Genomic DNA, 72,089 nt, shown 5'->3' on the forward strand with positions numbered 1-72,089 from the left:
CGCCCACTGACGGATTCTGCCAGCGACTGAACAGCCACGGAGTGGATGGCTGTCCAGCGAGAAATTGTTTAACCAGCCAACCTAGCCCAGAGCGGTGGCAACTTACGCACAAGCAACCCCTAAAGCCATTACATGATGTATGGAAGTGACAGCATAAAGAAGGCTGATCGCCGAAGAATTGATGCTTTTGAATTATGGTGCTGGAGGAGACTCTTGAGAGTCCCATGGACTGTAAGAAGATCAAGCCTATCCATTCTTAAGGAAATCAGCCCTGAGTGCTCACTGGAAGGACAGATCCTGAAGCTGAGGCTCCAATACTTTGGCCAGCACATGAGAAGAGAAGACTCCCTGGAAAAGACCCTGATGTTGGGAAAGATGGAGGGCACAAGGAGAAGGGGGCGACAGAGGATGAGATGGTTGGACAGTGTTCTCGAAGCTACCAGCATGAGTTTGACCAAACTGCGGGAGGCAGTGGAAGACAGGAGTGCCTGGCATGCTCTGGTCCATGGGGTCACAAAGAGTCAGACACGACTAAATGACTAAACAACAACAATCATATCTCCTCTCAATCTCCTCTTTTCCAGGCTAAACATATGCAGCTCCTTCACCCTCATAAGGCTTAGTTTCCAGACCCTTGATCGTCTTGGTTGCCCTCCTTTGCACAAGTTCCAGAGAGAGTGGAGATTAAATTTAGATTAGATGTCTTATCAGAGCTTGACAAATACGCATCTGACCCAGTTAATAGTGACAATGTATGAAGATGATAGAGCAGCTCTCTACTTTCTGATACTCTTATTTGTTGTTGGCAAGAGAATGGTATCTTATATTTCATTTCATTGCTTTTTTTTAAAGCAGGGTTTCATTGTCACTATTGTTTGCACATGAACCCTAAAAATACCAGGCAGGAAAATGTTTCACATGCATGGTGGTTCTGTATTACAGTTTTATGGCATAGCCATAAACGAAAGGAAAAAGGAAATGGTTCCTGTTTCAGTATACTGGCCCTGGCTACATTTAGGGTAAAGATCTGTGCATTCTGAGGAATATAGCAGGATCAACAAAGAGGAACAATGTTGTCATAATGACATTTCTCTTAGCACAAAGATCCCTGCTTCCGCACATTGTCAGGGAGCACGATTGGTGATGTGTAATGAAAGGGCAATTAGGTTCGACAGGCAGGCAGTCCAGGCTGGTAGCAACAGTAAGTCTTTATTACGGGAATGTCTTAATGCTGTGTTCAGTTGAATATATATATGTAGCCTTCATGGTGACCTTGACCAGCATCTACTGCCTGATGTGGCTGCCTCCCTCTGCCTCATGCTGCAACTCTGGGTGCTGTTCCCCTCAGATTGAGAGACATTTCTACTCAAAGGCCAAGCAGATGTGCTCATTTGCTGATATGTGTTGAGGGTTGCACATGCTTTTTTGTATGTTTATTCTGTTTCTGTAGTACAGTGGTACCTCGGGTTACAGACGTTTCAGGTTACAGACTCCACTAACCCAGAAATAGTACCTCGGGTTAAGAACTTTGCTTCAGGATGAGATCCGAAATTGCACGGCAGCAGCGGGAGGCCCCATTAGCTAAAGTGGTACCTCAGGTTAAGAACAGTTTCAGGTTAAGAACGGACCTCCGGAATGAATTAAGTTCTTAACCCAAGGTACCACTGTACATACAAATGGGGGAGAAATTTTGTAATCATTGTTACTATGGACCAAATTTTCTCAATCTATTCAGATAGATTGTAGCTATTATATTATTTGCAGCAGCTATTAGATTAAACACTATTTCTTCAGCATTTCCTGGAATAACATGTTTTAGAAAACCAAGCAGAAATATTTTGGGTTCCAAGTGTATACGGAACTGCTATTTTAAGATATCCTATACTCTCCATTACTTTTCTTGCAGCTGCCCAGAACATTGTCATGAAGCTAAATTAGTACAACAGAAGGAAGTGGTGTTCCTAGCACGCACTCTGATGTTTTTGGGTAGGGCCAGAAACAGTGGATGTTGGTCTATTGGGATAAATGAGACTCTGTCCTGCTGGCTTCATTCTGCCCTCAGCCAGCCCCAACACCTCCTGAGCAGCATGTTTTTCTTGCCTCCCAAGTCTTAACTTCACTGCAACAGGTCTAGTTTTTGAGTGACCTCACATTTTTTTCTGAACGCTTGGTAGTTTTACACACACACAGTGAGAGAGAGAGAGCAGCAACAGCAGTTTTCAAACCACAAAACTCATACTTCATTACCTTACATTGAATTGTGGGTATAAATAACTGACTTTTAAAATGTAATTCTTTTTGGTTGTGATCCAAAACTTCTGGGAAGGCTGCTTTCAACAGGGGGATGAACTGGGTGGTCTCCCCCAGCTGCACGCATCATGCCAGGCTCTGCAGAAAGCGGCTTTTGTGTTGCTGCAGGTCACAACTTCAGGCATGCTTTGCTGCCTGTGTGCGCTGCACCCTGGGGCATAGTGTGCTCTTGCTCTCTGTGACGATTGCAGGCTTTGCTGGGCTATAGTGCAGCTTGTGGTCATTCTAATCTGGCCCACTGTTTCTCTGACTCAAACTACAATCAGGCAACCCGCTAGCTGTTTCAATATGTGTGGGGAAGTGGGAGGGGAGAGGAAAGGGGAGGGAGCTACCGCACACTGTAACAGCCCTGGAGCATTGGCTTCTGTGCTCTTAGAAATTCAGCGGCAGGCTAACAGAGAGACAAAACTTAAGAGCAGAGGAGAGATACTCCAGCTGATCGCCATCTCTTGCCTCTTCTTTGCTCCCTTCTCCTTGCAGGTAACACTATGATTCCTTCTCTTCCTGGATACTGCCTTCTTATGACTTTTTATTTATGAGTGGGTAACAAGAAAAATAAGAACCCATTTCTTTGACATCTTGTGTGTGCCCAATCACCATGGGAGCACACTGGATGTGTGTTTGTGTATGTATTGCTGCAGACCCTTTTCTTAACTATAATGGGGCTACATCTCACCTGTTCTCTTGACAATGCAGTTGTCAGAATATTTAAGAGGAAAAGTTGCAGAGGGGACTGTCTCCCTCAGAAGCTAGCTGCGCAAATGGAAAGTGTGGAGGGGCAGGCTCACACCTGCCAATTTATTTTGATTATAAAATAAGCAGTGCATGCATTGCTTTGAAAGCCTCTTTCCCCAGGGTTTATGCTTCCTTGTGGATTTTGTGATGGATTTTATTTGTAGTAATACTGTCTGCCTTTGTTTCACGGGAATTGCCCTCTATTCAGCATAAGCAGGGGTGCCTCAGCTGTTGAACGCATAGTTTCTATTTATCTTTATTCAGTAATGCATGTGTATTTCACTGGACATTGTGTTTCAGGTACACTGGGGAAAACACAACAAAATTACTTCTAAAAAAGAAAAAGAAAGAAAGCATCTTTCTCACACAGTCAAGGTTGCTTTGAGAAACACTCATCCGCTGATATTCTTCAGAAGGGTTTCTGTGGTACATCTGCAGGTGTGTGTGGCAATTTCATAGTGCTCACTCTGATTTCTAAGAGGAGCACTGGAAACTACCATAGGATCTTGTGGTAGGATTTTAGTAAGCACTTGTGCTGACTTCTAGGAATTGATGCACTCTGAGGCCATGCAGCCATGCAGGTTAGGAGAATTTGCTGCTATCGTTTACTTTAACCACAAGCACAGCACTCTTTAACCACAACCACAAGCACAACACGGCATGACTTGTCCACTTGGCTGAATCTGCACCTTCCACTGTTCTGAAGCAGCAGGAAGGGAAAGGGAAAATTAGAAAGTGCCTTGAAAGCAAGAGATAGTGTAATATGGGGCAGTCCAGCAGAAATGTGCGGCAACCTTATAACCATAGAACCCATATTTATTGCAAACAGCAGTCAACATTTTGGAACTGATTTGCAGCACACAAAAGAAGCATTTGTAAGGTTTCCTCTAGAACCATGAGGACTTTTTCTTAATGTACACTAGAATTTTTTCTTAATATACACTATCTCATTCTGAATATCTCCATATAAGTCTTAAGAGTTGAGGGGGCTGGAAGGTGTGAGCAGATCAACACCAAATTAAGGAAGGGATAGCTTTGTTAAGATGGGAACAAAATTAACGAAATATGTTATGCTCAGTCTTTTTAATCAGGGGCCATTAAAGTTCCAGTTACATGATAATGGACCCTTAAGCATGCTCTTCATAAAATGCTGGTTTATTTCTTTCTCATTTTGCGCTTCCCTGCTGTTCCTATAGCAAGAGAAAAAATATTAAGCACCCCCACTCACTTTCTCTAATGTTTCATGCTCTAATTCCATATGGAACCCAAGGTGCCATGGTGGAAGCTATTTATTCTGGCAATGTAGGATAATGAGGATTGAGGGAAAGGCAAATGTGATGCTCCAGACATCATGAGGTGGGTGTGAAGGATGTATGCTGGTAAAGAGTGATGTCTAAACCACAATGAAAATATATTTCAGCTGAGAGTGCTGAGCTGTGGCTGCCCAATGCAATTTGCTTGCAGTTCCTGTTGACTGCCCCAATGTGGAACCATGCTGATTCACAAAGCTACCTGTTTGGAAGTTGAAGAAAAGAGTGGTAGGAAGAAGGAAGGGAAAGAAGGGAGGGAAGAAGGGTAGGAAGGAGGGAAAATCCAATGCTCAATAGATACTGGCATTGATCAAGCTATAGAGAAAGACAAATAAGCCAAAGGACCCCATCCAACACTGCATTTTTAAAAAAACAAAACAAAACTGTGTTTTTATGAGCTTTATAAACTATCCTGGATTTTGGATTAAAGGGTGATATAAAAATGTTTCCAATAAAAAGATTGCAATGGTGGAACATATTAAATCCACAGCTACAGGTGTTTTCTGAAAAGGTCCAAATGAGTCCAAAGCAAACCAACCCTTAGAGCATGGGTAGGCAAACTAAGGTCTATGGGCCTGATCTGGCCCAATCGCCTTCTAAATCCAGCCCACGGACAGTCCAGGAATCAGCGTTTTTTTACGTGAGTAGAATGTGTCCTTTTATTTAAAATGCATCTCTAGGTTATTTGTGGGGCCTGCCTAGTGTTTTTACATGAGTAGAATGTGTGCTTTAATTTAAAATGCATCTCTGGATTATTTGTGGGGCATAGGAATTCGTTCATTTTTATTTTCATAATATAGTCTGGCCCCCCACAAGGTCTGAGGGACAGTGGACCGGCCCCCTGCTGAAAAAGTTTGCTGACCCTTGGTTTAGAGAGAAGGTTAAAGCAGTTACTCTTCAGATGTCAAGTACATCAGGAGTGCAATGCTCTTATATCCATTAGTGACCAAGAACCATGGAAGCTTAGCAAGGTGTCCATTTTTAACTGTTCCTGTGCATAAAATCCTTTGTGGGTCAGCTGGATATTGCCTGCTCCATTTGCAAAATGGTGCATTAATGAGCACACATATATGGGTACCTATGTATGCCACCTACAGACACATAATTTGCAAGCTCATTTCCCTAGAGCCATGTTGTTTCCCAGGGATGTTGCCCTCTGTGCTGATATCAAGGGAGAAATCAGCACTAGGGCACAGCCTCCATTCTAAGGTGAGAAGCACAAGTTTGCACTCATGGCAAGATAGAAATAGTTAGTAGATGTGGAAAGTGCATACAGCTAAGATAATACAGGCAATGCAGATAAGGCACAGCCTACACCAACAGCAATTTGACATATTCTACAGGGTGGGGAGAGAGAATGGTTGCCTGCTTGGGAACTGCACCCTGCAGGGGTCAGAGGAACCTATGAAGGCTTGCCTAACTTTGGTTTCCCACCAGAGTCTTTTCTCTGGTTGTTTCTGGAGGAGAAGGGCAGTGGCATGGTGGGGGGGTGGGGGAGTGCAAAAAATTTCAAGGGCAAGGGATGCTTCCTCTCCTCCAAGCATGTTTACATTGACGACCCAAACTACAACCCTTGTTTGCCTAAAATGGCCGTGTATGCATGTCCAAGAGCTGTGAGGGAAGGTGAGTTGTGGGTGCCCTCTTTGGGGGCTGTGCCCCTCCCAGGTTGCTCCTACCTGCAGCTGCCGGCCAGGGCTGCACAGCTGCCCTTTATGTGCTCCTCCCAGATCTTGCTGCTGCTGCTTCGGGAGTACAGAGGCTGCCAGGCTGAGCCAACTCAGGTCTCGTTGGCTCAGTTGGCACATGGCATAGCAAGTGTGTGTGTGTTTCTTCAGTTCTTTCATGACTTAACATTGCTGAATAAGATGTGCAGCTTTTTAAAAACAGAAAGGCGATTTTAAACGTGGGGAATCAGCTATGAAGGAAACCTGATTGCTGCAGAGGGGGTGCAATACTTGCCTTGCCCTGGGTGCAAGCAGGCCTGCTATGCCTCTGGACAAGAGTCCTGTTGTTATCAGAGAACCAGAGGGACTGATCCCCAAGAATTTGTACCAAACCACTCCAAGGATCCTTAGTTGTAACAGGGCTTGGGGGTTGCTACAAACATCTGAGAGAGACTCCTACTCTTTCTACCTTCTTTGGAATGGGTAATCATGTATCTCTGTCCCTCTCATTTTCCTGATGTTGCTCTCCTCAAAGTAGAGTTTATCTCTGTTACGGTCTGCCAGGTCCCTACTGTCTTTCCAACTGATCTGGACTACAACTCCCATCAGCCCCAGCCAGCATGACCAATGACCAATGTTGATAGGAAATGTAGTCCCAAATGCCCAGGGGGTACGGAGCTGAGGAATACAGATGTCTGTTGGAAAGTTTGGTTTTCTTTGGCTGCAAATGCCATAAAAGATGCTGTGGTGGACTAGGCCAGCATGGCATGGACACATTGCTACTGGGAAAGGTCTGCTTTAGGAAACTGGAGGGTGCTGGTTGAGTCGAGGTGCTGCATTTTCAGACCCTCCAAGTGTCCCTGTTTTCCAGTTGTGGATCTACAGAAGCCATCCTGTCTTCTGATTTGATTGCAGAACGTCCTATTTTTCCTTAGGACATCCCTATTTTCATCAGATAAATGTTGAAGGGTATGGAGTTATGCAACCCACAAGCCAAGGAGATAAGTATAGAAGACATTTGAAGGCAACCCTGTCTAGGGAAGTTTTTTAATGTTTAATGTTTTGTTTTGTTTTGTTTTATACATATGTGTCCAGAGCTGTCCAGAGTGGCTGGGGCAACCCTGTCAAATGGTGTTTTCTTTTACAAATAACAAAATTATTATTATTATTATTATTTAGAACGTCCCTATTTTCATTGGAGAAATGTTGGAGGGTATGCATTTTAAGCCCTCTGGGTTAAGAAGAGATTATATCAAGAAGCTGTAGCCTCATCTTTGCACACACAGTTTCCTGTCTGGCAGTTGTAACTTGTTTCTTCACTGTCACCACTGTGATGTCAACACCTCTGTGTGGGTGTAAACAGAAGCCTTATTGCACCTCACATACACCTCAGCCACTTAGAAGTAAGAGCAAGTTTTCATTCTCTCGGGAGCAAAACAAGGCACAAGACGGATTCATTTTGCTAAGGTGTTACCTCAACTTGTTTTGATATCTGACAGCGGAAGGCAAGTCATTTTGAAAATACACCACTGCCCTCTTTAAGAGCACATTCACAGTTAGAATTGTAACCATGTCAACATGTGAAGTACGTGGGACAAATTCCATGCCCGTTACATTGACATTGTTAACCTCCCTGAGAAACTTTGTTAATATGGGGATCTAAAAATAACCTAAGTAAATAAATACAATGTTATATTCAGCAACCATGCAACAAGATGGCAGTCCGATGAAAGACTGCCATGTGCAGAATATGGCAGAAGTATTTTTGCAAGTCAGTTATATGATGCATAGTTAGGACTAATTCGTACAACTGTTATTGCATTTCAGGAATATAGATTAAATGCATCTGACTTAACTTGAGGCTATGGAGAAGCAGCCTGCAGCTCAGCCTGTGTTTTGCTTGCAAAGATTCCAACGCTAGATTGACAATGAACTGGTAAACGTTGCTTAAGTTGCAAAGTGTAGGAAAACCAGCACACAATTGCTGTACCAAGATCCCAGTACATCCTGGATACGCTCAGATCAAAACTTCTGCCTCATTAGAATGGTTGGCTTGTGTTAACTTTTGCTATGTATGCAGGTCAAGTCCTCACTGGATACTTTTCATCCTGACAACCTGACCTATGAATTCCTTTAAAAACTTTATCTGTACTCATGGCGGGATCTAAGAAGGCAATCATGCACAGCTGGCATACAAATGTTCTCTGTGCTATGGAAACATTGGCTCAGTTTTCATGTAATGCTCATGCAAATCACAACTTAGTATGACTCCTTAAGTCTGTAGGATCCTAAAGAAGAGTTTGTTTGTTTGTTTGTTTGTTTGTTTGTTTGTTTGTTTGTTTGTATATACCCCGCTCATCTGGCTGGGTTTCCCTAGCCAATCTGGGTGGCTTCCAACAGAACACTAAAAACAGAATAAAACTTAAAACATTAAAAACTTCCCTAAACAGGGCTGCCTTCAGATGTCTTCTAAAAGTCTGATAGTTGTTTATTTCTTTGACAACTAATGGGAGGGCATTCCACAGGGAGGGCACGATTACCGAGAAGGCCGTCTGCCTGGTTCCCTGTAACTTTGCTTCTAGTAGTGAAGGAACCACCAGAAGGCCCTCGGTGCTGGACCTCACTGTCCGAGCAGAACAATTGGGGTGAAGATGCTCCTTCAGGTATACTGGGCTTTAAAGGTCAGTACCAACACTTTGAATTGTGCCCGGAAACGTACTGGGAGCCAATGTAGGTCTACATGTAGATTACAGCTGTTTGGTTATGCCATGGTTTGGCTGTGCATGTAGTCCAAACTCAGACTCGTGGCTTTTCTCCGCCATACAAACCATGAGCAAAGAACAAACCTTTCTTTGTTTGAAGTAAAGTAAACCACAAGCCCAGGTTCAATTAACACACAAATCCAAACCACATTTTACCTCACATCAGAACAGCAGCAGCAGGACCAGAGAAGGAGCAAACAGGCTGTGATCTCCTCTCTGGGAACCTGCACACTTAAGCCATGGTTTGTCTTAGCGTTAGTGTGAACCGGATCTTTGTCTAGGATGTGCAATATTGGCCAGCAGCAGGCAAAACAGTAGTGAGTGCTCTTACTCAAATATCGCCTTCTCTCCCCCTCCCCGCCACCATGTTTACTTATGGATGAAGATGACACAACAGATAAATAAAGGCTTGATTCTTTCTACTATGGATGGTTAAGCTCAGATTAAATACACATGACTTATGCACAGTAATACTTCTGTACTTCCAGAGAATAAGGAAGTTGTGAATTGTTTTATGCTGACTTACACCAAGGTTATCTCTAGTCCTATATTGTCAACCTTGAATTTGTGCACCTCTCAAACATCACAGGTGAAGGTCTTAACCTACTCTTTAAGAAAGATCCTTTTGTGGGAGATCTCTCTGAGCACTGAGCGTAGGGCTTTGTTCATATGAGGTAGGTATCCCAGTCCTGAGACATTGCTCCTCCCTGAGTAAGATCTTCTTGACCTGAAACTATCAGTCCCCGATAGTAATTTCCACAGACTCAACAGTGTAAACATCGTATTTCATGAAAGCTTTGTTTTTGCCCTTTCGGAAATCGTATGGAGCATAACCTTTCGATATGAAATGCCCATATCTGTGATGGGAGAAGAGAACGACAGCAGCCCATATGCTTTTCCAGCATTTCTGATTATCCTACAACTTTGATCATGAGCGCTTTCAGGGAAAAAATAATCTCAGGCTTTCTGCTCTTGGCCATTGAAGTCCCTGAGATTAAAGGAACCCCCTGGAGCCCTGAGACTCAGAGGACATCCATGCTTTCAAGTCTGCTCAAAGCATTCCACTGCTCAGGCCACCAAGGCCAGCACCCTGTTCAATATGGCCCCTTTGCCATTCTTTCACACACTATGTATAACCATTAGTACACCCTTCCCTGTTCCTTCTGCCCTTCCTCTTGGGGAGTTTATCTGTCTCTGATGAGAAACTCCCCAAGAGGAAGGGCAGAAGGAACAGGGAAGGGTGTACTAGTGGTTATATATAGCCCATGTTCAGCTGGAATTGCCAGTAATTTGGATCATGATTTCCTCACCAGGGCTAGGGTTCAAAGAGTATCGCAAGATTGTGCAACACTGGTGCATGCATCTGGGTTTCCCAGTTTCTTTTTTCCTCATTTCAGCTCCATGCAGGGCACTTTTTAACATATTTTTACATGCCATCCCAGTCTCTGCTGAGTGGCTGCGCAAGAGTCCAGGCCCTCATCCAGGGTTGTGATTCCGTTGGCAAATCAAGGCACAGCAAAGACTAATGTCTTTACGAAATGTGGCTTATTTGCACATACTTAAACCTAAAGTCTTCAATGGAGAGAGTTCAGATGCACCAGTGCAGCACTGGAGTCCAAGGCATCCTGCACACCATCTCTGCGCCTCTGTCCTAACCTGCTAAGATGGTTCTGCCCTGCATGGCCTCTGCCTAGAGTTCTAGCTCTACCCTTTTCCTTCCCAAACACCCTCACCAGGAAAAGCCCAAGCCTTGTGTAAAGCAGCATTTCCCCCCCTGTCTGCACAGCCCACCCCTCCCGTGTTTTCCTATGTCATGGAAGATGAACTCCCCACTCTGTCCACCAGCAAAGAATCTCTTGTCCTGGTGATGACTTGCTTCAGCACCTTTTGTCATTCTTTGTTATTCTATCCCAAGTGGGGCCCTGGCCTCGAGAAGAAGTTTAGCCTGTGTTTTTCACTGATTTGGCATCGTCCCTTCAATAATTTCTGGCATTGAAAGTCCCCCCCCCAAAAAAAAATTCTGTTACCCCAAATCTGTAACAATATAAAGTGCAAGGGAAATCCTCTCCTAGTCCTCTTGAATCATCCCCCCCCCCTGAAAAAAAATCCAAAATGTCCTCCTGAAGTGCCCTTTTAATTCCTCTTGGCCCAGGTTTAGGGAAAACAAAATACAAATGTAGATGCTATCTGTGTTTTCCTCTAGACTCTGTGATTTAGGATTTACCATCCTGTTTCAGCCTATATGGCTTAGCCTTGTTCAAGGTGCGCTCGCTCGCTCGCTCTCTCGTGCAAACACACACACAAAATTTTTGGAAAAATCAAATGCACAAGGCTGTATTTGACAAATGTTGAGTGTGTGACAAATATCATGTCCAATTTGACCCTGAGCACCTCTGTTAAGTAAGCACTGAAGAAAACTTTTATTTATTATTTATTTATTTTCTATACCGCTTTATATTTTTTTAAAAAATCTCAAAGTGGTTTACAGCATATTAAATCAATAAAACAATCTGAAGTAAGTCAAATATAGAGTATACAGTCAAAGCACCATAACAGGAAACTAAAATATTACCTTAAAGATTTCAAAATAGAACATTACAAAGGAGGTCAACTACAGAATACATACCGGTATTTAACGTAGTAGGGCTGGGTGAGTCTGGACCCCGCCCCCTAGGCCAGTTGGAAAAGGCCTTGCAGGGAGCGGCCTTCACGCCTCAAAGCCGGATGATGTTCCTCTGGCCTCATGAGGAGCCTCTTTAGTAGAACTGGTGAGTCTGGGCCTCGCCCAGACTTTTCCACTTCGATTTCAGAGGATGAGAGGTGTTTTTGAAAAAAAATGTTCCATCTCCCATTACCATGCATTAGCTGACATAGTTGTGTGTGTGTTTTACTCTTTGGCAGCTGAGGAGAGTATCCCTGAGTATGCGCTGAGTGCATTTCTATTTAACTGAGTAACAATGTAACCAGGCCACATTGATTGGGCTTTCTGAGCTTCAGGCCCTCAGATGACAGGAAGGCAAGCTCTTATCCTTGCTCTAAATGGCTTAATATTGCAGATGAAGATCATAAACAGTGGAATCAAGAAGACAGCATGGCCATCTGATGTCCATTTTTGCAGGAAAAGTGCCTCTGGCCACTTGGAAACAGCACTGTGATTCCTTCCCTTATTCCTTCCATTATTATGAAACATTAAACACCTGTTTTTAGTGAGCTTCTGTGCTCTTTCCCTTTGCCCTGACTTTCCGCACTGCACAGTGTCTCTGGGCAAGTCAGCATTTTCCTTTCTCTTCACATACCTGGATTATCATTTTTTTGCTTACATCGGCTCACCGGTCCTGTTCTTTTTTTCTTTTCTTTTTTACATCATTCAGCCCCATTCCATTGACTTCATGATGCTAATCTTGAATTCCCAGAGCTTCTGGTCATTTTCAGGAAATGCAAGGATTATTGAGGCCCCTAGGAAACAAGGCGAATAAATACTTAGCAGAACACTCTAAGAAGAAAATGCTCAAAAGAGAGCATGGCTTTCTTTCCCACAACCCTTTCTCCACCTTTCAGCCCAGAGGTTCAGGAGCAGAAAACAGGAGGGTCTCAGGGACAGAAAGGTGAGAGCTTTGATCTTGACTATTCCATCCATTTTTGTTTAACCTTTATTTCTTAAATGTTTTGAATTACATAGAAATGCAAAAAAAGTATCTACTATAAAAAGCTGTCTCAACCGTGCAGTACAAATACTGACTTCAGTATTTTATAACAGAATGCAATATTTTGTTTACCATTTGAAGTCACTTTTTTCTGTCAGGACTGGAGTTGGTAGAAAGGGGACCATTAACAGGAATGTGACCACAGCCTGGGCAGTACAGGTTATGGCATAAGTGTGGTCTTCTCTTGTGCCATCTGCATCTGCATCCCATTATGGATGTTCTGCCTACATATCTTCACCAGCAGAACAGCCCCAACCCTGGAATATTCTGCTGGTGTGTCCCTTGAGTTGGCAGTTTATCTCAGGGATTGTGCCCTAAAGCAGAAACAGCCAACTTGGGAGCAGCTGTCCAGCACGAATCGAACTCTTGTGTCACAAGGGGTTTGGACTAGATGACCCTTGGGTTCCTTCCAGCTCTACAGTTCTATGATACCATGATACCTTCCAGATGTTGTTGCACTCCAGCTTGCATCAGCCCTAACCATTGGCCATGCCAGCAGGAGTGGAGGAGAGCTGGACTCCAACCAATTCTGGAGGGGACCACTTTGACTACCCCTGCCCTAAGGAGATTCTGCTGCTAATTTTATAACCAAACATTCATTTCCATACAGCATCTGAAACATACTTGGAATAAAAGTAAGTATTTGATGTTCTTCCTTCCCAGTGTATACAGTGGTACCTGTGCTGTGATTTAAATAGGACTACACCAAAGTAAACAGTGGCTTCCTACATAGTGGCATGTTAATGTTTTGCTTTTATTTATTTATGTCGTCAGAACATTGTATTTGATCAGTTAAGGGGATACGATTGCAATAGGAGAATCTTTCAATAAGAGCAAAGTGCTCCATTTATCTATGCAGCAGAGAGTTTATGAAACAATTGCTTCTGTATTTGAGTGCCAAGAGTGTTCAGAAAGGTTATTTGTATAGTGTGCAGGTCTCAGTCAATAAGTGGAGTATTAATTTCTGTTGAGATATGAAGTTCTTTTTTAAAAAAAAAATGAGGCTGCTTCTATCCCAAGACTCCCCCTTCATATATCTATATATCTAGATCTAGATCTAGGGGGCATGTAACATTTGCTGGTGACAATTCTCATTCTGATCCCAACTAATCCATCCTACATTCTCATATTATCTCAAACTATAACAGCACAACTTCACTGATGCTGTTGGAACTATTTCCAGCACTGCTGGACATTGATTTGGCTTCACTCATTGTAGTGGAGATATTGGTGTTTCTCAAACACACTCTTGTTTTATAAGAAAAGTGTTGAAATCACCAGTCATTTGTTAGCTCTTTTAAAAAAGAAAATGAACCAAGCTTTTTTTCAACTTCATACCTTTCCAAATTACAAAAGATTCTATAAAATTCCTTCTGGTCGGCCCTGTTTTGCATTCAGAGTGTTTCAGGTTCAATCCCTGGCAACTACTACTGGAGAGCCACTGTAAGTCTGTGTAGACAATACTAAGCAAAATGGACCAGTGGTCTGACTTGGTATAAAACTGCTCCCTGTCTTCCAGGAACAAATAGCACAATGACCATTAAAAGTAAGGAAGAAAGGAGATCAGTTGCTACAAAGTAAATTTATTAATTATTTTTTTTTTATACTAATCTAGAATCTACCTGGGATGCGGGTGGCGCTGTGGGTTAAACCACAGAGCCTAGGACTTGCCGATCAGAGGGTCGGCGGTTCGAATCCCCGCGACGGGGTGAGCTCCCGTTGCTCGTTCCCTGCTCCTGCCCACCTAGCAGTTCGAAAGCACCTCAAAGTGCAAGTAGATAAATAGGTACCGCTCTGGCGGGAAGGTAAACGGCGTTTCCGTGCGCTGCTCTGGCTCGCCAGAAGCAGCTTAGTCATGCTGGCCACATGACCCAGAAGCTGTACGCTGGCTCCCTCGGCCAATAAAGTGAGATGAGCGCCACAACCCCAGAGTCGGTCATGACTGGACCTAATGGTCAGGGGTCCCTTTACCTTTACCTTTAGAATCTACCTGTTAATGTTGTTGGAAGTACCACAGCAGAGATCGTTCAGATTATGATTTAAGACATGGGTAGGCAAACTAAGGCCCGGGGGCCAGATCCGGCCCAATTGCCTTCTAAATCCGGCCTGTGGACGGACCAGGAATCAGAGTGTTTTTACATGAGAAGAATGTGTGCTTTTATTTAAAATGCATCTCTGGGTTATTTGTGGGGCATAGGAATTCATTCATTATTATTTTTTGAAATATTGTCTGGCCCACCACATGGTCTGAGGGACGGTGGACCGGCCCACGGCTGAAAAAGGTTGCTGACCCCTGATTTAAGAGTTCACTTATCATTAGAAGCAAGGATGAGGTTCCTGTTCCTGTTGTAGTAGACTGATGAAATAAAAATTATGAGTTTGTACATAAGGGTACCAAAAATATGATAAATCATTTGGATTGTTTGAACTCAGTGTTGGTGGGCAGCAGCTTGAAGGCATCTGGAAAATGTGTATGCTGGCAAAGCAGCCAATTCTAGCATGGACATTAAAAGATTGGGATTTGAATTACAGTATTCTTTTATTCGGTGCTTGTCATTTGGTCCTTGGTCTTAACTTTCAGCTAGCTGGTAGAGAGATCATACAACACTGGCATCAGATATACTGAGGAAGTTCGCTTGGCTCCTGCATTATCTTATAGCTCTGGTTGTCATAACTCTATTGTGAACCTGCACATGACAGTAGACGGAAGTACAAACACTCATAGCCTCAGTTCCAGAACACTTACTGTGCACATGAAGACAGACTCCCTTCAAGCAAAGTCAGAATTCTACAAATCCACGAGAATAATTATGGCAAGAGGTACCCCCTACTCATACCTACTGTTTTTGATTATTATTACTTATATATTACTGAAGGCTTTTCCATTTGCCTTCTCTCTGGGGCGAAGCTCGGCAGCTGTAGCTGCTGCTACAGTAATAATAATAATAATAATAATAATAATAATAATAATAATAATAATAATTTATTTCTAACACCCCCACACACACACATCTGGCTTGGTTTCCCCAGCCACTCCGGGCAGCTTTCAACAGAACATTGCAAACAGAATAAAACTTCAAACATTAAAAACTTCCCTAAACAGAGCTGCCTTCAGATGCCTTCTAAAAGTCATATACAGTGGTACCTCAGATTAAGTACTTAATTTGTTCCGGAGGTCCGTTCTTAACCTGAAACTGTTCTTAACCTGAAGTACCACTTTAGCTAATGGGGCTTCCTGCTATTGTCGCGCGGCCGGAGCCCGATTTCTGTTCTTATCCTGAAGCAAAGTTCTTAACCTGAAGCACTATTTCTGGGTTAGTGGAGTGTGTAACCTGAAGCGTATGTAACCCGAGGTACCACTGTAGTTGTTTATTTCCTTGACATCTGATGGGAGGGCATTCCACAGGGCAGGCGCCACTACCGAGCAGGCACTCTGCCTGGTTCCCAGTAACCTACCTAACTCTTGAACCCTTGGCACATGCTTAGGGAGGGGCAGAACCACCACACCAAAGCTGGGAGAAACTGCCTCTCTGCCTCAGAGGAGTAGCAGCTGTGGAAGAAAACTGGGGGGGGGGATGCACAGTGGGGCCAGTCTCACACACCCAGGAAAAAAGAAGGCCCGTGACCTCCTCTCCTCTCCCCCCCCCCACCTTGATGGACTACTCTAGTGTCACCTCAGATCCAAAGAACAGCATTAAGGCCATAATGAACTGAGTAACAGACCCTGAAGCACAAAAGGCTGCTCATGCACAAGTTCCTTAGGGAGAGCCTTTCCACCTCCTTTCCTTTCCCACCAGCTGACACAACACTCCCTTCCCCACATCCAGCCCTTTAACTAAGCGATAGAACTACCAGAGAGCCCTCCTCGTGGCACCACCAGCACACAGCTCGCCATCTCAACTCCTCCCCGCTTTCCTCCTCCCTTCAGCCAGCTGGGACCCCGCCGCCAGGTGCAGCCTGTCACACACACACACACACACACCCTTTCCTTCAACAGTACTCAAGCAGCAAGATGTCTCAGGCCAACCCTGCAACTGCTATTTTAATGCATAGAGTACCAATACCAATACACAATACTTTCAGCTGCAAGGGCATTTGCAACTGAATGCAATTGGAGGAAACCTTTTGAAAAGGCCAGCTTTCAAGCAAGTGAAGTAAAAGATATTTCAAAGCTCTGTAGATTCCATTTATTCCATCTTGTGCCACGTCAACGCTGCGCTGCTTGTTGCGTCCTGTGAACTAAGGTGCTGGCTAGCTTCCACAAAACTTAACATCAGGCATGATCTCAGCTACCATCTTCCTGAGATTCTAGCTAATACCACGCCTCTTCTCCTTGCTTCGCATAACTATGTTTTAGTTCTCTATCAGTGTATGCCAGATGTGAAGGAAATGAGCTGACCTTACAAATAAATATCTTGTTTGTATTTGTTTTGGGATTATGGGGTTAAGCTGTTGGATGACATGCATCTTTGCCCATCCGGAAAAACAAGTTGATAGGTAACACAGTTTAATTTGAACAGAATGCTGTAGATATAGTTTAGTGGCTACAGCTAGGTTGTGGGTGTGGCCTACCTTGCTATAACAAGCTCTGACACACTTTACCCCTTGGAGAGGGAGGGGCAAGTCACGCCATCCTGACTCCTGTCTTGGCTGCTTTCCCAGCTAGTAAGATTGTGTGTGCCTGTTTTTTGACTGCATCAGTTAGTTTGTTCTGTGAGGTATTTGCCGGCAGGTAAGAGAGTATTTCTGCTGATTGCGGTATTGGGCATTGTCTGATGGCTGAGTAGATACAGCAGGGGTTTTGGTGTGGACCAGGACTGTCTTGCTAGAAGAACAAGCTTTACCATGGACAGCGAGGTCAACTGTGGCAGAATTGTCCCCAAAAGGGGTGACTCCAAACACATCACGTAGGTCACACCCTTGATATAGTCTTTGCCCCAAGTGATATGAGGGATGCACTATTATCTGGTACAGTTTGGACGGATGGTGGCAGTTTCCTCCTGAAAGGGTGGTGGTCAAGTTTGGATGACCTACCCTCAGAACCTGGAGGAACCTAATGTGTTGCTGCATACTCTGGGGGGGGGGGGTTCTAGCAGAGAAAGGAAACATTCCTGTCAAAGCCTTGGTCTTGCTATGGAATGGTGAGCTGAAACAACTGGCTGATATGATTGCTTCCAAGTATCCTCTTTGGCATTGTGGAGTCCAAATGGTCTCTTGGTATTCTGAGGAGTTCTGGGCTACAAAACAAACCAGGTGAGGACTAGAGTGTAAGCAGTACAAGCCTCAATCTGATGTCAACCAAACATTGGTTGGAGCACATAATTGTGGCTACCACGTAGCAGTGTAGGGTGCAAAGCAGGCTCATTCTGCACCTTGCATTACATCCTCTAGTAGCCAGCTGGTGTAGTTGTTTCAGGTGGTTTGAAGGAACCTTTGGAACATTGGAATACCTACTGTGCCCCGCTGGCTACACACTTTGAGGATAAAGTCACTCAGCTTTGGAGTGACCTTGACTCTGCTTGCACAATAGGACTTCCCTCTCTCCTCCCTGTGTACCCCCCATGGATCCTCCAATCTACTCTAGAGGACTGGGGAGCCTCCAGAACAGGTTTAGCAGGCAGGGAGTGAGGGTGAGGTCTTGTGTTGGGGGTTGGAGGGGAGAAGTCTAGTTGTGCAAGAAGACCTTTTCCCATGCACTCATACCCCACTTGGCGCTATATTGGATTCCACCCATTGTGCTTTACAATGCATTTGCTGTCTATAGGGGTACAATTGCTTTAATTTACTATTGTTATCCTTCCAGGTGTTGAGTGGTGGGTGGGCGAGGATTCCATAACCTAGAATATGTTCCTGGCTCTAGCCATTATTTCTTTGATTTCTGCCTTTAGCCTAGGAGTAGTTAACCTCTGGCCCTCCTGATATTGTTTGACTACAACTCCCATAATCCATGAATATTAGGCATATTGGCTGGGGCTGATGGGAGTAGGAGTCCAGCAACATTTGGAGGACCCCATCAAGCTCTCTTCTGATGTCACTAGAGTGAAGCAGCTGTCGATGAAACCAGAAACAGTGTGTTGAATATTGAGGCATTCTTTGTATAAATCAGCAACCGTGTGGTCTGAGCACTTTCAGGGATAACAGTGAGTCTCCAGTGAGAATTTCCCATGTCTACAAAGGAAAGTCCTAAGCTAAGTCATAAGTTGAAGGAAAAGGGGCAACTAGTTAGTGGAAGAGCACATTCATAGCATGGGAAATTCCCACTCATATTTGCTCCCTGAATTTCCAGTTAAATGACTCAGCAGGTAATGGGAAAAACATTTTCTCTGTCTGAGATTCTGGATAATATGCATCACAGATAAGGAGTAGGAAACCAGTGGTCTTTTGGGTGTTGCTGGACTACAACCCCCATTATCCCTGACCATTGGCCATGCTGGCTAGGGCTGATGAGACTTTCCAACATCTGGAAAGTCACCCATTCTGGGCTGGACAGACAAATATCTTGACCTGATATAAGGCAGCTTCATATATCCTGTGTATATCATCTGACTCTTAATTCTTCCTTCCAGATTCTGACCAGGAAAGTGTGCATATCCATCCCTCTTCTATTTTGATAGATACCTTCAAGAGATGTAAACTGAGACACAGTCTAAGAATAATGAGGTCACTGGGACTCTTCCAGCCCTTTTCTGGCCAGACCTATAAAACCACATGTGGTGATTAATGCATTGTACAACTTAATACAACCTAATGATTTCTCTGAAAGGAGGAAGAAGAGAGGGAAGAAAAGGGAGAGGCCGAAACTAGGCAAAACTGACTTGGTAGAACATAAAAAGTGTATGAAGAGCCCTTCTGGGTTCAACTAAACTTCCATCTGATGCAGCATCCTGCTTCCAATTGTAGCCAACTAGATGGTTCCATGAGGTCTTCAAAAGTAGGACATGAAGGCAACAACCCTACTCTATTACATGTCCCCACAATCTTTTATCCAGCTGTCTACTGCCTCTGAACATGGATGTTCCACTTAGCTATCATGGTTAATAACTGTCTAATAGACATGTCCTCCAGAAATCTGTCACACCACAACATGGCTAACAAGGAGTCTCAGTTGGATCTTTCTAAATATGCAACCAGAGGTGTCGTCTGATTCCTAGCATCTTTTCAGAGCCATGATGCAGGGGCCTCTTGTGAAAGGTGGTGAATGAAGGCATCTGGACAAGCTCTTCAAGGAATCAGACCTAACCACTTTTCCAGAGTACCTGGAGCAGCAGCTGCCATGTGAGTCTGTACGGGAGCAAAATGATACTTCCCAATTACACCACCATGAATTCCACAAACGGTACAAGTGTTTGGGAACAAGTGCCAACCGCAATTGTTCTCGCAGTCCTCATTATTGGGACTGTGTTTGGAAATGTGATGGTGTGTCTAGCTGTCTATTTCAACCGGAAGCTCCGCAACCTGACAAACTGCTTCATTGTCTCCTTGGCCTTCACAGACTTGCTGCTGGGCCTCATGGTGCTACCCTTTTCAGCCATCTATGAGGTCTACTCCCATGAGTGGATCTTCAGTGTCACCTTGTGCAATATCTACATCAGCTTGGATGTCATGCTTTGCACAGCATCCATCCTCAACCTCTTCATGATTAGCCTTGATCGCTACTATGCTATCACAGCACCTCTCCGCTACAACACTATGGTCACTCCTAAGCGGGTGGCTGTGGCTATGTTCCTTATCTGGGTGGTGTCACTGATGGTCTCGTTCCTACCTATCCACTTGGCCTGGAACACCAATGGCAGCACTGTCCAGAACACACAGTTAACTGACGGGAAGCAGGAGTGCAAGCTGGAGGTCAATGCTGGGTATGTTCTGGTGGATGGCTTGCTTACGTTCTACCTCCCTCTGCTAGTCATGTGCATCACATACTACCGGATATTCAAAATAGCCAGGGAACAAGCAAAGAGGATCAACCACACCAACAGTTGCACAACCATCAGAAATGCATTACCCACTGTGAAGGAACACAAAGCCATTGTGACTCTTGCAGCTGTGATGGGAGCCTTCATTATCTGCTGGTTTCCTTATTTTACAGTGTTCACATATCGGGGTGTGACGGGTGAAGCATACAAAAGCCTGATGACCATTGTCATGTGGCTTGGTTACGCCAACTCAGCATTGAATCCAGTTTTATATGCTGCACTGAATAGGGACTTCCGGACAGCTTATCAGCGGTTACTCAGGTGTCGGAGAATGGGACCAGATGCCAGAGAGGTGCCTCTAACACATGAGATGAGAAATAAGACTTGTAATAAGGAAAGTAAACTTCTACAGCTGCATGCAATAAATGGAAAGAAGAACCCTGTTGTCCAAGATGGCACAGACAGGTAAGCTTTCTCTTACCTTTGAGGGGGAATTGTTGTTGAGAGGGTTTTAGTGGTAGAAAAAGGGTTGGAACAGGCACTGTTTAGATTCAGGATGCAAGCAAAATATATTTAAAGTTGCATTTGGTGCACTGTGGGGCATGCATCCACTGGCAGATTTGTTGAGAGTGATGAAATAAGTCTGGTTTTTCCCAACTCCAGCCCTGATTAGTCCCACCAAGGTATGTCCTGAACAACTTTTAAATGTTGTGCTTTTTCCCCTGCCAGGAAGCACAGGGAGAGATTTAACTTTGGATATATTCTGTCAAACAGAGGGAACCATCAAAGATATGCTAAGCACACAAACACCTACACTACTAAATATATTGATGCAATCTTCAAGTGGTGTGAGATTCCAGGGGTTCCAGGCACTTACCCAGGGTCCTGTTTCCTTGGAACATGGGACAGCAGAGACTGTGATGTTTATGATTTATGGTTTATTTACACATATACACAACTTGAGCATTAACATTCCAAAAGGATCTGGTTTCTCCCATAGTCACAGGCTTGGATTCAAACAGACATCAGATATTTCTCTCAAACACTGCTCGACTCTCTTTTTCTAACCACCAGCCACTTGAGAGCAGAGGCCCCACTCATCTGTTATCTCACACAGATCTACTTCCTTGGTTCCCTTAATGGCCCATCACCTAAGCTATCACCTCAACAGGAAGCTTATATTTTAACACTTGCTTGCTCCGGGGGTTAGAAGAGTCTCTGCACACAGTCTACTTGCCCCCACCCCAAACTCCTAGCAGCATAATTATACATAAGAGAATTTTTTTTTTTTAATCCTGCTAGGTGCATAACAGAAAATGCTGAGGAACTAATAAGATGTATCCGTACTAAATGGAACAACAGTCACTTGGGTTTGAAAGTGACTGGCAAAGGGGAAGGTAGACTGCTGCACTGCAGAACACTCCTTTTTGCAACTTTGGCAGTCACTGCATTTCAGATCCACACATGTTGTGCTTGCATGTGGCTTGAGTGGCAGCCAAGTTCATTAATCAGTCAAGCTCCCACTATATCTGTTGAGTAAATTCTAGTCTGGGCTCTTCCTTTTCAATAACATGCAAGATAATACAACTATTATCTTCGTTATTAAGACTTAGTATATGGGAAAGACAGATCTCTACAGTACTGGTACAGGGGGATTCGGGGTGGTTGCCTGGCTCTGTGCAAAGGTACCCAGGCTATGTCTCTTGTATTTAATGGCCCACTCCTAGATTACTTCAGCATGGCAGGAATACATGGTGAGAACATAAGAGCCTGGCTGGATCAGACCAAAGACCCATGCAGTACACACACACACCCTCCATTTCCCAGATTCGTGTGCGAAGTCTGCAACATGGAGTGCAAAGTTCTCCTGGGAGTTACAATACTGCCATGGCAATCCCTTCCACATGATCTTGGGATCGTGATATTATTGGGAAGCAATCACACTTCAGAAGTATCCACGCTGCTGAGGTAACATAAGGATGGACCCTAAAGTATATAATTCTTCGTTATAACTGTCGAATGAGAAGCAACGGCTCTATATCAAGCCAGGTTTCTCTTTCGCAATCAGTCACTATTTCTACATGAAATAGCCTCCAATAGCTTTATTTGGTCTCTGATAGCCATTTATTTTCGTCATTTTGGAAGCAATGCAGAGGATTGTGTGCCTTGATTTTCATTGTTGTTGTTGTTCATACAAAAAATAGAGACAGATGAAATTGGGTCAGTCCACTCCCCTGGAAAGGTACCAATGTATCTCAAAATTAGAGCCTCCTATCATGAACATTTGGTACTTTCAGTTCTATATTGATTTGGTTGTGCCGTGGAATGAGTAAAGAACATCCCTAGTTCACTGGTGGAGGGGATTTGTTCTTCTGAAGAGACTAGAAAGTGTGATATGCACATACAGTAGCTAAGTGGATGTTTGAGATAAGCAGGAACAAATTTGAGAAGGTTCCAAATGTAAGATGCAGAAAGAAGAAGCAGGGTAATCAGTGCCAGAAGAATTTAGGTAGGTCTGATTACCCTGGTTATAAGGATTTACACTCCTAAAGGCCAAAGAAAACAGGAGTGTGGGTATGTAGTATAATTTCATTGCTTCCTATAAGCAATTCTGACTTTCACCTCCTTCCAAAGCTTTGATCTCATCCCATGGCTGCAACTTGATAAGCAGCAAGGAAACTTTCCATCTGGCAGATAGCACTTACTTTCACTGCCATAGCTCCAGGAAGTGCCAACAAAGGGTTGATTCTTTTGTTTTATCACAGCTGACCCTGGGATAAGGTAGTGAGGCAAAAGGATTTATCAACAGCAATGGTACACCTGGGTGCCAACAGCTAGGACTGGTGCTGCTGCCTCGTCATATGTTACAATGAAAATGTCTCCAAAGCACAGATTTGTGGCACAATTGTGTCATTTTCAGATGCAATAGCACCAAGAGATTTTATCTGCTGCTCTTTAGAAACCATGATGAATCACTCTGTTTCGGTTCCTTAACAGTTTTTTAAATGATGGCAAGGGCAAACTTCAAATATATGGGCTTCTGTTCCATGATGTATTTCTGTTCCAAAAGTTTTGTTCAGGTTTCTATGGACTGTGGTTCACCTGATGGTTCAACCACTCAGCACTTTAATAGAGAGAGAATGATTCTTATGCATATGTGTGATCTGCATAATCGGGACCAGCAGGACATAGCTGACTTCCCCGAGTAAGCAAAAGGTTGTTGAGGGTAGTTTTTAGTGCTGGATTTTGGGTGGTACAGGCAGTTCCTCTGCACAAGGCACCAAGCCGAGAGGACATGAAAGAACAACAACAACATAAAAAACCCCCCATATTTATATGGGTAAAAAAGTAAAGGGACCCTGACCATTAGGTCCAGTCATGGCCAACTCTGGGATTGCGGCACTCATCTTGCTTTATTGGCCGAGGGAGCTGGTGTACAGCTTCCGGGTCATGTGGCCAGCATGACTAAGCCGCTTCTGGCGAACCAGAGCAACGCATGGAAACGCCGTTTACCTTCCCGCCGGAGCAGTACCTATTTATCTACTTGCACTTTGACATGCTTTCAAACTGCTAGGCTGGCAGGAGCTGGGACCGAGAAACGGGAGCTCACCCAGTCGCGGGGATTCAAACCGCCGATCTTCTGATAGGCAAGTCCTAGGCTCTGTAGTTTAACCCACAGCACCACCCACATCCCAATTTATATGGGTACCTATTCAATTATTGTGAAAATAATAAATATTGGGGGGGCACCAAATTTTGCCCTCACTCAGGGCACCATATTACCAAAGTCTGCCCCTGGTGGTTGTCTCTCTAGCTTTGTGTTATGCTACGCATCCTCCATGACAGCCATTTTGTGACTGACATCCCTAACACTCCCTCAAAATTTGAAATATGCCCACTAGTCCAAAAAGTTTGGTGATCCCTGCATTACTGGTGACCCCTGCACCAGTCCACTTCAGTTGCACAAACCTACATCACTGGTATGCACTTGAATCTGTACCACAAAATACTGAGGCTGGAGGTGACCCGAATACATGTTGGAGCTCCCTGTGGCTGTCATTTAAGCATTTAACAGCATACGTTTAACAGCCTATGAATGTCTACTTGGAAGTAAATCCCACTGAGTTCAATAGGACTTACTCCCAAGTATGATTGCAGCCTAAATAAGTGGCTCAATTTGAAGAGTAAGTAATGTAAAAGTAAATGAGCTCCACTCAATGAATCAGCTTGGTTCAGCAGAGTAATTTTGATAACATGAGTACTTTGTGTAAATTAGAAAACTCCTTTTCTGAGAAAACTCTCACTGTTGGTGCAGACGATGCATTTCTGCAAATCAGGCCCATTAGTTACTGCCATCTTCTAAATCAAAGCAACAGCTTCATTCTGAAACTCTCGTAAGCAGCACTTTCTCAGTTTTTCCTCTGCAATAAGATAAAAAGGTAAAGGTACCCCTGCCCGTACGGGCCAGTCTTGACAGACTCTAGGGTTGTGCGCTCATCTCACTCTATAGGCCGGGAGCCAGCGCTGTCCGCAGACACTTCCGGGTCACGTGGCCAGCGTGACAAGCTGCATCTGGCGAGCCAGCGCAGCACACGGAACGCTGTTTACCTTCCCGCTAGTAAGCGGTCCCTATTTATCTACTTGCACCCGGGGGTGCTTTCAAACTGCTAGGTTGGCAGGCGCTGGGACCGAGCAGCAGGAGCGCACCCCGCCACGGGGATTCGAACCGCTGACCTGACGATCGGCAAGTCCTAGGCACTGAGGTTTTACCCACAGCGCCACCCGCGTCCCTTGCGCTACCCGCGTCCCACCAGATACCACCAGAGAATAAAGGAGTCCAGGAAATGGGAAATGAAAGTGGACATGGAGAGAGTTTATTGAGGAAATGCTGGATTCACTGGAATAGTTTAATACAGTAAGCAGCAGAGGTGACTGGGAGAAGCAGCTTATGGCTGGAAGCTAAAATGACACCAATTCCTATTGAAACAAAAGGCAAACAGCATAGGTAATTTGTCACCAAGGCCTGATCTGTAGAAGTATTTCAATATCAAATAGGTTTTTTATAGGATGTCCAACAGTCCAGGCAGAAATTAGACCAAGGACAGGCTTTATTGTCGAAAATAAAAGGGCATTTACTTTGTCTGAATGTTCCCTGCAACATACTTAGGCAATCCAATTCAGAAATGCAATTTCAGTTGCTGGTGACTGTAGAGCTCTAAATGGTTTGTTATATGAATGGCCTTTTTGGTGGACTCTTCTTCATTGGAGGTTCCTAAGCAAAAGTTGGATGGTCATCAGTCAGGGATTCCTTAGTTGTGATTCTTGGTTGGACTAGATAACCCTCGGGTCCCTTCCAACTCTATAATTCTAAGTCTGTCGGACTTGTTGTCTTAGTGTTCAGAGGCTCTGTCAACTGAGACACAGTACAGAGTCTTCTCAGCAAGGGCCTTCTCATTCCACCAAGACTGTAGAGTGCTTTTACCTGGGACACCAATTTGGTTCTCTTTCTTTTAGCCTTTGGGCAAATGATCACGACATACCTCTTTTTCACCAGGCTTTTGCATTGCACCCTGAGCTACAACTGGTTTTTAGCATTGTTCTGTTTTTTTAAACTCTCAGTTCTTTTGTATGTTTTACTGTAATATTATTGTGATTTCCTATGCATTTGTTTTTCATTATGCTGCAAGCTGACCTGGGGACTCTTGTCCCCGAAAGGTGAGGCATCAAGTCTTCCAAATAAATACCATTTTCGTGATGGCAGCATCTCAAAGGAGCATCTCGAAAATCTCAGCAGCCACATTAATGCTACTCATGTAGTGATGTCAGTTCACACAGATAGCAAGACCGCATGAGCCAAGGCTGGAGGTGTCACACACACTCTTCCTGGGGTGACCCTGGCAAGGCTACCCTGTGTATATGGCACCAGCACTCATTCTTTGTCTCATTGAATGATCCTGTTTGAAGGGGGGGAATTTATGCTGAGCAACATAATTAATTAGAGGTACTCACCTCAGCATAAGCATGCCTGTCAACTGTCCCAGAAAAACCAGGACATCCCAATTCCCCCTGCAAAAATACAGCCATATTGGGTATCTTGCTCTTGTACAATTTTGGGCCCCCCAAAAAGCGATCTCACACAGGGTCCCAAACACATGTTTTTGGGCACTGTACCCCCAAATAGCTCTTTTTTCAGGTCCACAATCTCACATGCATCATGTGACTCATGCGGGATTTCAGACCAGGAAGATGGTACCCTGGATTTGGGCCACGTTGTGTTGGAGGAGATGCATAGGGTATTATGAACAGGGTGGCCACTTTCATACTGCAAAAAAGAGGACAAATGAGGGCATATGTTTGCATTAAAATGCATATGCTAATTTATATGTATAGCTATGAATTGAAGAATGAGTATTATAATTTAAATAGAAATACAACGGTAGGGAAGATTGTGACCAACTGACTAACTGATGAGGGGCAACTTCAAGGCCCCTCCTGCTCTTCCTTCTTAGGGTTCTTCGACGACCCAGCCTTTCAGATAGAGGATGCATTCAGGCAGAGGACTGTCCTCTGTAATATACAACATATGACCACCCTAATGATTAAAGTTATAGGGTGAGTAATCTTGAGAATGTAAACACTGAGATCCTAGAGTAAAACAAGAAATGCACATTCTTGCTTTGTTCCAGAAGGCATTCCGATCTGTGCTTATATTTATTCTTCTTGAGATGGTATATTTTGAAGTCAAATATACTAATCTGTATTATATGAAGAAGCAAAACTAGACTCCTGTCTGAGGTGAATTTCAGATCAGATTTTGAACCTTTTTTCCACCAGAAAGTTCCACACCCTTTTTCACTATTGTTTTTACTTTAGACCAGAGGTTTCCAAACTGTGGTCTGTTGACAAGTTGCAGCCAGGTGTTCCATGGCAAGCCTGTAAGATCACAACTAAAAATAATACAGCACCCAACACAGCACATTATGATTGCTGCAGCAGACAGAAAAATCATTAAGTTGTCCACCAACCTTCAGTAGTTTTCAAGTGGACACTGGGTGGGAAAGTTTGAGTCCTACTGCTTTAGACAGACCAACTGCACATTCTCTTACCAATTGACAAGGAACTACATGTGACAGAAGCAGACTGATGGGAATCTAAATTTAAAACAATAAGCTAGCATCAGTGTGTGGGGGGGTGGTAGGGAGCTGAACCATCCCTCTGGTTATACATGTTCCCCAATAACAACTGCAGCACAGTTGTTTCCTCCCACCCCCAGCCAAGCTCCAAAACTAGACATGACAACTGGTGGGAGAAAAAGTAGTTGAAGCATAGCAGCTTGAGGGGGGAAAGTGGGGATGTGGGGGTTAAGTCCTACCAGCCACGTCCAACCAAGCTGTGCTTTCGATCCCAAGACCCAACCCATTTCTATAATTCAGCAAGACCTCAGCTGGGTCTTGTCCCTTTCATGTTTACATTGATCCTGGAGGTGATCTGCAAGTTGCTGCTTGGACCTGTCAAATATGAGGAGAAATATGCTCATTTTCCCTGCAGAAGTAACTGCATTACCGGTCGCAAATGAGACTGCTTTGAATTGCAATTCTGGTTTTCCTTGCCTGTTCATCTCAGAACTGGAGCATAACATAAACCAGAGCACATGGAACACAATCTGTTATCGTGCAGCCAAGTAACAGGATAATAATAGTCTGAATCGCACATATATATATATAATTCTCAGCATATTGTTGTCTTGTGTCACTGACAAATCTTTCTTTCTCTTTCTCTCTCTCTCTCTTTAACCTTTTCAGCTCTGGGCCTTTTCCCTAAAGTGCACACAGGCCAGGCCAGGCCGTTAACAGTGGTCACTGTGACATAGCTCTCACTGTCCTCTTCCAAAAAACCATTGAGGACAGAAGGACAAAGTTAGATTTTCCGCTGGGGGAAGCTTAAAATCGGGGTCACTTGGGTGAGTACAAGGGGTGTCGCATCTAGAAAGGGATAAAGCTGTTCTGCATAGCCCAATTGAATTTCCTTCCTTCTACGGCCAACAGGAATCCCTGGATTAGGTAGTGTTGCGTCTTTTCCCCAGAGAGACATTCCTTCCGTTTATAAACAGCTGCCAGGCATCTCCATGCTAAGGAAAAACAGCACAGCTTATGCGATCTCTGTCCGTTGCACAGCTGCTAAAAGGTGCAGAACCTCTGTTGAGAAAATACCCCAGATTGGCTCGCAGGCAGGAATGGAGCCACCCCATTTCTTTCCAGTTCAGGCAGATACAATACCGTCCCACTTTTCCTGTCCCTGTAGCTGCTTCCAGTGAGTGTTTGTCATGAGATCAGTGCAGGCTTTCTGCAGCATCCCCACAACATAGTTGGCATTAAAGTATATGCCTTCTACCACTTATCATGATAGCTAAATCTCAAAGTAGTTTACAAAGATAGAAATAAATCAACATGGTTGCAGAGCTGAATTGTGGAAGGGTCTGTGGGTAGGAGGAGGGATCTTGGGGTGAGGCCTGAGAGAAGAGTTAAAGGCAGACAGGCCTAGTATTGTCATTAGTGCTTGAGTAGGAATGACTAATGTTGATTTCTTAAGAATGACCCACTGTCCATCTCTACAAATAACTGTCTGGCTGAGTTACTGGAATAGGCCCCCAAAATGACATCCCAGTATTTCTCTTGCTTCACATTCTGGTCTCCCTTTGGATTTCCCCCCGGAACTTCCCCTAGGTTCCAGTAACATTCAGTCAGCTGCTTACTCATTTCTCACAGGACAAGGGAGATATGACCATTTTCTACAAGTTTCTGATACTAATAAAATGAAAATAGCATCACATATTTTCATGAGGAGAAAGAATGTTGCTATGCCCCTAAGGCAGCGGTTCTCAACCTGTGGGTCCCCAGATGTTGTTGGACTACAACTCCCATTACCCCTAGCTAGCAAGGCCAGAGCTCAGGGATGATGGGAGTTGTAGTCCAACAACATCTGGGGACCCACAGGTTGAGAACCACTGCCCTAAGGGGAGCACTAGGCTCATGTTTCCATCATAATGGTGGGAGAATGAGGGGTGCAGAAGGAATTTGAAAGGCTGGATGGTCATGAGTGCTTAACCCTTTCTGCATCAGTCCCCAGTTCTTTCCAACATTGTAAAATGAGTTTTTCCCAACCAGAAACAAACACATCTTGAGCAGCAGAGGGAGAAAGCAGCCTGCTCATGCAAGCACCCCTTGCTGTTGTGTTCATAATGTATTGTCATCGTAACAAACAATTGCGGAAATAAATAACACATAGTTCTGCCCTGTAGTACTGACTAAACAAAATGAGGAATCTGCTTTCGTTGGGCTTACCTACAGTTCCTCTTGTCCTGCGGCTTCCCCAGGGGGAACTGCTCTTTTGCACTCAACCAGAGCAAAGGGAAATTCAGGTTTTCTGCAGGTTGCCGTTTGTTCCAATTTAGAGCTAAAGAGGTATTCCTTGGGAAAGAAGCAGGGTGATGGGGAAACCGCTTATCCTGGGATTTCTTAGCACAGGGCAAGCAGAAGTGTGGATAAGCCCATTGACTGGCAAGTCTCACCCACTAACGGATTTTGAAACAAGTTACTTTTTAAAAAATGTATATTTTCCTGTCACATATTACAGTACATCATAAGGAAGCACCCCTAAGATGCAGGCTAAATCATGTAAGGATTTGAGAGCAAGGGCAGAACTGACACAAAATTGTTAAGATGCTTGAACAGGCAGTGTCACCGCCGTCGTCACATTCCCTGTACTTTCTCTGCAAAGCAAAGAGTGAGATAATAGAAAGCCTATCACAGGTCACATTGCCAAGGAGAAATTTTATCACTCTGCTTCAACATTTACAGGATGTGATAGAACAGCACAGCATGTAACTTAGTGAGAAAGACCCACTCTCTCATTTCGATGTGCTTCCCCTACATGTGATAGTCCTTGTGGGGCTTTTAGTTTGCAAGATATTCTGCTCATTGCAAGGCAGGTATATGTAAACACATGTATAAATACACTGAAACAGTCACACATATGCTTTTGTCTTGCCTTTGAAATCATTTCAATGCAGTTTGCAAGTCCAATTTAAAATAAATAAACAAACCATATCCAAATGTCAAAAGTCACCAGGGGATTCCACCCCACACACGGCAGCTAACGGTAGATGACCCTGTGGGGAGAGGGGATAGTCCTGCAGGAGCAAGCTCTAATGCAGGCACAGCCAAACTCTGGCCCTCCAGATGTTTGGGACTACAGTTCCCATCATCCCTAGCTAACAGGACCAGTGCTCAGGGATTATGGGAATTGTAGTCCCAAACATCTGGAGGGCCGGAGTTTGCCTATGCCTGCTCTAATGCCTTCTATGCCTACTGTTAGCAAGGAAGAAACCATACTGTGAAATTTCCACCTTAGCAGCTGCCTTTTGTTGACTTCACAGTTGCCTTTCCAAGTGCTGCTGTTCTTTTTTATTATTATTTCTGCCAGTTCTTATGGGTGTCCCAGAGGTGGCTGCATGTCAGTAGCTGCCTTTTTGAAGATTCCATCATTTACATACTTTTTCCACAAAGCCATCTCAGCTATCCAAGAATCCAAATGACTTCCATTTTCAGCAAGCATTCCTAGTGGGGCAGGCATTGCATTGTTATTTAACCCCCCTTACATGTTTTTCATCCACAGTGATGATGGAAAGTGAGTCTAAGGACTTAATCCACATGTCCCTTTTGCCCCACATTTTCCAGATACAGGTCCTCACTTTAAAGCTCCACGTTGGAACACCCTTTTTCCCCCCTTTGCCCCAGAGTTTTCCCCATGAAAGCCCACTCTTTCAAGCTGAAGGGCAACAAACAGTAATTTGGGTTTTTCATAGATTGCTGCTTGCTCCGATCCAGCTTTAAAGAGCGGGTTTTCACAGGGAGAGCTCTTGAATGAAAAAGGCAGGGAGCTTGGTCCCAGAGCTTTAAAGTGGCTGGAAAGTGCAGAGGTGGAAGGGTAAGCATGGATAAGCCCTGAGTCATACATGGAAAGTCAGACTTTGAGATTATTTGCCATGAGTCTGGAAAACCTGGGCAGGGCTTAGCAAAGTAAGGACAGAATCACCTCTGCATACCGTCCCACGACCCTCTCTTGCTGATAACATGTCTCAGCTTTATTGACTGTGTCACAAGAAGGGGGAAAAACCTAGAGGTCACCTGACTGCCAAAAGGCAGATACAATTGTTGTGCTGGCTCCACACAGCGCACTTATAACCTTGCACAAGATCACAGGCAAACAGCCGGATGGAGACTTGAAGTAGCACTGCCCACAAGCAGCTGCTCCTGGCAGATTTACAAGCTAGGAAGTGCAATCAACTCACCTCTTCAGGTTTGAAATGAGATTTTGCTGCAAGTGTCTCTTGGCCCCGTGGTAGTGATGTGACAGTCAGTGACCCTTGAGTGCATCCATCACAGAAGCCTAAAAGCAGCGGGATGGCAGAGGCACTTGAGTGGTGCCTTTTGAATAAAGATGAGGGCCAGGCCTGGCTGAAAGAGGAAAGGGAAGAGCTTTTGTGCTTGACCAAGCTGACTGATAGGCATGTAATTGAGCATGTCCCTGACAAACCTCATCCCTGAGGCCTGCTCAGATCTCTCACTCGGAGCATTAACCTTCTTTTCTTATTAAAACCTTTCATGTTGGCAAAATGGCCAGATGAGAACTTCTCAGGTAGTTCGGCTGACATCTAACTCTAGATTGCTCTCAAGGTCTTTCCAGGTTGTTGACCCCGGGAAGAAAGATTACAGATACATTTTGCTTCGCATCAGTGGATCTACCCCATTGACAGGGATACGGAAGAAGATAGCTTAATAGTACAACATCTGTCTAACACATATGTTCATGTTACTATGCAGCCTAAACACTTTATAGAAAAGCAGGCAAATGGAGTTGAAAATTGAAAGTAAACCCTTCAAACTGTTTGAGCAGGCCACTGTTGCATTTTGGCCTACAGAAAATTCATATGAGCCGGTGGCCTCCACAAGAGCATATGTTTGATTCCTCTGTGGGACAACTCATGCAAAGGGACGGATCAAGATGCTCCAGAGCTGTGCTCACCCTGCTGCCATTGTGGTAACTGTGGTGGCTGAGCAAGGGATACCATACTTTGTGGGAATCCTGGCAGATATATGCACAGCTTCCATGTGAATGTGCTGCTTTATCCAGATGACAACTCCACGTGAGCATCTTTGAGTCAGAACTCTCAGAGAGGGGCTGCAGACTAGTTTGAACTTGCCCTGCAAAGATGTCTCTGTCTGTTACAAACCCATCAGCCAGAGAACTTCAGCTAAAATTCAAGCTATAGTTGTGTATGCATGACATTTCCCTTGTGCTAGCAAGGATGGCAGGCACCAGGCCTGTAGGGATGCCAGCAAAACTCCCCTGTAAGTGAAATTTGGAGGCTCATAATGCTCAGCTCTGAGAAGAGGCAGACATCACATCCCTGAATTCTTCCTGGCTCGGTTTAAAATATGAGGCAGAAAAGAATTATTTGCTTACATACTCTCTCCTGCCCAAGCAGCAACTCGCTTCTCAACTGCCCCCATCCCCAGTTCCCTTTAACTGGCATTTACAGATTCCAGACATGGTGAGAAGGAGGGAGGTTGGGCCCTTTTAAATGTGGTTTAAAAGGAAAAGGGCAGGGGTCGGGGACTTTAAAAGTATGCATCCCTGGACAAATTTGGCCTGAACTGGAAATAAACCAAGTCATTCCCACAGAGACAGAGGTCAATCCAATTGGGGGGGGGGGGTGTTTAAAATGAATATGTTAGGGAAGGAATGGGAAGGATCACGCTACATGTCACACTGCAATTTGGCTCTTTTAAAGGGACTTGCATATTGTTCATAGAATCATAAAAACTGTAGAGTTGGAAGGGACCCTGAGGACCATCTAGTCCAGCCCCCTGCAATTCAGGAATCCTGCCCACAACTGTCCGTAGGTGGGACTGAAACACCAACCTTCCAATTAACAGACAAGACATACTGAGCCATTGAAATGAATATTTTTGCTTCTAGTTGTCCCCTCCCCACATGTAGCAATGAAAGTTGGGGGTGGGGGGCTTTTCAGGCATCTACCTCTTCTTCTTGGTTTCCTTTTTCTTAATGTTTCATTTCCTCTACTGAAATATTTGCTGCAGACCACATACAGCTCATTGCATCTGTGAGGCTTTCTTCTTCATCATATACAGTATCTTTTTTTTAATAAATTTTTATTAAGTTTTCTTTTACAAATAATTCGTACAACCATAATTACATATTTGCAGTTTTTTAAACTTCCACCGGCACCTCCCTCAATCATCATTTTTCTTATCTTCACGCATTTTCTGTATGATATTGCCAATTTAATATTAACCTTCCATCTCTGTTTCTTTTTTACAATATACTTTGTATTCTCACAAAGCCTCCTTAAAACCCACTAGCGTTGTCTGTTCATCACATATAGTTTTCAGATAATCCGTAAACTTTCCCCAGTCCTCGATGAATTTGTGATCTTTCTGGTATCTGATTTTTCCAGTCATTTTATCCAGTTCTGCATAGTCCATAAGTTTCATTCTCCACTCATTCAAGGTCGGTAATTCCTCTTGTTTCCATTTTTGGGCCATCAATATTGTGATGGGATGATGAGCTGCTTGTGCATAAAGTCCTAGTCCCTCAGAGTTTGGCTAAGTCCACAAACCTCTGTCTGTGACGGAGCTCCTTAAGCATGGCTCCATCAGTCGCTCGTAGAATCGGACAGTGGGCGTTTATGGAACTTCTTCCAGCATAAAAGTTCCTTAACGGAAACGCGTCTTCTGGACTCTCGGCGTGACAGTTTCCGGCGAGGAGTGGGTGTCCCTATGGGAGGTCCTGAAACCTCCCCGCTATTTTCGCTGGAAGTGTCTCTGAGCCCTCCCTCCGACTCACTTTCTCTTGGAGCTCTTCCTCTCCCCCTGCTGGTCCCCTCCTCAGCGGATAAGTCTCTCTCAGCCTCTGTGAGCCCTTTCACCTCCTGTTTCTCCGATGGCAGTTCCCTGACATCCACCTCCCCTCCAGGGCCCCCTTCACCACCTCCCCTTCCCTCCTCTGCGGGAGGCGAGGGAGCAAAACCCCTGAAAGAACCTCCCTCATCTTCCGAAGTTTCGAACAGTTCCCTCCACCGGTTGCTGTTTCCGGTTTCTAAGTACTCCTCCTCATCGGAGTCTGTACCTTCTTCCAACTCCGATTCCCTGAATCCTTCCAGTTCCTCCTCCTCGTCGGTGGTGCCAAAGTACTCCCTCCGGAACCTCGCTACTGGCTGAGGTTTCCTGGGGAACCTTTGGTGGAAAGTTTCGATCAAGATCTCGTCACTGACCTCCTCTGCTGTCACCCAGGTGTTTTCCGACTCCGGTTCCCCTTCCCACGCGACCAAATACTCCACCTGATTACCCTTCCACCTGGAGTCGATGATCTCCGCCACATGGTTGCTGCTTTCCCTTTCTTCTAAGACTGGCCCCCGTGTGGAGACCCCTTCACCTTCCCCCCTATATGGTGACAGTAATGACCTGTGGAATACTGAGTGCAGTTTCATGTGGTTCGGTAACCGGAGTCTGAAAGCCACTGGGTTGACCTGTTGAATGACCTCAAATGGTCCCAATCTTTTGGGTCTCAATTTCTTGCAACCCCCCTTGAACGGCAACCCTTGGGTTGACAGCCAGACCTGACTCCCCACCCTAATGGTTTCACCTTCCCTTCTGCTCTTGTCTGCCTGCCTCTTATATTCTTCTTTGGCCCTTTCTAAGTTGAGTTGGAGTTGACGATGGATCGCTTCCATTTCTTCTACAAAATGTTCGGCGGCCGGGACACTCCATCTCTCCCCTCCTCCCCCTGGAAACGCCCTGGGGTGGCACCCATAATTAGCCAAAAAGGGGCTCATCCCGGTGGACACATTCTCCGCATTATTGTAGGCAAATTCCGCTAGCGCCAACTTTTCGACCCAATCGTTCTCTCTGTCATTGACATAACACCTCAGGTATTGTTGGAGGATACCGTTTGCTCTCTCCGCCTGCCCATTGGTCTCAGGGTGCCTGGCAGTTGAAAAATTGACCTCTACGTGCAGTAAGCTCATAAGTTTCCTCCAGAACCTGGACGTGAACTGTTTCCCTCTGTCGGAGACCACCCTCAAGGGGGCGCCATGCAGCCTAAAAATATGTTCTACAAACAATTTCGCTGTCTCTTCCGCCGTGACTGCATGTGAGCAAGCTACAAAGTGGCCCATCTTAGTTAACAGGTCTACTACGACCAGTATGGCGGTTTTCCCCTGGGATTTCGGCAGATCAGTCATAAAATCTATCGATACCGCCTCCCACGGTCGTTCTGGTGTGGGTAACGGTTCTAATAACCCCGCCGGCGCCCGCCTTTCTCCCTTGGCTCTCTGGCATTGGTCACACCCTCTTACATACTCCCGTACATCCTCCCTCACCTTGGGCCACCAAAATTCCCTGGTCACCAACCACATGGTCTTGTGTTGCCCAAAATGCCCCGCTGTGGGGTTGTCGTGCAGCTGTTTGAGTACTCTCCCCCTCAATTCCCCTTCGGGTATATAAAGTGCCCCTTTGTAATACAATACCCCGTTTCTTTCTTCAAAACCTCTGGGATCTTCTCCCTCTCTCCTTAAACCTCTGAGCTTATTCTGGGCGTATTCATCATTCACCGTTCCCTCTACCAGTTCCCTTTGCCCCACCCAGGCTGCCCCACACACCCAGCGGTCCTCTGGGATGATATGTCTCTCTTCAGGTGCTCCCTCCCCCTCCAAATATTCAGGTTTGCGTGAGAGAGCGTCCGCTCTGACGTTTTCTGGACCTGGCACATAGCAAATTTCAAAATGGAATTTGGAGAACTCTTGGGCCCAACTCACTTGTCGTTGGTTGAGCACTCGTGCCGTTCTCCAATATTCCAAATTCTTGTGGTCCGTGCACACTTGCACCTTATGCTGTGCACCAATTAGTAAATGTCTCCATCTCCGGAACGCTTCGTGAATGGCAAGTAGTTCTCGGTCATATACGGTGTAGTTCCTCTCGGATTTGTTTAGCTTACGCGAAAAGAAGGCACACGGTCTCCACTCCGACTTATTCTTTCCCGGCTGAAGAAGCACCGCCCCCACAGCCCGGTCTGATGCATCAGTTTCCACTCTCATTGGTTTTTGTAAATCCACATGCAGGAGCTGTTCTTCCGAAGCGAATGCCCTTTTCAATTCCTCAAATGCTTGCTCCGCCTCCGCCGTCCAAACAAATTTCTTCTTGCTGCTGAGACAGTCCGTGATGGGAGCCGTTAAGTGGGCAAAGTTCTTGATGAACTTACGGTAAAAGTTCCCAAACCCTAAGAATCTTTGCACATCCTTTTTCGTTTTCGGTGTCTTCCATTCCAGCACCACCAGGACCTTGCCTGGATCCATGGCTAATCCCTTGTCCGACAAGCGGTACCCCAGGAATTCCACCTCCTTGGTGTGAAGCTGACACTTCTCCAATTTCACCCACAGCTGGTTTGCTTGCAGTTGGCTCAGCACTTCCCTGACATCCTTTACATGCTGCTCCTCATTCTCTGAATATATCAACACGTCATCTAGGAAGGCCACGCAATTCTTGTAGAGCAGAGGTCCCAGGACGTGGTTCATGAACGATTGAAAACATGCTGAGCCTCCTTGTAATCCGAAGGGCATAACTAAATATTCAAAAGCCCCCAAAGGGGTGAACATGGTGGTTTTCCATTCATCCCCTTTCCTTATCCGTATCAGGTTGTTTGCCCCTCTCAGGTCCAGTTTAGTGAATATCTTTCCCTTCCTCACCCTGGTCAAAATGTCATCAATTCTGGGCATGGGGAAAGCCACTGGTTCTGACACTGCATTCAAGGCTCTAAAGTCCACTACAAGTCTGGGTTTATCCGTGTGTTTTTTGTCCACAAAAAACACTGGGCTGCCCCCCACCGCTCTGGACTCTCTGATGAAGCCTCTCTTCAGGTTTTTATCAATAAACTCCCTTAACTCCTGCATTTCCCTGTCTGACATGGCGTACAGCTTGCCCACTGGGAGCTGGGCTCCAGGGACCAGGTTGATTTGGCAGTCAAAGGCTCTATGCGGTGGTAGTTTATCTGCTTCCCTTTCGCTGAAGACCTTGCTCAGGTCAGCGTATTGTTTGGGCACCTTCCCTTTGTCCATTACTTCCGTCCCTGCTAGAAAGGCTTTTGCCCCTTCCGGCGCCTTTCCCTCTTTGCAGTGTTCCAGGCAATGTGCTGACCCAAAGGAGACCACTCTCTGATGCCAGCCCACTAGCGGATCATGCAACGCTAGCCAGCTCATTCCCAAAATAACGGGAGCCCCTCCCAGGGTGGCCACATTGAACGCTATCCTTTCGGTGTGCCTGGCCACCCTCATAACCATTGGGACGGTCTGTAGGCTAACTTCTCCTCCCAACAGCTCCCTCCCATCGATCGTGGTCACCTGCAGGGGGTTACTTAAAGGGAGTATCTGTATCTGGTGTTCAGCTGCAAACTCCTTACTCATAAAATTACAGGAGCTGCCTGAGTCCAATAGCGGTCCAATTGTCTTTAGTGGGTGTCCGTTTGCCAGCTCTAGCAACACCTCTATCACTAGGGCTGGTCTTGGAGGTTCCGGCGTGGGCACTTTTACTGCTCCTTGGCCTGGCTGCTGTGCCCTGACGGTGGCAGCCAGGCGTTGGCTTTTACTTGCTCCTGGACTCCCTCCTCCTTCCCCCCAACAGCTCCCGCCATCCCTTGCCATTCCTTTCTTTGCGGGCAGACTCTGGCAAAGTGACCTGGCTGCTGGCAGAGATAACATTTCTTGGTGCTCTTCCCCTCCTTCTTCCGCCCTTCACTGGGATTTGAAACTGCGCGCGCGCGCGCTGTTCCAATTTCCATCAGCTCTCCTGGCGGGAAATTTGGCTCCGGAATCTCTGGAATGCGGAAATCCCTCCAACGCTCTCCTTTCCCTTCCCGCTTCTCCAAGGCTCTCGCCTCCTGGCGCGCTCCAATGGTCAGCGCTGATTTGGTCAGCTGGTCCATAGACTCCGCCCTGGGCGCCCGGGAAAGTTCGTCTTTCACCGCCGAAGAAAGCCCCTCTTCGAAAAGCATTTGAATGGGTTCCGCCGATAGGTCCCACCCCAATTTATGTATCAGCATGGTAAACTCAGTCCAGTACTCACGAACCGATCGGCTCCCCTGTTTACAAGCCATCAACTGTCTGCGCACCAGTCCCTGCTCAATCTCGCTGGAAAACATCAAATCCATGGCGCGAAAAAACTTCCTCGTGTCCTTCAGCATTTCACTATTCCCTGCCATCAGGGGTCTAACCCAGTCTCTCGCCCCCCCTTCGAGATGGCCAACCACAAACGCCACTCGCGATGCCTCGTCGGGAAAGTCGTCAAACTGCAGATTGAGAGCATACTGCATCTCTGTCCTAAAGGCTTGATAGTTCCTGGGGTCCCCCCCAAACTTCTGCACCAATCCTGGCATCTTTCTTGCTAGTGGGGCGCCTTTTGCCTTTTCTGCATCCTGCGCCCTCCTTTCCTCTAGCCTCGCCGTTTGCAGCGCTAGCTGGACCTCCAACACCCGGTACCTTTCTTCCAGGCTTGGACCCTCTCCAGCTCCTCCTGCTCCCCCGGTTCCGGCTGGGTTGCTCATGATGCATCTCTGCACAAGCTGCTTTCAGGGACTGTCCGATTGCTGTGATGGGATGATGAGCTGCTTGTGCATAAAGTTCTAGTCCCTCAGAGTTTGGCTAAGTCCACAAACCTCTGTCTGTGACGGAACTCCTTAAGCATGGCTCCATCAGTCGCTCGTAGAATCGGACAGTGGGCGTTTACGGAACTTCTTCCAGCATAAAAGTTCCTTAATGGAAACGCGTCTTCTGGACTCTCGGCGTGACAGTTTCCGGCGAGGAGTGGGTGTCCCTATGGGAGGTCCTGAAACCTCCCCGCTATTTTCGCTGGAAGTGTCTCTGAGCCCTCCCTCCGACTCACTTTCCCTTGGAGCTCTTCCTCTCCCCCTGCTGGTCCCCTCCTCAGCGGATAAGTCTCTCTCAGCCTCTGTGAGCCTTTTCACCTCCTGTTTCTCCGATGGCAGTTCCCTGACAAATATTCTTGCCGCTGTTACCGCGTACTGAAAAAGTTTATAATCACTTCTATTTATCTCTCTTCCTGTTATTCCTAGCAAAAAGGCTTATGGTTTTTTAACAAACGCATATTTAAACATCTTTTTCAATTCATTATATACATTTCCCTTTTGCCGTTTTCTCCTGTGGTTTCAAAATACATCCAGCTGCTGCTCTTAAAGGCACATTTGCCTTTTGATCAAGTGGTCTCCAAGACAATTGTTCTTCTCCACACATCTGTTGCAAGACAACTGGCAGTTGGAGCAGAGTTCTTCAGCCAGGAAGAGGGAAGCAATTTCCTACAGCTGCTTGTTCCCTGGCCTATGTCTGTGGCCAGTCTGGTCTTCCCATTGCCATGGTCTTCTTTCTGGTACAGCCTCACACTGGAACTTGTTCCCCTTGCCCATCTCCATTTTATGCATTATATTTGGTTTAATGGGCAGGTCTCAGTTTTTTTAAAAAAACCAATCTCGAGCAGCTCTGAAAATTCTGGGATTTGACCATTTAAAGCCACCGTCCTATTCACAGAGACCTGATAGTAAGTCCCATTGAACTTAGAGGAACCTCTGATCAGAGCTATGTAGGAATGCACTGTAAATGTGCCTTTGGATCATCCTCCCCGACGGCAGCATTCACATCGTCTCACTTCCACAGCTGTACAGTAGATGAATAGGTAGTTAAATGCTTTTATCCTTATAATACATGGCTTAGATTTATGGTACTGCATGCCATTCTGTCTCAAACAGCACTATAATCTGTGGCTTATGCACATTCTTCATAGGTCACTTCCAGATAGTAAATCGAAACTGATTTCTGACATCTCTCCATTTGTAAGCAACACTAGTAGTTACTCATTTTCCAGCACTAAATTGTTTATCATAGAAGAACGTAACTGAGTAATTGGAGAAATGAGCCCTATATTTCCTCTCAGAATATACATTCTTTTGATCTGTTCTGCTTTGTTTTTTTGTAGCCATCAACATGTCTAGCACCATCACATAGCCTGCTGTGTACTTGGAACAAGGAAGCAGATTCTAAAAATGGGAACATTGGGGGATCATTGGGAAAATATTTAAAAGTATCTTCTCTTTGTCAGTCTGAACTATTTTCATTGCTGTTCCCCTTGTAGGAATCTGAACCCACAATGTGATAAATCACCCTGTCCTGTGCTGCCCTGCTGTCAAAGTCTCTGTTTGGCCAAGGTTCTTCCCAAGAGAGATGTGTGGAGCCCAATGTTTGATCAGCCAGTGGCAAATGCAAGGAAGACAAGGCAACCTTCTGCACCCCATACAGTTATCTACTGTGTCTTCACCTGAGCCAGGACCTGCTTTCTTATGAAGTTGGATGTAGAGAATTATGACTCAAGGTAGCTCAAAGATTGCTTGAAGGTTGTTGCATCGGGTGCACCATCTCAGTCTTCTCAAGATGGTTCGATAGGGGGCTTACTATGCAGGGACTTTGATTTCCCTGAAAGACTCTTGACTATAAATGTGGTGTGAATCCAGAAGTACTTGGAGATGCGTGACTGTACATACCTATAGGATTATCTGTCCACATCTAGGACAGGAAATAACTGTGGCTTGGGAGGAAGTGACAAAAAGGAAGGACTTCATTCTTACACTCCAAGGCATTTATTGCCCTGTTAGCCTATAAATGTCATATTTATGCCCTGGGGATATTTCTTGCATTGACAGTATTCAATATGGAGTCATCTTGCATTTTCAACATAGTTTGTGGTTTCCAAAACATCTGATAAAAGTGCATTTGACAAATGTTTTGAATATTTAATAAATGTTAGCTTTCAGGATTCAACAGTGTTTGGCTTCTATTTATCAAGTCTTCACTTTGGTCTTCAATGTATTTCTATTCAAAAACAGTAGGGAAAAAGAAAGAGAGAAAGAAAAAACAGAGAAGGTATTTTGCTTAAATGTTAAGTGGCATTTTACCTTTTAATGTTTCATGATAGGATGGCATACACTTTGCACCCAGGTACTTTTGGATGGTAGAGTGTGAAGGCCTTTTTGGGGTGGAATGGGGATGCTGGTGTCAATGGGATGCTATTTTCAAAGATAAAAAAATTCTACTAAAATATCCAAATAGCTATTTAACAAGCACCATATGAAGAGCACACAAGGTGTGTGAACAAAGTATCCCATACACTTTGGAATGTGTGGAATGTGTTTAAATTTCAAATATGATTAATAAAAAACTTCTGAAGATGTGAAGAATGGAACTCTTATCCTGCTGAATGGCCACAAGGTTTTCACCCCAGAGGCCGGTTGTTCAGTGTGCAGTTTGAGGGCAGATACAGCTTGTAGCCTGGTTTCTTCTTTTCTGCTTCTGCAACCCGACAACCAGATACCCATGACCCTGCCAATTTTGCATTAGATATACAGTATTAGAAACTGAGCTGCTATTGAAGCAATAGAACAGAAGAGATGGAGTTCATGGACCACTCCTACCATGTAATCTCATTCTTTTTAAAAATAATAATAATATATTTTTATTAAAGATTTATTAGTTTTCTTTGGTTGGCTGTAGTGAGAATGTAATCTCATCCTATAGATAAGCATGGACATCGTGATAGGCTGAGAAGGAACTAGAAAATGGAGAAGGGTGCTATGTGGTATGGTGGTGGTTGGGTAAATTGTCATACATAAACAGTTTTCAAAAGGTCTCTGCATAATGATAATAATGAACCATAATGACTAATCTCTGAAGAAGAATGACAGTTTCTAGTATGACTGTCAGCTCTTGAAATTTTTAAAAAGGCTGGTAATAACAACAACAACAACAACAACAACAACAATAACAACAACAACAATAATAGATTTTATTTTATTTACAGCCCGCCCATCTGGCTGGGCGGCTTGCAGCATATCTAAAAACATAATAAAAATATAAACATTAAAAATCTCCCAATACAGGGCTGCTTTCAGGTGTCTTCTAAAAGTTGTATAATTCTTTATCTCCTTGACATCTGATAGATGGGCATTCCACAGGGTGGGCACCACTACTGAGAAGGCCCTCTGCCTGGTTCCCTGTAATATTACCTCTCGCAGTGAGGGAATCGCCAGAAGACCCTCGGCGCTGGACCTCAGTGTCCGGGCAGAACAATGTGGGTGGAGATGCTCCTTCAGGTATACAGGGCCAAGGTCATTTGGAGCTTTAAAGGTCAGCACCAAAACTTTGAATTGTGCTCAGAAACATATTGGGAGCCAATGAAGATCCTTTAGGACCGGTGGTATATGGTCCTGGCAGCCACTCCCAGCCACCAGTCTAGCTGCTGCATTCTGGATTAGTTGTAGTTTACGAGTCACCTTCAAAGGTAGCTGTTTAATTCAGAAGATGGAGCCCAGCAATTCTGGTGGACCTGGGGGTGGACTCTGATGTAAAAGCTGTCCATTTGCATAATATGCAAGGTATGCCCACCAGCCTAAAAATGTGATAGTGGCTGCAGCAATGTGCCTGGCTTTTCTGGCAAGAGCACAAAAAAGAGCTGGGCATGCTTTTATACCTCAGGTTGTTAACATAGGTCAACAACATGTTTTACTGGAGGGTCCCTCTGCGTGTCAGAATTGTGATAAACAGCACATTGACAGGGGGCATCTAGCAAACCTGCTATACCTGGCTTTTGACAAAGTAGTTGATTTAAAATATGAACCCAAGAGATGAACAACACATTTCATAGACAAATTGTCAAAGAGGACCCTTTTATAAAGAAAAGTAGCTGAGGAGGAAGGTAAGGTTGGGGATTTGGAGCAGAGAAACAGAAGCAGGGAGGGATGCTTACCTCTTCCCTGCCCTGCCTGCGGCCTCTGCTCCAAATCTCCTTGGAATTGGAATTGGGACGGGTGGTGGGGAGCCTTTCCACCATGTTCAGAATTATGTTTGTGGCTATAAAGCAGAGATGGGGAAACTCAGGCCAATGGAGCACTTCAGCTCTCACTACCTGGCCCTTGGAGCTTTTTCCCAGGCCACACACTCCTCTCCTGCCACACAACTCACCCGCCCTCTTTTGCACCACCCTTGAGTGTTTGTTTGTTTTCTGAGCAGAATGAGTCCTTGAACTTCGATAACGCTTTTTGCTTGCCTGGCTGGGGAGGAATGTACAAGGTGAGGGGGACTAAGCTGCTGTACATAGGTAAGATTTGCACTCACTGTTATGCCCACTTTTGCCTCTGGCTTTGCCTACCGCTGGCATAGGGTCCCCAGAAGGTTGTCCAGAGGGAAAGCGACCCCTGGAGTGAAAAAGGTTCCTCGTCCTGCTTTAAAAAGGGGAAATTACGGTAATGGACAGATTTCAGGTTTGGAAATCATGAGCAAAAACTTGCAATGAAAGGCTTAGCAGTGCCACCTACCTGCCAGATACATATTTTTTACTCCCCGCAAATCTGGCGTTGCTCGCTCAATACATGAGACTTGTTTCCTCATGTCTCCCAGAAACTGTAAAATTTACTGTCAATGGAACAAAAATAATTCTGATGAATCAGGAAGAGAAAGAGAGAGGATTTTGTTTTGTCAGTTCTTGGGAATGTGTTGTAAATTTTGTCATCAAACAAACCTCGAAGCTCTTTGCTACAGCGAGGCATGAGAGCTCAGATTTTATATAACCTGGTGGAGTTTTTAATATGTGAGGGGATACTGCAAGGATCTCTCATATAACTATTGCAACTTTTATCTCTTTTTCTTTGCCAGGAGATTTATAGGAATTCAATGTTTTGTTCTTCTTGGATCTCTCCAAATTCCTTTTAGCAGTATGTGACCACACTCTCTTGACAACTGCTGACATACTGCAAAGTACATACAAGTTCATATAATACACACTTAACAATTGCACAGAGTGTTAATGCTTTTTTAATGTAGAAGATCTTTTCTCAAACGGAAAGCACAATGCATGAAGCAGTCCTATGAGCCTGAATCCACAGGCTGCATTGAAATAGACCAGCTCACTGACTTCATAATGAATGGATGTGAGCGAAGCAAGTAGTCTAAACTCAGAATCATCAGCTATCTTATTTAAGTGAACTGTCTTGATCAAAGTAGCTGCAACACTTGTGTGTACAAGTTTTGGAACCAGGAGTATCTCCTTTCCAACATCCTTCTGCTGTATTGAAGTGTTGAAATGTCAAAATTCATAGAGCTGTTTTAGAATGGGGAGTAGCAACACAATGAAGAGAATCACATTTTCCCACGTTCTCTTCCTCTGCTAATTCTGCTATTTTTGATGTCACGTGGCATGTTCTGTGCCCAAAGTTCAAAAGTAAAGATTCAGCTCCTACACTATTGTAACCACAAAGGAAAATGAGACATTTCCTCATGCCTTTGTCTCATCTTTACCCCACCCACATGGTTCCTTTAGACTGGCAGGCCTTAGCAGAGCATAGGAACATGAGCAGCTACCTTAAATCAAGTCAGATCACTTGTCTATCTAGATCAGTATTGCCACTACTGACTGGCAACAGTTCTCCATGGTTTCGGGCTGTGGACATTCCCAGCTCTACCTGGAGATGCCGGGGAATAAACCTGGGACCTTTGACATCCAAAGCAGATGCTCTCTCACTGAGTTATGGCCCTTGGTTAGCATCCTCTAAACTTCTGTGGTCAAGTATACATGGAATCTGATCACTTACTATTATTCTATTCTTTAGTTGCAATTCATGCATTGCAAGGAGGATGGACTAGATGGCTCTACAATTCTGTGGTTCTATGATTCAATAGGCCTAATTTAATATAGATCCTGTTGTGGTGTGTGTATCTGACTTTTCATCCATAAGGTCCCTTTAGCTTCTTTCCCCTGGCTTCACCTTACAGTGCTGGCCATGTGATTTAGCAGGGTTTAATCACATGGGTACTTCCCACCAAACCCTCACCTGCAAATCCTGATCAGGTAATGAGTGTGTGGGAAAATCTGTGCGATTGACTCTGTCCATGTGGTGCCATATTTTCAAATATTACAGCAGCCATTGGATGAAGGTGCAAAAAAATAACTCACACGTTGTCAGGCTTGGGGCCTAGCTTGCAACAGACTGTGATTTTTTTAAAATAATAATATTTATTAACATTTCAAAAAATTACAAACATAAGAGAAAATAATAAAACAAAAAATTACAAAAAACTGAAAAATTAAAAAATTAAAAACAAATCAATTTTTCCATAGCTTATCTTTCGTTTACTTGTTTCCTTGACCTCCTCACACCTTCCTTTTTTGTATTCTAGTTCAATTAATTAATTCAGCAAATCCTTTCCATCTTTGTTTTTATCTTAATCATTTATCTTAATATGTTATAACTTTACATTCTCACCTGTTGACAACCCATTTTTACATACTCCTTTATAACATTGCTACTAAAACCACATAAGTTCATTCCAGCATCCTTCTAACATTCCTTAATTTTGCAATGTTTCTGTAGATAGTCTTTAAACTTCTTCCAACCTTCTTCTACCGATTCTTCTCCCTGGTCTCGGATTCTGCCAGTCATTTCCACCAGTTCCATGTAATTCATCACCTTCATCTGCCATTCTTCCTTGGTGGGTAAATCTTGTGTCTTCCAATACTTTGCGATGAGTATTCTTGCTGCTGCTGTAGCGTACATAAAGAAAGTTCTGTCCTTCTTTAGCACCAATTGGCCGACCATGCCCAGGAGGAAGGCCTCTGGTTTCTTCAAAAAGGTATATTTAAATACCTTCTTCATTTCATTATAGATCATCTCCCAGAAAGCCTTAATCCTTGGGCACGTCCACCAAAGGTGAAAGAATGTACCATCAATCTCTTTACATTTCCAACATTTATTATCAGACAAATGATATATTTTTGCTAGCTTGACTGGTGTCATGTACCACCTGTATATCATTTTCATAATATTCTCTCTTAAGGCATTACATGCCGTAAATTTCATACCTGTGGTCCATAACTGTTCCCAGTCAGCCAACATAATGTTGTGTCCAACATCTTGTGCCCATTTAATCATAGCAGATTTCACCGTTTCATCCTGAGTGGTCCATTTCAACAGCAAGTTATACATTCTTGATAAAATCTTAGTTTTGGGTTCTAACAGTTCTGTTTCCAATTTTGATTTTTCCACCTGGAAGCCAATTTTCTTGTCCAAATTGTAAGCCTCCATTATTTGATAATAATGAAGCCAATCTTGCACTTTGTCTTTTAATTTCTCAAAGCTCTGCAATTTCAATTTGTCTCCCTCTTGTTCCAAAATTTCCCAATATTTCGGCCATTTGGCCTCCATATTGAGCTTTTTCTGAGCCTTCGCTTCCATCGGTGACAACCACCTTGGGGTTTTATTTTCAAATAGGTCTTCATATCTTGTCCAGACATTAAACAATGCTTTCCTGACAATATGGTTTTTAAATGCTTTATGTGCTTTGACCTTATCATACCACAAATATGCATGCCACCCAAATACATTGTTGAAACTTTCTAAGTCCAAAATGTCTGTGTTTTCAAGAAGCAGCCATTCTCTCAACCAGCAAAATGCGGCTGATTCATAGTAAAGTTTAAGGTCTGGCAGGGCAAATCCACCTCTTTCTTTTGCATCAGTTAGTATTTTAAATTTTATTCTGGGCTTCTTGCCCTGCCAGACGAATCTAGAAATATCTCTCTGCCACTTCTTGAAACAGTCCATTTTATCCAAAATTTGCAATGTTTGAAACAAAAACAACATTCTTGGCAAAACATTCATTTTTATCACAGCGATACAGCCTAGCAATGAAAGCTTCAGATTTGACCATATTTCTAAGTCCTTTTTCACTTCCATCCAACATTTTTCATAGTTATCTTTAAATAAATTCACATTCTTAGCAGTCATATTGACCCCCAGGTATTTCACTTTCTTAACCAATGTTAATCCTGTCTCCTTCTGAAACCTTTCTCTCTCAATCTCTGTTAGATTTTTCTCTAAAACCTTAGTTTTTATCTTATTCAACTTAAAACCTGCAACCTGACCAAATTCTTGAATCAATTCCAATACTCTTTTAGTACTAGATTCTGGCTCCTGTAATGTCAATACTAGGTCATCAGCGAATGCTTTCAATTTGTACTGTTTAGCTCCGACTTGTATTCCTTTAACCAATTGATCCCTTCTAATCATATTTAAAAGAACCTCCAAGACCGATATAAAAAGCAATGGGGAAATTGGGCACCCTTGTCGTGTTCCTTTCTCTATCTTAAATTCCTCCGTCACTACATTGTTGACAATTAATTTAGCCTTTTGTTCTGAATATATTGCACCTATACCATTTCCAAAACCTTGACCAACCCCCATCCCCTGTAGGTTCTTCTTCATGAAGCTCCAAGAAATATTGTCAAAAGCTTTCTCTGCGTCTACAAAAATCAAAACTGCTTTAGTATTAATATTCACTTGTAGTTTTTCTAGAATATTAATTATATTTCTCGTATTATCAGACAAGTGTCTGCCCGGGAGAAAGCCTGCTTGATCTTTATGTATCTCTTCTGCTAGTACTTTTTTTAATCTTTTAGCTAAAATATCTGCAAAAATTTTGTAATCCACATTGAGCAGAGATATGGGGCGGTAATTCTTAAGCTGTGTCTTCTCAGACTCTGTTTTTGGTATAAGTGGTATAAGTTTGGTATAAGTAGGCTTCCTTCCATGACTCTGGTGCTTTTTTCCCTTCCAAAATTTCATTACAAACTTCCTTTAATGTTTGCATTAACCATTCTTTCAGGGATCTATAGTATCTTGAAGTTAAACCATCCGGCCCTGGAGATTTGCCCAATTGCATGTTCTGAATGGCACCTTCTACCTCCTGCTCGGTTATTTTATAATTCAGCATTAGCTTGTTTTCTTGAGAGATTTTTTGCAATCCATTTGTTTCCAAAAATCAATCAATATCAATTTCTTTCTGTGTCCCTTGTGTATATAGTTGTTTAAAGTACCTCTGGAAGCACTTTCTAATCTCCACTGGATTCTGTATGTTCTTTCCTTCCACTTCCAAATTTGTAATAGTATTGAGTTTTTGTCTTTTTTTCATTTGCCACGCCAGCAATTTCCCACATTTGTTTGCCGACTCAAATGTTTTCTGTCTCATCTGTTTAATTTTCCATTCTATTTCCTGGTTCATCATTTTCATATACTGTACTTGATGTAACTTTATTTCTCTCAGAATCTCCTGCGACTTTGGTTTTGCTCTCAGCTTCTTCTCACCTTCCTTTATTTTCTCCAAAATTTTATCTTTTTTCTCATTTTGAGCTCTCTTCTTTATTGCATTCTGTTGTATCAGAAACCCTCTCATAACTGCTTTACTTGTGTCCCAGATTACTCTTTTTTCAACAGTAGTATTCATATTTATCTCAAAATAATCTCTCAAGGTTTTTTGGGCCTTCTTGGTCACTTCTTCGTTTCTAAACAAGGTGTCATTCATCTTCCATCTAAAGGAACCAATTGGTGTCAGTTTCATCTCCATCTTCACGGCATTATGGTCGGAGCAAGTTTTAGGGCAAATTTCCACTTTTCTTGTCTTCGGAGCCAGTCCTCTAGTTACCCAAATTTGGTCAATTCGCAACAGACTGTGATTGAGTTTGCGTCTGGCACAAGGTGATGGGGACATCAGCCAGAAACATTGCCATGAACAGGCTGGTGGTGTGTGTCTTCTTCTTTGGCAATCACTCGTAGCCGAGTAAGATTGTCTTCCATGAACAGGGTCTTCACAGTGAGTCTGTAAGTGACTGTGGAGGCCAATTCTGGATCCACACATCCTTCCACAGTGGGGGCATAGGTTTCTGGCCAGGAGTTGATCATGGTGAGGGTTTGCCAAATGTACCTTCCTCTTAGCATGTTTCTCCCTATCGTCCTGTTTTTGGGCATCTTCAAAGTCCACAGCACCTTTGGTAAAGGCTGTTCTCCAATTGGAGCGCTTGCAGGCCAGTGTTTCCCAGTTGTCAGTGTTTATACTACATTTTTTTATATTTGCCTTGAGAGAGTCTTTAAACCTCTTTTGTTGACCACCAGCATTACACAGCATTACACCATTTAAAAGTTCAGAATAGAGTAGTTGCTTTGGAAGACGATAATCAGGCATCTGCACAACATGACCAGTCCAACAAAGTTGATGTTGAAGAATCATTGCTTTGACACTGGTGATCTTTGCTTCTTCCAGTACACTGGCATTGGTTCGTCTCTCTTCCTAAGCGATATGTAAAAATTTTCAGAGACACCAATGATGGAATCTTTCAAGGAGTTGGAGATGGCATTTATAAGTGGTCCACGTTTCACAAGCATGCAGTAAGTTGGTAGTACAATAGCTTTGTAAACAAACATATTGGTTTCCCTGCGAATGTCCCAGTCCTGAAACACTCTGCACTTCAATCGGGAGAAAGCTGCACTCGCAGAGCTCAGGTGATGCTGGATTTCGGCATCAATGTTCAATATATGATTTCTACTCTGGTGGGGAGTTACCCTTCGACAAAGTGTAGGATCATGGCAATGAAAATAATAAATAGAGTTGGGGATATAACAGAACCCTGTTTAACACCTGATCCCACTTTGAATGGTTCACTTTGAGAGCCATTGTTATCTGTTATTGTTGCTGACATATTATCATGGAGGAGCTGAATGATGTTGACAAATCTGATGTGTGTATCAGGTACCAGATCAAGCAAACAGGCATGGAGGGCAAGAAGGAAGAAGACATAGTCACAGACAGGCTGGATGTCAAATGCTGGGTAGGATAGATGACTGGATGCAAGGCACTGTTGTTACTCAGTGAGACAAGTTGCTTAGATAATGGGGCATGCAGCTTAGCCCAGAAGGAAAGGGATTGCATCTCATGCCTACTACTACAAGGAAATGGTAATGCACTGGTGCAAGAAGCTTATTGGAAACATCTGTATGATATAATGGATCCCACCAGTCCCTTAGCAATTAGGAAGGGCAGGACTTCAAAATATCTGTGAAGTTTCTTCCCATTCTAGCCCATGGGAAATCATTCTGACCCCCCAAATAAAAAAAGAAAATGAAAAGGCCTGCTACCTAAGATAACAATTACAGACTAATCTAATTGCAAAAATAATTGCAATTGAAGTGTTTAATTACCGTGCAAAGCAAAAAAAAAAAATTAGTTACAGCAGTTCTCCTGATTCATCAAATCAGGTTGGGGGGCTTGGTTTTGCTTTTTGATTATTAGATTGTAACCCTGGGGGATGAAAAGATTTGCTAATTGGGGTCTTGGAAAAGAGCTCCCAATTCTGAAATGTTAACTTTTAATTTTCATACTAATGCGCTTGCAAAGGGGGAAGCTGGGAGAAATCTGCAACATCTGTGCCAACAACTGTTTGTACTTCTACTGGCCCAAGCAAACCTCTCAGCCACGTGAAAGGCATGCTGACTTCTCTGCAGCAACTTACGCTTACTCCTTACTGCCCACAACTCCACTCCATTCCAGTCATTTCACTGCCAGTGTAGTTTCACTGCTAGAGCTGTTCTGCCTGCAAAGTGTTCCCCTGGCATGTCTGGATAGTTCCACTGATGATAAGGGGCTTCCACCAAATCCCATAGTTCTTTAGCCAGCACTCAAGTACAGAATTGCCTGCTAAATCATGTATCCATTATAAACAGTCATTCTTTGTTGTATATGAGTGATCTGGGATATATAAAGCATTATTCACTACGGTAATGATGAAAAGAAAGTGAGAGAAAATTGAAATGAGGACATTTAGTCAGTTCGTAGAGTACTTGACTTACACAAAAGATCTGATGAAGTGGACTCCAGCCCACAAAATGTTTGTGCCATAATAAATATCTTTAAAGTGCTACAGAACTATTTGTTATCAGTGTGGGAGAAAGAAATGATCATGATCTAATAGAAAGTTCAGCTTTCCTTTCATATGCCTGACCCCTTGTGGGCAGAACGGCAATTCATGAATACTTTAAATAAATAACAACAAATCATACCAGCTGAACTAATCAATCAATCAAACCTTTATTGCATTAGCATACAGCCATAGCAAGATAAGACAAAAAAGCAAGAGAGAGGTAACCTGATAAAACAGAATTCAGACGATATTACGGGCATTGTGACATTTAAATTACCCTAAAACAATAATATAAAAATTTAGTTGCCAGCACCGGGAATCTAAAATGCAGATGTATATAAAACATATAATGGCCCCAAAATAGGCTCAGCACATTTGGTTAAAAAGGTAATACAAAGAATTAAAACAGGTCCAGGTCTGGGACACACTACCCAGTCAGTGTAGCCCTAAGTTTCAAAGCCTGCACTATAAAGATTGCCACCCCACGTGAAATTTGGGGATTTGCGTCCACAAGAAGGAATTTCAAACAGTCTTCCTTAGATGTGATGGTGGGCGGGATCAAGAGGAGGAGCTTAGTTCTTATTAGCTCATAAATAGGGCAGTAGAAAAAGAAGTGTATGAAGTCCTCTACTTCATTCATTGTGCATGGACATAGACGCTGAGTAATGGGGGTCTTAAAGTAAATCCCCTGCAAGAAGGCCGTGGGTATAGAATGGAAACGGGCCATGGTAAACGCTCTTCTCAAATTGGGCTCCGTCAGGTCTATCAAGTAGTTGGCAAATGATCTTACCACTTTCACTTTAGGGAGCCACTTGGAGAGGCGAGCTGTGGCAGACTGTGCCCGGTCCATGGCCTCGTCTCTTGTAAGAATCCAGGCCCGGATATTGTGATGGTCCCAAGATGACAGCGTGTCAAGATCTGGGAGGGAGTAGCGTGCCATGATAATCTCCATGGCCTTGGACCATTTGTTGTTAAAAGCACAAGTTAAAAAGGCTTGCCTGGCTAGTAGGGAGCCTGGGGCTTTGATTAATTTACAATAAAAACTAATTATTCTAATGTGGGCTCTCGCAACAATAGAGGGGAGGCCCAGTTCTGTTCTTAACTGTGCAGCAACCGAGCCCCTGGGGAGGCCCAGTAACTTTCGTGCAAAAGAGTTTTGTAGAATCTCAAGCTGAACTATAAATGGGCTGGAACATCCTGTAATAAGGCATTCACTAGCATTATCTGTAAATTTGAGTTAATGCCCTGTTTCCCTTCACTGCTGTAAGGCTGCATTAAAAATCAACAATAAACAGGAGTATCAACCCACAGAAAATGACGGTATGAAGTAGTGTACTCACAGATCCACAAGGGGTCAGACATATGAAAGGAAAGCTTTCTGTTTCTTGGATGCTAAGTGTTTGGGAACAACCTGCACAACTTAAGACCTGCAGGTTGACCACAAGTCACTTATCTGGGGAAATTCCAAATAGCAATTGAGTATGGTCCTTTCTCACTGTTGTTGGAACATCTAAGCCCATCAAGCATTGGGGTGGGGATGGAACAATCTCTGTATCACTCCTCTGAACTCAGAAGTATGTGGGGGAATTGGAACCAGCCATTATGTGATGGTGCAGAGACAGGAGAGATACCACTACCAGTTACAGAGAGGGAGGGGGGGCAATGTGGGATTCAAAGCGACCTGTGAGATGGAAAAGAGAGAAAGTTTCCTCTTTTGAAATCCAGTGGAAGCATGTTGTGTTGTCATGGCAATTGGCCAATTACTTGACTATTTAATTTATTAGCACCATAGCCACTGCTTCCAGTTGCTTCAACAACACTAACATCTTGTACCAGGTCCTGGGAACCACTCAAGATTAGGCTCATGGTTGCCACCACTCTGGTCGATTCCAGCAGCAACTTTGGTTATGGTCATTATAAATTTCACCTCTTTGTCATGACTGGAACACATATGTAGTCAGTCTATGTGAGAGTGGTTGAAGTCACCCATTGCTACAATATCTCATCTTTTCAATGCTTCCTTGATCTCAATATCTCCCTGAGTGTTTTGATTAGGGAGACGGTAGCACAATCCCAGTACTATATTACTAATGGGGGCTGGAAACACCACTTGCAATGGTTTCGTGGAGGAGTATGCCACTTTGGGCATCTCTAGCTTGCTGGACTCGATGCCTTCTCTAATATAGAGTAACACCATCTCCAGTGCATCCTTCCCTGTCCTTCCTATAGAGTTTATATCCTGAGAAAAGGTTGCCCCATGTGTTGTCTCCACTCCACCAGGTTTCCATGATGCTCACTATTTATTCCTATATGTGGGCTCCTTGTTGGGCTCTGCGTGCTCCTTGTCAAGACCAGAATAAGGCAGGTGGTGTTGAAGGAAATTGCTCACTTGGAGCTTTCCATGGTGCTGCAGTTACCAACCTAAAAGGTAAAGGGACCCCTGACCATTAGGTCCAGTAGCAGACGACGCTGGGGTTGCAGCACCGCCAACCTTCTGATCGGCAAGCCCTAGGCTCTGTGGTTTAACCCACAGCGCCACCCGTGTCCCTTGTCCCTATTGTCCTGAGTGGTGTTCATCAAGACCAGGATAAGGAGGTGGTGTTGGAGGAAGTGGTTCACTGGGAGCTTTCCATGGTGCTGCAGTTACCTATGTACCTTGTCCCATTTGTACCCTGTGGGCTCCTTGTTAGGAGCAGGATAGGGAGGTGGTGCTGAAGCAATGTACTGATTTTTTAGCTTTCCTCACTCCACTGCACCCTGTGGGCTTCTAGTCAAGGTCATGAAGCCCCTTATAAAATCCATATCTTGGTACACATCAACGCTGGTTCAGTCTGGGACACAATGTGCTGCCATTTGAAAGCACTGCATAGCTTAAGCTGGAGGAGGCTAATCACAAAACTGTTGCATTAGTCACAGGGCCTTTGTTACCTCACAAGGAAACTTTTAGTTTTGAGCACTTCACACTAGGTTTTCAATTACAGCAGCAAATAATATAGGCTGACTAGGAGGAAAGCATGTGTGTGCTGATAATAGTTGTGTAGGAGAAGGAATGCGGACCGGTACAACTTGTCACCCAAGAATAAAAATGGGGACCACATTGCAGGGCTGTCATAAGTCATTCTCTCTTAGCCATAACCTTCCTCCCCTGATATGAAATATAGAGATAACAGACTGTGTTTGCATTGGAATGTGCATTGATCAGGTGATTTTTTAACTGCTTTAAAAATAAACCTTTCATGTGAAATAAGACCTGTAGTTTTCTTTTTTTAAAAAAAAACACCACCTCATGTCTCCGCTGCTATCTTTGTGTGTATGTATGTGCTGTTGTGTGTGGACACACTGGTGCCCAATCACAACCATGTTAAAATTCTGACTTTCTCCTTTACTTACTGTGGCCAGCTCTCACTTTCACCCCAGGGGAAATTTAAAGCTGTCTTCCAATATAAACCCAAAGATTCTCTATCCATAGATGGTTCATGGTGTGCTTCTTCTATCTGTGTGGATGAGAAGTGAGCCAACCAAGGGCTTAAAAAAAATCTGTTGAAACAACAGAGTGGGGGGCAATTTGGTGAGATGGGGAGAAAAGCACCTGCCTCCTTCAAATGGTAGATGGTAGCAAGTTGGAGCTTTCTAAGCAATTGTTATTTTACAAACAAATCTTCAGTACCATGCCGGCTGAACTTTCTGAGCTTGCTGTCAGTTTGTGTGTGAGGGGGAGGGGGCTGAACACCACACACACACACACACACACACACACACACCAGCTTCTTGACCCAGGACTCACTTTTGTTTTCAATGAAATGAAAGACAACTTTAAAGTGCCCTGTATGATCCCACAGACCACATCTCACTCCACTGGCTGCTTAATGCTTTCTGAAATAAACCATGGAAATGGTTTTGCTCTCTTTGCACCGAAGGTCAATCCATTTCCAGTGCCAGTGGGACCTATCGTTGACATTGTAAGCGCAAGCTGTGCTGCTGGAGAAAATTTTCCAGAAAGCGCTTTTCAAAAACCCATGCCCTGATCTTACCAGCAGGCAAAATTGTGTGGCTGGGAGCTTTATTAAGATCATTTTTTATAAGTGGATTCAGCGCATTCACTGCGTCTCCTGAGGGGCAGCAAGTACATTGCTCACCCAGCCAAGAGAACGGGAAAGGAGTTCAGGAGAGGGATGCTAATCTCAGATATCAGGGCCCCTCTAGAAAATCAATTGGAGGAGAGCCTGCCAGAGGGCAGTTGTGTTTGCCCAGGTTCCCTTGTGTGCTCCTTGAACATTATCACTGGATATGCACAATCTGAGGAGCAGCAACGCCTGTCACAAGTGGAGCCTGGAAGTAAATGGCTCTCCAGTAGCATGGCAATAATTCCCTGCATGTTGAAGTGGAAATATTTCTAATGCCACAGACTCGCAGCTGTGAGGAAGCAGCACTGAGAGGAGTCACCCCAACCAGCGATGAAACTTATGTCTCCCATGTGCCAGAGCAATCTGTAAGTGGCCGAGGGTATTATTCAGAGTCACATTAAACATGACACACATTTGTGTGCATCTTTTCCACACTTCTTCTGAACATTATGCTTGGAAGGCTACATGTTTAAAGGGAAGGGAAGGGGGAGAAGGAGGGGGGTCTTATCCTTCTGACTATTTTCTCAGTGCTTTTCTAAGCTGTAGAACAAACTGTCCTGGGAGGCTGTAGGCTCTCATCTGGTGGGTGGTATTACCTGAGCACAGGCTGGATGACTGTTTGTCAGGAGTGCTATATATGAATCTTATATTGCAGCTCCTGCATCAAGCACGGTCTCCAAGGTATTTTCTAATGCTACAATTCCTATTAATTCCATGGAAGACATGTGTGTATTAATAACTGCTTAAAGCACAGTGGCCAGATAATACAATTTAAGAATGGATGCAGGTGTCCAAGTGCTTCTGTTGTAGCAAAGAGCTCACACTGAGTTCTAGACCAGCATTTCACAATTGGGGCCCAGGGATATTCTAAGGGGGCCACAGGTGAAAAATGTGTGAAGGGGGCACAGCAAGAGGCTATTTTAGTGTTTTTTGGAAGCCGCCCAGATGGGCGGGGTATAAATTATTATTATTATTATTATTATTATTATTATTATTATTATTATTATTATTATTTTAGGGGGCCACAGAGGGAAGTGAGAAGCAAAGAAAAATAATCCTGATTGGCTGGCTATCCGCTTGGCCAATCACAAGTGGGTAAGGAGGCGGCCCGTCATGGCCTAGTGCTCCTTTTTGCCATGTGCATTTTCTTGGAGCAGTCCTGGTTTGTTTCTGTTGGGAGAGGGAGATCGCTGAGGCTCCCATTTTGACCAGTAGAGCCTGCGATCCAGAACCACCAGGTCAGGTAAGTGTGGTGGTGGGGTGGCAATGAGTAGGGCTGGGCAAACTGGAGCTGCTTGTTGCTACCGCCAGTGCTGGGCAGCCTGGGCCTAACTCTGCAAGGTGCAGGGTGCATCCACCCCAGAGCCCATTGGATCAGGGCCTTTGGATGTTGCTGAAGGGCACAGGGGCCATCGGCAGTGTTGTCCCAGCTCTGCAAGGCTTGGGGTGAAATCCACCCCAGCGCTTAGCCGAGCAGGGTCGTTTGGTGCTGCTGATTTGCATCTAGTAAATAATGAAGTGTCTGCTTGGAAGAAAACCACACTGAGTTCAGTGGGCCTTACTCCCAGGTGGGGGGGGCTATAGTGTTTCATTTAGGCAGCCAGGGCTCCTCCAGATGACAAGATCTTTTTGCACCAGGTCAGTGAGGACCACTTGCTTTTTAAAATTCTCCCATATATACAGAACTCCCTGTGCACCTTTTGGACTGTATTTATAGGTTTCCCCTTCTGTGTCAAATAACTATGGTCAAATAAGTGTTGTTTACCTTTAGTAATACATGGAAGAGAGATCTTCCTCAGGAGGTTCTGGACTCTCCTTCCTTGGAGGTTTCTAAGCAGTGTTTGGATGGCCACCTGTCATGGATGCTTTAGCTGAGTTTCCTACATTGCAGGGGGTTGCACTAGAAAAGTTGACCTGTGGGATCCCTTCCAGCTCCATGATTATATGTTTTTCTGCTTTAACAATATTCCATTATGTTCCTATTATAATGGAAACAAGATCAAAAGGGGGCCACAGTCAGAAAAAGATTGAGAAACACTGTCCTAGACCATGGGAGAACAATTAACATAGAACTTCAGCTGCCAAAATGGCTAAGGATTCGTTGTCCTAAAGCAGGAGTGGGAACCCTGTGCCCCCCCACACATGTTGTTTGACTACCATTTCCATCTTCCTCTGTCATGGCTTTGCCACCTACAGGGTGGAACTGCTATATAAACAGCCCCTACCTGGAAGAATGATGAGATATAGGAGTGTCTGTCTGTGCTGGTTTGCAATCTGCATCCTAGTTCTGCAAACACCTGAAATGACAACAAAGTGGGGGTTGATTTGTGATGTTTCGCATCAATCATAGGAAAGCCACCTGACTAGCTATCAAACCCCCATCATAGCATGAAACTAAAGATCACAGCACATACAGAACCTTAGCTGATACTTTCCTATGGGAATGCAAACCTAGAGAGAAAAAGCCCTCATATTTGGAATACAACCATGATAGCAGAAGTACTTCTAGCATTCCCCATGCATGGTATGCTCCCAGAATTCACTCCACCAGCCACTGTGAGCTTCAGAAACATGAATCATAATCCGAGTTTAGATCTAAGCATATGACAATGCCTCTAACAGCCTCCTCTGTTGTGTGTGTGTGCTGGCAATCTGGTTCACTGGGAACAAGAAGAAGGATCAGCTTGTGTCACAATGCCTTCCCTACCGGTAAGTGTCAAAAGCCAAAGAAATCACCGAACATCAGGAAGGCTCCAGCCAAGGAAGTGAGAGTTCCTGAAGATGAAAGTCATATCTGTATAGTAAGGGCAAGTATCCTTCTGACACACAGTAGCTCATGGCTTCCAAAGGGGTCTGTGTGCCTTTATCCAAAGGTAGGTAATGACCTGGGATGGGGGAGCATATGCAATCCAAGTGAGCAGCTAACTGAAGATGACAAGGCAGACCCAAACAGCTCCTTGTGAGAAGCGTCGCCCAGGAACTATGTCATCTGCGGAGCAGACACAGCCTGTCACAGTCAGCATTCCAGCTCCCCAAACCCCGTCAGCTCTGGGGAAGATAATATGAGGAGACAGCTAGTGCATTAACTGGGGTCATGATGTCAAACGAGAGCTTGGGTAAGCAGGATCCTTGAGAGCGCAGTCCAGCCTAACAGTGGCAGAGAAGAGCAACAAAAGGTGCTGCTAATCTGACAAACCAACTGCTTGTAAAAAAGCAATGCCCATGTTAGAAAAATTGATTCAGTTCCACTTTCTGGCTTAGAAGCCACCTTGGCCGTGCCTGAACTCAACATTTTCAAAGAAAGTTCAGGCCCTCTGATTCAAATTCTAAAGACTCAGTGTCAGAACTTTGAATGTGTGAAGCTGACAACATTTTTGAAAGGAATTCAGAGTTTTGATATTGAGAAACACTGAACCCAATGTGATTTAGATTGTCTGTGTTCCTGACCACCATTTTTTTTAGTCAGATTTGGTGAAGCCACATTTAATACTACCGTTTGCGCAACTCAAGAGAACTTGCATAAGGTAGCACCAGCATTGGTTCCCCTCTCCATACCCCAAAAGTGTCAGATCTGGTTCTTTGGTAATAAATAACAATTTTGTATCTTGGAAGCCTAGTTTCCAGGCCTCTCTTTCTTCCCACCACTGCCAGGCCTTTCCTCCTTCCTGAAGCAGCACTATGCAGGATCAGATTTTCCTGCTTATTGGCTGTTAAGCAGGAGGGTCTGATCCTGAACAGTGCTGGTCCTCCACAAGCAGCTTCCCTTGTGTGCAGGGAAGCCACTCGGGAAAAAGAATTACCGATTTTAATTCTTAGATGAGCCTTTCAAAGGCTAAGCACCTTAGTCCACATTACAAGGTCTCCCTAATCTCTTTGTAGCCAATCATCTTTGCCTTCTGCATTTCTCTTGGATATCTCTCTGACCTTCTGCCTCCCTCTGCCTTGCACCTGAGGGTGCCACTCAGCCACATGGACTTTCTGATGTATTTGCCATATGAAGATGTTGACTTCTCTACCCAGAGTGAGCCAATCCTACACTGAACACCTTCATGGGCCATTCAGTATGCTTGACTGGAAGGCAAAATCTGCACGCTATTCATCACTGTAATATTACAACTCCTAACAAACCTTTCTGCTTCAGGTCCACCTGGGGAAGTCTGACAGACAAGCAGACAGCTCAGGCATGGAGCCATCTAGTGCATTTCTGAAGACCTAAAGGGGGGAGCTTTCTTCTTTTCTTTCCAGTCTTGTATTCCAATCAATTTTCCTCCCTTCCCTTGTCTCTCCAGCAGTCATTGCTTTGATTAAAACCCTAAAACCAAACCAAATGCTATTTGTCATCAAGATGGATGTCAGCACCGGCCAGAGAAAGGGCTTTCAAACTCAGTTCCTATTTTTGGTCTCTCATCCCTCTCCCAACAAATACATAGCCCAAGTACCCTAAAACATATATGTACTCACAGCTTTTGACACATGCATACTTTTTATGCATAAAATTATGTATACACATATATGTCTCCATCATATCCCTGTATTTCCTTGCCCTTCCTGTGATATTTACTTATTTTTTCTGCATTTATATCCTGGCTTTCCTCCAGTTTGCTCAAGGCAACGCTGTGAGGTAGGCTAGGCTGAGAAAGTGACTGGCCCATGGTCCCACAGTGAACTTTATGGCTAAGGGAGTGATTTGAACCTGGGCCTCTCGAGTTCTAGTCCAACACTGCACCAAACCGCTTCCACAAATCTCTGTTGTTTCCTACATGTGAATTGTAGAAGAAGTCATGGTTTTCTCTTCTTGTTGGACACCATCCACATCCTGCTCCTGGGACATGCCAACATGGGAGTTTACTGAATTTAGCAACTGAACACAGAGTCCAAAGGTTACCCACTGGACTTCAAGACTGAGTGGAGATCTGATCCTGGGTCTCCCAGGCCCTACTATAGCACTCTAAACACTACGCCACACTCTTTAGCACAGAGGTGGCTAACCCATGGCCCTCCAGATGATGTTGAACTCCTTTCAGCCCCAGCTAGCATGTTATCAGAGCTGTGGGTGTTTTGGTCCAGCTACGTAGGAAGGACATAGGCAGCTGACTTATACAGAGCCATCTATCTCTACACATTGCCAGCGGTTCTCCCAAGTTTCAGATGGGGGGCATTCCCAACCCTATCTGAAGACTGAACCTGGGGCCTTCTGCATGCAGAACAGATGTTTTAATTCTGAGCTATGGCCCTTCCCCATCCAGAACAGCTAGAAGTCCACAACTTTTCTACCCTTCCTTTAGTGAATCAGTTCAGAAACTCTATTAGGTAGGTGCTGGCTGAGTAAAGATGCAGGTGGTGAGAGTATAAGGACCTGTAGAGCTGGAATAGGGAACCTGTAGCCCTCTTAGTATTATTGGATACCAACACCCATCAGCTCCAAGCAGCATGGCCAGTCATCAGGGATTCTAGGAGCTGAAGTCAAACAAGATCTGGAGGTTCCCCATCCCTGTATTAAAGGGACCCACCCAATAGAATTCTCTGGTTGGATTCTTTTGCTGTATTGTTCTCAGCTAGAAGTCTCCTAGAGCTTCATCATAGAGCTAGTTATTACATTTGTACATCCCCCCCTTTACCAGGCAAAGCCTTTGGAGGCCTTCCATGTCCTGGCTACACTGTTAAAGGGCGAGAAGGATACTTCCAAGAAGAACGTACAGTGACCTTCAAAACAACATTTGGATATAATTGGCAAGTTGTTTCTTTCTCTGCTATCTTCTTTCCACCTGGATATTTGAACAGCTGGTCCATGTGTCTCCTGAGGCCAGCTTCATTTCCCCTCCCTTTTCAGTTTGCTGTCAGCGTAGCAATGGCTGATAGATGAGAAGATGACAGGTTGACATCCTGGCTTTCCCCCAGAGGTGAGGAGGACGATGTATGCACTATGGAATCTTTTGTCCTCCTGCCTTCTATATCAGAGATAGAGAATCTCAGGTCTGATGATAATGTGGCCCTCCAGAGGTCTCTTTGTGGCCCTTGGTTCTCTCCCTCAGCCATACACTCTCCTCAGCCACACACACCCTTCCTAGGATGTCTCCTTTACCTTTGCCCCCTCCTTGCCTGGCTGGACTGTGTCCCAGAACTCTGGTGATGCTTGTTGCTTGCCTGGATAGAGAACAGAAAGAATTGTGTGAGTGTGCGGAGAAGCTAGTGGACAAAGGTGAAATTCACATTTATTTCTCTGCCCTCTGTCTCTTCTGCTGAGTGACCCCTGGAAGGTTACCCATTAGTAAGTGTGGCCTTCAGGCTGAGAAAGCTTCCCCATCATGTTCTGGGTAGTCCTTCTATGTCCTAAAGAATTGGAGCTTTGAGGAAAAGTTTCAGGTCTCCATAAGCTAGCCTAGAGCCTTTGGAAACTTTAAGACAGAGGTGAGGAACCTGTGGCCGTAGTGGTGTAGCGTGGGTTGCCAGCACCCGGAGCTGCGGAGAGAGGGATGAGAGGGAGGGAAACAGATGCAGGGCGCATGAACATTCAACTGCCTTATGGCACCCATGGCACCCAGGATATTGCAGCTGCAGAGATAAGAAAAGAAGAGTCATTCCACAGTTGGGGGGAGGGTCACTTCCTGGTTTGCATAGAGAAGTCATTTTCAATGGAGCTCAGCGACAAAAGTGAGCAGCTGTACTGAGGCAGCACTGGGTGTTGAAATGTTGTACCCCCTAGCAATTTTGTGCGTGGGGCAACCGTCCCTGTGCCCCCCACACTACACCACTGTGTGGCCCTCCAGTTGTTGCTGGATTGCAGCTCCCATCACTCCAAACACTGGTCTCGCTGTCTGGGACTGATGGGAATTGGATGTCTCACAATATCAGAAGGCCCACAGATTGTCCACCCCTTCTTCAAGAGATTGTAGCCACCCAAAAACATTTTTTTATTTACTAGATTTCTGGCCCATGTTTCAGGGTAAAAACAACCCTCACAAAGCAGATCGCTTAAAAAGACAGGGCACATAACAATTAAAAGCTATGAACAAGCTATGTCCAGATCATTAAAATTACAAATAAGAAAGCAGCAGCAGAGGTAAAGTTTGTTTAGCAGGACACTAAATTGACCAGAATGGAATGAAGAAGCCCCAACGGGGCAAAAAGGGGAAGCGAGGAGGTTATTCCAAAGAATGCAGGGACACCACAAAAAAGGCCCTGCCCCAATACTTGCTAATCTCTTAGCTCTTGTGGGTGAACAGGGCCTCGGAAACTAATTGTAAATCTTTTTATTTAGAAGAACAATGTTTCTTCCAAAGACCTATTCATAATCACACCAGCCAAAGACTGCATCAACCCCAGCCTTTTACAGGTTAATAGAGCCATTAGGAAAGACTTAAGCCTCTGCCATGTTAAAGCCCAGAAGAGGGTGGAAATGCTAATCCTCTTGTCAACCTTAATTACACCCTAGAATACGACTCAGCAAATATGTCTTTCAGGCACTGCAGGCAATCAGCATCTCAGCGTGGAGGCAGAAGGAACAGGAGACAGAACAGACACAGGCAGGGATCTGGCGGGGGGGGGGGTGATGGTGGCTTGAAGGCAGGGCTTTGGAATGCAATGCTTTCCTTCCCTTAACAGGTAATGAATACCACCTTTTAAAAATCTGCCCTACTCTTAACAATGTGCTAAGAGCCATACAGAAGATAAGCTTCAACTTTCTGCAGCAACAGCTGAATGAGCTGGAATGGTGGTTGGCATGTCAGACTAGGGCCTGGAGGAGCTGGGTTCAAATCCCCACTCAGCTATGAAGCTCACCTGTTGGCCTTGGGGTGGAGGGTTTTTGAAGGTAAAATGGGGAGGGGGAGAAGAATGTGTGCCGCCTTCAGCTCCTTGCAGGAACTGAAACAATCTAAGAAGGTAAAGGACTCCTGACAGTTATGTCCAGTCGCGACGACTCTGGGGTTGCGGCCCTCATCTCACTTTACTGGCCGAGGGAGCCGGCGTTCGTCTGCTTCCGCAGACAGTTTTTCCAGGTCATGTGGCCAGCATGACTAAGCCGCTTCTGGCGAAACCAGAGCAGTGCACAGAAACGCCATTTACCTTCCCGCCGGAGTGGTACCTATTTATCTACTTGCACTTTGGCGTGCTTTCGAACTGCTAGGTTGGCAGGAGCAGGGACCGAGCAATGGGAGCTCACCCCGTTGTGGGGATTCGAACCGCTGACCTTCCAATCAGCAAGCCCTAGACTCAGTGGTTTAGACCACAGAGCATGTTTGAAACAAACTAGTGACAATTAAAAAATAAAACACTTAAAAACAGCAAAATAAAAAAGGGGGGGGAAACAGCCACTAAACTGGTTTTCATTAAGACACCTTCCAGCATATTTTTTTTCTTTAAGGCCAACATGATGTTGGCCCAAAACCCTTTGAGGGCAAATAGTGGGGATATAGGAGTGCTTTTTGACTGGAAAATAGTGTGGGATGAACGGATCAGGGATCAAGTACACTCTACAGGGGGATCCACCCAATGACATTAAATGCTATAAACAGAGGTGCTACCACAAGTCCACAATATGATAATAGAATTATAGAATTCAAAGGGCCATCAAGTCTTTGTTAAAGGAATCTTGCTATGAGGGGACCTTTTCAGCCTGAGGGCCATGTTTCTATCTGAGCCACCTTCCAAGGGACACATGCCTGTGGTGGATAGGATGCTGAATGTATGATGACCTCTGTCAAGAGAGAGACAGGGGAAATGTGTCCCTGTCAATTCTCTTCAACCTCTCAGCGGCTTTCAAAACCATCGACCATGGCATCCTTCTGGAGTGGTTGCGGACCCTGCGATCATCATCTGAGGCCCTATCGCTGCCCCTGCTGGATTTTTGCCTATCATGCAGCTGTTGAAGGCAGAACAGCTCTGCCAGAAGAAGGTGGTGATCCTGTTTTTAAGCATGTGTCTGGCGGAGAAGTGGGCATTGTCCTTTCGATCCTTTGTTTTTTTATTAAGGTGCAAGAGCTAGCGAGGCCACAGTAAGATGCCCACCTAAATATAGCCAAGTATAACATTCAGAATTAGGAGGCATGATTTAGAGCTCTGATCCAAATGCACAGGAACTCCAAGCCAAGTAGCACAGAAAATTAAATGAATAAAGAAATCCCTAGAACCATGCATCAAATTGAGTTTGTGCCATTAGTTGTTTAGTATGGAACCAAGGAGGGGGACTTGCTCCAGATTTGATTAATTAACTTGGAGTGCAAAAGTGTGGTCCTGTGCTATGTCATGTTTGAATAATGTCCTGGCTGCTGAACTGCAGATACGAGGCTGAACGTGTGAAATGATATACAAGATAGGCACTCTCCTGAGGTGGAGGAAGCTGCCAAAGATAGTCTGACTCCTCATAATTTTCTAAATGCAAAGTAAGCTGTATGCTAGAATCCCAGCTGTGGCTGACAGTCTGAAGGCACCCAGTGTCTTTCCCCAAATTGCCACTCCACTCCTTCTCCCCTTATTTTTTGCCACTCTATGATCCTTCATGGGTGCTCTGTTCCCCTCACCCCTTTTCCCCACATAGGTCTTCAGCAAAGGTCTTTGTCTCTCATGATAGCTCACATGCTCCCCCTTACATTGCACTGAGGCTCTTTCTTCTAAAATTGTACATTGTTTGCTCCTGAAGCAAACACCTTACTAGACCCAGCAAGCCTATCTCACCTTAAAATAGTTTCCAGACCTGGGGATCTGCATATGTTTACGGTGGAGGTGTCTGGGGGATAGTGAGTGACAAAATCATTTGTGGTTTGGGTTTTATTTTTTTACAGTTCTTCATGTGTACTTCGTGTGCAGTGAAGAAGAAGAAATATAATGGACACTGCAGCTAGATGCATTTAGGAAAAGATTTATTTAGAAATATAAGGTGGCTTGCTTAAGCATTGCATGGATACCTTGTACTTTGTTATGAGATACTACTGTTTTGTGACCCAGCTTCACTCGATTGCAGTCCTTAAGCTGTTCCTAAGTCTCTAGCCAAGGTGTGAACACCTTTGCATAGGATAAAGGCATCCCTGCCCAATCAGCACCCTCTCGGGTTTACACAAAGAGAAATAAATTGAAGCTGTGCTGATGTGAATAGTTGAGGGGGGGGGAGAGCTGTGAAATGCACTTCACTGTTTGCTAAGGCGATAATATGAACAGGCTTGCAGCTATATTCTATATTTACAAATGCTGATTCAGAATTTGTAACAGGAAATTTTCTACTAATAAAACAAAACGCAGCAGCTCTATTCTACTAATTGAGCCACTCCCATGATTTAAACCAGGATTACTAGAACTTCCATGTATGGCTCAATACTGTAGTAAAGGTAAAGGGACCCCTCACAGTTAAGTCCAGTCGCGAACGACTCTGGGGTTGCGGCGCTCATCTCACTTTACAGGCCGAGGGAGTCAGCATTTGTCCGCTCCACAGACAGTTTTTCTGGGTCATGTGGCCAGCATGACTAAGCCACTTCTGGCGCAACGGAACACCGACACCAGAGCAGCACACAGAAATGCCATTTTGCCTTCCTGCCGGAGTGGTACCTATTAATCTAATTGCACTTTTTGGGATGCTTTCAAACTGCTAGGTTGGCAGGAGCTGGGACAAAGCAACTGGAGCTCACCCCATTGCAGGGATTCAAACTGCCGACCTTCTGATCAGCAAGCCCAAGGCTCAGTGGTTTAGACCACAGCGCCACCCGCATCACTGTAGACCCTGTATATAATGAAGTGTGAGGTTGTGCAGGTTTGCAGTTACCCAAACCCAGCAGATATTTATTTTATTTTATTTATTTCATAAAAAATTATATACAAATTGTATAAAATTTTCAGATGTAAGGCAGATGTTTAACCAGCATAGAAGAAATCTTGCCCAGGTGACAGTCTCTACCTTGTGTTGACCTCCCTCTAGACACAATTCTGCATAGGGTACACAGCGTGGGACAGCAAAAAATATTGAAGCGGAAAGCTGCCTGCACTCGTTCTACCAACTGGGTAAACCCTGATTGTAACCACAATTACCTTGAATTTCTGCTTAACCCTCAAGAAAGGGCATTTTAGCTGGCCAGGTTTAATTCAAATCCATCAAACCTCCTTTGGGGAAGGTTCTCAGGCAGGGTGGAAAGAGAAAGAACTTGCCCATGTGAAGACCACCTGGTGGAAACCCATACACATACGGTTCTTAATTGTAAACTATATGCTGATCTCCGTCAGCAATTTCTAGATCAACTCTGTATCCCCAAATGGAAACCAGAGTTGGAGGTCATACATTTTCTATTACTGGGGAATGATCAGGAGCTCACCAAGTTAGTGGCTAAATATCTCTATTTGGTTTTTTGTCATTGAAATACACTGCAGACGTCTGATCTCCCTGGAGACCTAGAGTTGTGACAATAGACTGCTCTGCCTCCTTTCTTTTAGTAAATGTTTTGTGCCACTGGGGAAGTGGTATTGATTTGCTGTATTGATTTTCATTAAAATTATATTTATACATTTTATATTTAAATTTATAGTTGACAAAAGATAAAACAGTAAAATAAGGGGGGATCGTAACCATACTTTAAAACACACAAACGTTAAAATACTAAAACATTAAAATTATGTCAACTTTCCAAGCATCTAAGAACAGGAACTACTCATCCCCCAGATATGGGGCTTTGGAGCCCCAGACCTCTGAGTCAGGAACACTGGAGTCTGTACTCTGGAAGCTTGCACTCTCTCCTTGGGAACTAATCCTGCATGCCAGGGATTCAGATCCACAAGTCACAAGTCACTCCATAAAAACAGGCAACATGCCAGGAGGAACTTACTGGAAAGGAGAAGTCCTATACCCCAGTCTTGAGGGGCAGAGCCTGGGAGAATGATCTGGCTGTGGGAACAGGGAAGCTTTCAGTCCAGCCTTATGGCTCATTCACATTTCTGATTGTCCCATGCCTAGAAACAATGGGTCCGATTGGCTTTGCCTTTGCCCCACTGCTTTCCCCCAGAAAAGCCACTCTTTAAGCACTAAATCAGAACGAATGGGATTTTGCAGAAAACCCAATAGCTGTTTGTTCCAACTCAGTGCTAAAGATTGGGCTTCCCAGAGGAAAGCAGTGGGGCGAATGGAAGTGTGGATAAGACTTCATTGAAAAAAAGTTGCTCAGTGTGGAGCTTACCTAGGTACTGAAACTACCAGCATACTCTGCTGTCTTGACCTCTCATGGCTTGTGGGCCCTGCTGTAGAAAGAACAGCTCACTATGTAGGTGTCAATCACTAACACAGAGACAATACCTAACCCATTCTTCTTCCTTTCCCTCCTCTTGGAATTATAGAATCATTGTGTTCAGAGGTACCTGAAGGTCATCTCCTCTAAGCCCTCCTCAATGCAGGATCTGCAATGCAGGATGCAACTACAGCATCCCTGACAGGTGGCTGCCCAGTTGCTGCTTCAATACCTCCAGCAGAGAGCCCACCACCTCCCGAAGGCAATCTGCTGAACAACTTGCACCATTAGGAAGTTTCTCCTCATGCTGAGCTGAAATGGGCTTCTCTGCTATTTCCACCCACTGGTTCTAGTCCAGCCATTAGAGCAACAGAAACTGTCTGCTTCAGCTTCTTCATATCTGAAGACCACTATTGCGTCTCACCTTGATCTGCTTCTCTCCAGGCTAAACATATTCAGCTCTTTCAATTGATTCTCAAAGGACTTGGTTCTTCTCACCTCCCTCACCTTCCTGGCCACTCCAGAACTTCCTGGTTTCTTTCCACCTAGAAACCTCATCCTAAAGATCAGTGACCAAACAACACTGGAACCCAAAGCTGTTACAGAAAGAGACACTAATCTCCTCAAACCCAAAGGGAGAGTGGTGGCAGATGCTGATTGAGCACAATGTCAGCTCTGGTAATTAATTCATCTGAAGGAGGAATTACCACTATACTCCTCCAGCTTGAGAAAATTCCCTTGTTTTGTTGTCACAAACGTCCCTCGCTGTTCCTCTCCCATCTCTATTTCCTTGCACTGGAACCAAGGAAAAAGAAAAAGAAGCCCCTCCATCCAATGAGCAACTTTAAATGCATGCTGTTCTTTGGCTGTTAGCATCCTTCACACTACTTCTCCCCATTGCTTTCGGCCCAGACACCCCAGGGAAGGGCAGTAGCAGAGCACCTGCACTGCATTTTAATCACTTCTCAAGTGGCATCTCTCTTCCTGAAACTCTGGAGAGCCACAGCCAGACAACTGGGAACTAACCGGATAGATCAGTGATCTGGCATGGCATATGGCAGCTTACAATTTGACTTCTACCTTAGGAAACACATTTGTCTGTGATGCTGCTGCACACAATTATCCCGTCCATGTAGAACAGGGTTGGAGAACCTGTGGTCCTCCAAATGCTGCTGGCATCTCACTACCATTAGGTCCTGCTAGCATGGCCAATGGTTAGAAGTGATAGGAGTTGTTGCTTTAACAACATCTGGAGGGCCACACAGTTTCCTCATTCCTGCTGTAATATGATCTAGGTGTCGCATCTACCTGCTCTTTGTCCTTGGAGCCTTTCTGGTTTCATTTCCAAGAGACAGTTGCAATCCAGCTCTCCCACAGCTATCCTATATGGTCCCAGGCTGGTCACTTAAAGCATCTCTCCATGCAATGTGGGCTGACTATAGAAACACCTTACACCACCAGCTCACCCCTTCACTCTAGCTATTATGATAATAATAATAATAATAATAATAATAATAATAATAATAATAGTAGTAGTAGTAGTAGTAGTAGTGCCTGGCAATAATGGGAGAGCATCATTAAGTGCCAATCTTTGGCATTTATTCTGTGCAAGGGGTACAGAAGCACTGTGACGACGTCTGGACTGCGTGTGAATGTGAATAAACAACTACCTGACATTCAGAAGACATCTTAAGGCAGCCCTGTTCAGGGAAGTTTTTAACGTGTGATATTTTACTGTATTTTTGGTTTTTATGGAAGCCGCCCAGAGTGGCTGGGGAGGCCCAGCCAGATGGGCGGGGTATAAATAATAAATTAGTAGTAGTAGTAGTAGTAGTAGTAGTAGTAGTAGTAGTAGTAGTTGATTTCCTTCAGGGGGGACAGCACAGGAGCCTATAAACCTCGGAATACCACTTGCTGGGAAGAAGCATTCGCAGAATTGTAGAGTTGAAAGGGACCCAAAGGTCATTTAGTCCAACCCCCTGCAATGCACCTAAACCTCTCAAAAGCATAAGATAAAATTTGGATGCTGAGCTAGATAGATTTTTGGTCCAATTCAGAAAGTTTCTCCTTATGCTTTTATATCCACACTGATGCTTCTCCTCAAAGATATCTGCCTGGTCAACAGTTAACAGGAATGCACACGTCTCAGATTGCTTTTATCAGCACTAAGGCTGCAACTCTGAACACACTTACCTGGGAGTAAGCCCAATTGCATTCAGTAGGATATACCTCTGAGCAAATGTGATTAGGAGTGTGCAATTCTGAATATGTTTACCCGGGACTAAGCCCAACTGAACTCAGTGGGACTTGCTTCTGAGTAGACATGCCCAGGATGGCACTGTAAGTTTATTTAAATAAAGAACACTGTCTACTTGACATCATTCAACAGGAACTGGCTACAAGGCTGGCTGATTCATATTTGCCATGTCATCCCTAGCATGGCCAAACTGTAACTTGTTTTTGCTGGCACTACTGCACAAAAAAAGCACATATATCATGTGTTATGTCTCCCTTTTGGCTCTGGTAATACAAGGCAGAGCTCAAAAAGACTTCCAGGCAGCCTTACCGCACACCACCACAAATCCTTTATTCTTAATGGAAGTCATTTTTCTGTTTCATTTCCTTTCCCTTCTGGAAATGAATGTGGCTTTCTATGCAGAATATGAAACTGCCCAAATAAATAGTCCCTTTTGGAAGATCTCTCTTCTCCTCTTCCCCCACAAGCGCAGAAAATGAAAGCACCTTCGCCTTTCTTTCCCTCACTTCTAATTCATTTCTCAACATACCTGAAGAGCTTTGATCAGACCTGGCATTGAGTAGCTAGCCTAGCCATTGCACCTTTTCCACAAAGGTGCAAAATATTCTTGCTTGAAGTCCACCACATTACACCGGATCACACATTCAAAATATAACCTTTCTTTTTTTTCATCCCATCCATAGTCAGAACCGGCCCTCCCATTAGACAAGGTGAGCCCCTTGTTTCAGATGGTAGATCATGTAGGATGGCAAAACAGTTGCCCCTATCAATCAGTCACTGCCTCTGCCCACTCACAGAACCACCCACCATCACCCGACACATGGTTGCCACATGGGTCCTCTTGCATGCTGAGGTCATGATGTTTCCAGTTAGTGACTGATCCTGAAAGCTAGGAGGGGAACTGTCCAGTCACAACATAAACTGGGTGGGGAAAATTGACTTCAAAAGACATGCACCCATTTTTTTATACCCAACTTCCACCACCCCTGGATGGACAGTTAAATGGGTTTCACCTCCAGCTCTGCATCCCAGTGCAGAAGCTGCCTTTCCACACTGCATTGCAGACAATGGAATGTGCACAGCCAAACTGGCATTCCCAAACCATTGATACATACAAGTGGGATCTGCAAGAAAATGTTGCAGTGTGGCGTGCTCCCTATTCAGGATTCTGGTCACTCTACTCCATCTCATTCATTCCGTGCTCCAGCAGTCAGTTAGTATTCTGTGAGCACTTAGACTTCATTTAGCACACTTTCATCAGGGGTTGGGTGGGTGTCTCCCAGCTCAGGAAAAGAAAAAACACACACTATTTTCTGCAAAAGTACAGGTTTGCCTTTTGTGCATGGATAGCATTATTTTGGTTACATAAGCAACGGTGCTCACCTCTCAACATCAGGAATGGAAGGAGTGATGATAGATCACACACACACACACACAGCAGTGCATTCAGATGGTCACCCCTACACAACTTGGCCTTGTCAGGCCTGGTTTTTGTTTTTCAGATCTGGTCCATATATCCTTTTAGTAGCCCAGTCTGAGAAAGGATAATGGTTGAGCGAAGGAGAGGCAAAAGCTGAAGCAGTCTGAGATTATTAAGGCATGCTTTAGAAGAATATTGCTAATGGGATGCCCACCAGAAAGAAGTCCCCCTAAAGTGGATCTTTGGCTCCTGAGCATCAAGTGCCTATCCCACATGCAAAAATGTTGCCTTAGCTCAGGAAATCAGATTAGATCTGACTTTGGGAGTTGAGGATTAACTGCTGCCTTGGTGCATATGCTCTAACTCAAGGGAGCGCATATCTATTTCTGGCTATGCCAATGCTCAATCAAACTGACAAGCAAGCCTAAGAAAATGAACACTTTTTTCTAGTGGAAATGAAGAGTCAGGTGTGCCACAGAGCTCAGACCGAGTGTCTTGCAGTCAAGCATTAGGTCTTGACTCCCTGCACTGCTGGGGCTGCTGATCAGAGGAGGGTACTGCCAAGCAATGTTAGCCAGGACATTATCTCCACAGCCCAGTTGCATAGGTCAGCTACCAAATCTACCCAGAGAAGCCTCCAGCCTCTGCATCTGGCACTCGGGTGCCAGAGAGGGAAAGAGAGATTTTCACCAAGTGCCACCTCAATGTCAATCCTTTTCAGTCCAGTGCAGGTTGCACAAGGAGAAACACACCACAGACTGTGC

At 44.4% G+C, this 72,089-nt stretch overlaps 1 protein-coding gene across 1 annotated transcript; it reads left to right on the forward strand.

Annotated features, from left to right (window-relative positions):
* Nucleotides 1-2,660: 2,660 nt before the first annotated feature.
* Nucleotides 2,661-41,153, forward strand: HRH2 (histamine receptor H2). The gene is given in 4 exon segments (XM_053377153.1): nt 2,661-2,790; nt 19,052-19,726; nt 19,729-20,863; nt 40,672-41,153. Coding segments are annotated over 3 exon segments (1,365 nt in total). The 5' UTR covers nt 2,661-2,790; nt 19,052-19,683; the 3' UTR covers nt 40,859-41,153.
* The last annotated feature ends 30,936 nt before the right edge of the window (nt 41,154-72,089 follow it).

Source organism: Podarcis raffonei, chromosome 2 (genome assembly GCF_027172205.1).
Source record: "Podarcis raffonei isolate rPodRaf1 chromosome 2, rPodRaf1.pri, whole genome shotgun sequence".
NCBI classification, from domain to species: Eukaryota; Metazoa; Chordata; class Lepidosauria; order Squamata; family Lacertidae; genus Podarcis; species Podarcis raffonei.